General features: G+C 32.2%; 5 protein-coding genes across 6 annotated transcripts; all 5 read right to left on the bottom strand.

Annotated features, from left to right (window-relative positions):
• Positions 1-648: 648 nt before the first annotated feature.
• LOC107942389 (E3 ubiquitin-protein ligase UPL2) lies at positions 649-15,897 on the bottom strand. Its single transcript, XM_041095042.1, has 17 exons — positions 15,665-15,897; positions 15,374-15,500; positions 13,760-13,855; positions 13,473-13,679; positions 6,824-13,382; positions 5,594-6,684; positions 5,202-5,507; positions 4,917-5,121; positions 4,427-4,680; positions 4,023-4,339; positions 2,639-3,755; positions 2,409-2,555; positions 2,184-2,264; positions 1,873-2,098; positions 1,630-1,769; positions 1,118-1,224; positions 649-1,022 (listed from the first exon to the last, which is right to left on the bottom strand). The coding sequence occupies exons 2-17, from the start codon at positions 15,470-15,472 to the stop codon at positions 920-922; spliced, it is 11,055 nt and encodes a 3,684-aa protein (XP_040950976.1). The 5' UTR covers positions 15,473-15,500; positions 15,665-15,897; the 3' UTR covers positions 649-919.
• Positions 15,898-20,380: 4,483 nt separating this feature from the next.
• Positions 20,381-25,781, bottom strand: LOC107941553 (rhamnogalacturonate lyase B). The gene is made up of 13 exons (XM_041096411.1): positions 25,740-25,781; positions 24,910-25,031; positions 24,759-24,818; positions 24,431-24,667; positions 24,197-24,338; positions 23,943-24,113; positions 23,712-23,867; positions 23,534-23,640; positions 23,362-23,452; positions 22,585-22,766; positions 21,930-22,103; positions 21,708-21,824; positions 20,381-20,788 (listed from the first exon to the last, which is right to left on the bottom strand). Exons 1-13 carry the CDS (start codon positions 25,779-25,781, stop codon positions 20,425-20,427), a joined length of 1,965 nt encoding a protein of 654 aa, XP_040952345.1. The 3' UTR covers positions 20,381-20,424.
• A 3,547-nt stretch (positions 25,782-29,328) lies between these two features.
• Positions 29,329-36,367, bottom strand: LOC121218202 (probable rhamnogalacturonate lyase B). The gene is made up of 15 exons (XM_041095041.1): positions 36,120-36,367; positions 35,880-36,001; positions 35,677-35,736; positions 34,689-34,808; positions 34,477-34,596; positions 33,429-33,570; positions 33,164-33,340; positions 32,912-33,067; positions 32,718-32,824; positions 31,903-31,993; positions 31,648-31,789; positions 31,405-31,561; positions 30,690-30,806; positions 29,859-29,985; positions 29,329-29,661 (listed from the first exon to the last, which is right to left on the bottom strand). Exons 1-15 carry the CDS (start codon positions 36,159-36,161, stop codon positions 29,392-29,394), a joined length of 1,950 nt encoding a protein of 649 aa, XP_040950975.1. The 5' UTR covers positions 36,162-36,367; the 3' UTR covers positions 29,329-29,391.
• An 8,684-nt stretch (positions 36,368-45,051) lies between these two features.
• LOC121218201 (XIAP-associated factor 1) lies at positions 45,052-48,606 on the bottom strand. 2 transcript variants are annotated; one of them, XM_041095039.1, is made up of 6 exons: positions 48,479-48,606; positions 48,324-48,385; positions 47,304-47,439; positions 46,384-46,521; positions 46,175-46,296; positions 45,052-45,471 (listed from the first exon to the last, which is right to left on the bottom strand). In XM_041095039.1, exons 2-6 carry the CDS (start codon positions 48,365-48,367, stop codon positions 45,312-45,314), a joined length of 600 nt encoding a protein of 199 aa, XP_040950973.1. In that variant the 5' UTR covers positions 48,368-48,385; positions 48,479-48,606; the 3' UTR covers positions 45,052-45,311. The 2 variants fall into 2 exon arrangements, with proteins under 2 accessions (XP_040950973.1, XP_040950974.1); XM_041095040.1 differs by having other exon boundaries at positions 48,483-48,580.
• Positions 48,607-51,591: 2,985 nt separating this feature from the next.
• Positions 51,592-54,735, bottom strand: LOC107907078 (uncharacterized). The gene is made up of 6 exons (XM_041095038.1): positions 54,718-54,735; positions 54,398-54,443; positions 53,903-54,089; positions 52,315-52,394; positions 52,084-52,161; positions 51,592-51,949 (listed from the first exon to the last, which is right to left on the bottom strand). Exons 3-6 carry the CDS (start codon positions 54,033-54,035, stop codon positions 51,848-51,850), a joined length of 393 nt encoding a protein of 130 aa, XP_040950972.1. The 5' UTR covers positions 54,036-54,089; positions 54,398-54,443; positions 54,718-54,735; the 3' UTR covers positions 51,592-51,847.
• Between the last annotated feature and the right edge of the window lie 6,213 nt (positions 54,736-60,948).

The following is a 60,948-nucleotide window of genomic DNA, read 5'->3' as shown; positions in this document are numbered from 1 at the left end:
GTATGAAAGTCACGAGGCATAAGTCCTACAACATTGAGTATGAAAGTCAGGAGACATAAGTCCTACAACACATATGAGGAACTTGAAATTAGTAAAAATGCGATGTGAGTTGAGAATGATGAGTTGAGAAGAGATTGATTTTTTTCCAAAATAAGAATGAGTAAAATGAGTTGAAGAGAGATTAATTTTTTTTCCAAAAAAATCTTCAAAGTGTCGTCATACCAAAAGAGGTTATGGATATTTTTTAATCCTCAACTTCTTCATGTCACCAGAAGAAAACTACCTCGATCAAGTTCTTGGATGAAAAATAAATTACATAAGTTACGAATTGAATCACATAGACCTTATTTTATGAAAGAAAAAAACCATACAATTGATTTTTTTTTTGTTTTTTGAAATATTTAACAAAAATTACATAAATTTAATTAATGCCTATAAAACACCAATTAAAATGGGTCTATCCGGATACAAAGAAACGGGCAAAAAGATGAAGAGCAAGCGTCAAACACAACTAAACTCGTTGAACTTTACAAACCAAATAAATAAGCAAAAAATAATAGCCATAAAAATGGCTGTAATTATTGTACGCTATTTAGCAAAACGACCAAATTTTATGCAAAGACTACCTGTAAAAAAAATGGCCTTAAATTGAACCAATGGTGAGCCTCTCCTTTTTTCATTTCAACAAAGGAAAGACAAATTTCTTTAGAAAAAAAAGTATAAATAAAGATGGCAAATTTAAAACTGCCAGAAAATGACATTCCGGTAGCCAATATGCGACTGTACAGTAATATAGACATGTAATCAGTTCAACATCAGCCCTACTACCCCTTGTACCCCCCAAAACAAAATTCCAATCCCAATGCCATTTATATCTATCTTTATCTACATGACGACAATATTTTAACGCTCCGAAATCTTAACCGAATCCAAACCCTTCACTGCCCTCATGAATCGCAAGCAACAATCTCTCTTCTAGATGTTCCTTAGACGGATACTCAGGTAAATCCAATTGATTGAAACTGCATTAATCAGAACGAAATGATTCTTACTAATGAATAAAATGGTACAAAGACAGAAGATCATCGTATTTTATAGAGATGATGCAACAGTTTACCATGTATGAGCAGAAGGCAAGTGATCTGGACTGCCGTATGCTTTGTGTATCTGGAACTTTTGCGAACCTGAAATTCCTTGAAGTGCACTAAAACCTTCTAAAGGTACCTGTGAGATTACCAACAGCACACAAGTGATTTCAAACACCAGCATAGTTATAACAAAGCGAAATTTCGTACATGTGATAAAACGTAAATTATACATACAGACATAAATAGAGCTCTGGCATATCTCTACATACTCGAGGAATAAGAAAAGTTCTTGATTTTGCAGTGAACTCATAACCCCATCTATCCTACTTGAATCTTAATTTCAAGCATTCCATCATTAATTGTGATTTGTGAATGACATGCTTGTGAATGATGATTAAACATGTATAGAACAGTAGTGATAGAAAAGTGATAGAAGGGGAGCATGAACCATAAATAATTAACCTTTGGTCTGAACTATAGTTGACAACTCAAAATGTCAAATTACTAGTAGTATTATCTACATTTTCAGGTGTTGAATTACCTTCGAGGTGCCTGTCACAAACTGGAGAAGCCGAGCTTTATCTTCCTTGCTGAACCCTTGAACAACATCCCAAAACCACTGTATAACAGGTGATGCTGCACTATACCCTGAGTACTCGGTATTTGCCCTCATATCATCCACTAAGAGACAGTAGTCACAGATAAGGTCATATTCAGATAACTTGGCAAAACAACGCATTCTACCATGTAATTAACATTATATAAACTGGTTTACAACACTTACAATCAATATCTGGAAGACCACTTATCAGTAATTCCAGCTCCTTGTCATTAAAAATAGTTATTAATTCCCTGGGAATTAATTCATAGAATCCTTCCAAAAATGCATTGATTTGAGGACGAATAGCAGTTGTCAAACGATGCTCAGCAACTAAATCAACATATTGGTGTTTATTCTCCTCAGTAACTTTAATGTTCTGACCACCGGGAATCAGCTCATAGTCAGTCACCTGCATCATATGTTTTAGAATGTAATTATAGCCAAAAAAATTTCTCAACGCAAGGGATTGATAGAAGTACCAATGAAAATCTAACCTGTGTCCTTTCATACAATATCAACTTCTCCTCGTCAGCATCAATGCTAAAAGTAAGGTCTAGGACATCACTCATATCATTCTGAAAAATAAACAATGAAAGAATTAAGGTAAGAAGGTGAGCAGAACATTTATCTCTATAATGAACATGCCATCAAACAAATTCTATCCCTCCCTTTCTGCATAAAAGATAAAAGAGGACATTCGAAATAGACATATGACTGACCTCAAGCATCCACTTCAGGTTTTTGAAGTAATCAGGGTCAATCGCTTCAATGTCATGGTAAGTAACTTTGACACCCAATATATGCTTGTAGAAAGATCGAGTAAAGTGAACATCCAAGAGTTGCCCATCAAAAAGTGCTTTTCCAACCTGGAAAATTTTATTAAGAAATGAAAAAAGAAGAGAAACAAAAAAGCCTCAATCCAATAGGTGCAACTAGAGAAGGTACTCACTACTCGTCCAACAAATTTGAAGTATGAAAGATGTTCTGTTTGGTAGACAGAGTTGGGATTAGGCTGGAACGTTGACTCGTTGCCCACTGTAGTGAACAGCAAAGCTCCTTTGTCAAATATAACCCTGGATAAGAGCTGATACCATTCCCTTGTAAGCCCACCTGCATCAATACCTTCCTCTCCTTGGAAGTGAACAGTCAACCTCCCCTTCAAATCTTGAGTTGACCGCATCCGTAGCTGGTTATATGAATCCTCAAGTATGTAGGCTCTTCTAACCGATATTCTTAGAGGACTGTGATGATGATCATGTTGATGCTTTATTTTGGACCTGAAGTGAGCCCGTTTGTTATCAAAATCAACAAAGCGGGGAACTTTAAGAAGAAGTGAAAATGACTTATCAAGCAGCCCAGGATTCTGGCGGATGAAAGCATTTAACAACTTCCTATGCTTCTCCGAGAACTTCACAAAGACATGTTTTTCATCAAATTTTGTGATAGGACCAGAAGTTTTCAGCTGGCCTGAAGATGTGCTGGCATCCTCAACATCAGAAATCGCAGCCATGCCTAAATCATGACCTGAACCTTGCGGTGCAGGATGCAACTTTTCACACACCACGAAAAAAGATTCTATATATGGCAAGATGTTCTGAGCACCTGCAGGAAGGGGTGATGTTACACCAGATTGTCGTGATGTGGAAGTTCTGGATGGAGCTGATAAATCAGGTGCAGAATCTGAATAGCTCTCTATTTTGCTTATGCAAGAACTCAACTCTATCCACAGCGGTTCTAATGCTGCATTGATGTCTGAAACCTGACCAAGAGCAGAGGAACGCTCTGTTTCAGGCAGCAGCTGCATTTCCTTTTCTTTCTCACTTATGGAACTAACAAGAGAGCTCAGAGCCTGTAAAACCCTTAAAATTGCAGCTCCATCAGAAGATGTTGTGTGGAGAAGAGCTTTCACTGCTTCACCAAACTTGTGCAACTCATCCATGGAAGATTTACTCAGATGTTGTATAGCACCAGCTAGCTCAGAAATAAACAGATGACTATGGCGTGGAGCAATAGCCACCAGCTTTTTCATTACCTCTGCCACCAGACCATATGCATTATCTGACAAACTGGGTCAGAAACAGAACATCAGCCCAAGCAAATGAAATAAGGAACTGAATCATATTCAAAATTCAGTGAAAAGATAATAAATATTTGTTAGGAGTTGCAAACTGCATAATCCAGTCAATTCTTCTTTTTCATTTTTTAGTTGCAAAGCACAAGTCACAGAAGATGGAGAAATGGACCTTTCTTCAATAGAAGCATAAGAAATAAATGGTGGAAAACCAGATTAGTAGACAGCACAAAAGAATACATGATGTAGACATACAACATACCCTTCCCGTGCAAGCAACGAGCACAAAAGTCGAAGCTCAGCTCGTGGGAGATTGGTCAGTACACTCTGCACATCACATTCATTACTTGCACAAGATGCTGAGGGTTTAGATGAATCAGCAGTCTTTAAAGATGATTCAGCAACCTCCGAAGGAGCATAATGATTCTCTGCATTAATGGCAGCATCAGACATTGAAATTTGTGAAGCAGGTATTTGTTCAGTGGTTGACGCCAGTTCAGTGGGTGACGCCCTCAACTTATCAGATGAAAAAGGCTTCCTTTCAGCATGGTCAATGATGACATCCAACAAGTTTAGCAGCTGAAACAAAAATCATAAATGAGCAAATAATAAATACAAAGAGGCAAATTTGCTTAGCATATTTCCAATAGGGTTACCACTTATTACCTGCTCAAGATGTGCTATACTTCTCAAGTACAGGGGTTGATTGAGAAGGCTCAAAAGCAATGCAACAGAAATGAATCCTTCCTGCTGCTCCTCAGTCATCAAAGCTTTTCCACGTGACTGATCAATATTCCTTGGCTCTTGTAGGGTAGCAAGAGGCAATCTAAACTGAAGTAATATCTTAGCAACATATGGATGATTTCGAGCCAGGTAAGTGAGAGTCTCAAGAACTCGCCTACACACGAGAGGAGGAATTCCTACAGTGGGACAGTATAAGATAAAAGAAACCACTTAGAACACAATTACTACAATTCAAATCAAGAACAAAGCATAAAACAACTCCAAATATAAACCCATGAAGAGTACAAAAAAATAGAAGCAAAAGATACCCTACAGAAAGCGAAAAAATGGAAAGGAAAAAGTAAAGTTCTTCGGACAAACCACAATGAATCACTAGGGGTTATATACTCTTGTCATGTGTATCATATCTTACCATCAAAACGTTGAGGGCGCGAATACATAACATTATTCTGGCAACCATAAAGCCTGTATGGTAGTTCAATTGAATTTGAATAATTGCTAGGCTTTCTTGTATCAAGCATCAGCATGTCCATCAAGATTTTAACGAGCGCTGTTCTTGTTTCATTATGAGCACATAAGTTCAACAAAAGCTTCTGCAAAGCACCTTTGTACAGTGGCTGCAGAATTTAACATGTTAATTCGCAAGTCAAGGATGAACTTCAAAAGGAAACATTAACCTGCTGAGACTGAGAAGCACCTGAACCATGCGAAGTAACCGAACCATTGCTTGAAGAGCTTCTGGAGCAACTAAAGGGGTTCCTTCAGCTTCAATTACCTTAGCAGAAACAGATCTTCGTGACACAATACTTCCCCCAATCCTGTCCAGGCTGGATCCAATACCCTCACCTCTCCTTGAAGATTCACCTCTACGATTTCTAGGGTACATTCCAAACAAGTTACGATTATGATATCGATGTGCAAATCTCTCACGCAACATGTTTGCCTCCGCAACAAGGGCAGGTGTGAGATTAGCAAGAATAGCATCAGATGATGTTAACAGAACCTGAGGACACAAAAAACAAAAGGAAAAATATTCAGACATCTTCAGTTTACAACTTGAAATTAACCACATCACAGCGTAAACCATACCTCTTCCCGTAAATCTGAAGGAAATGTTGCAATTATTGAGACAGTGTCCATTTCAACTGGTTGACCTTCCAGCTCCTGAGACTGATGATTCCTTTGTGCTTGCTGTTGTGCAAGAACTTCAGCTCGGATGTCTGGGGGAAGGGCCGCAAGAAACTCTGGGTCAATATCTCCAGAATTCTGTTGTTCAACATTTGAGGGCTGCGCCACTTGACCCTGCTGAGCTGAAAGAACCTCAGCTCGCAACTCCTCCGGGAGAGCATCCAAAAATGCAGGATCAATTGATCCAGAACCAGCCACACTATTTATCTGCTGCCCTGCGGCCGGAACATCTTGATCTGCTTCTCGACTAGAATTCTCTGACACCTCAGTTACACTGTGGAGAGGTGCATCCCTAACACCAACAGCTGTAGAATTCCCACTAGATACATTTGTTCTTCTTGCACGAGCAGCATGCGGATCAAGAGTTCTGTCTGAAGAACCTTGCCTTTCTCCACCATCATCATGGCCATCTGCACTTCCAATCTCAACATCAAGGCTTCGAAGGCTCTCCCCTAAAGTAGCCCCACTACCACTACTTTCTTGGCTCACTGCTTCAACATCACGAACAGTTGCATCATTTTGCTCAAATTGCATTTCAATAGATTGTGAATGTCTTGATGCATCTGTTCCTTGAAGACTATCATTTACCATATGGTTCCCATTCACATTGAGAGAGCTACCATTTGCAGCAGAAGATGGAGGCACATCAGCATTTTCATTATTTACATTGTTTTCGACAGGATTCTCAGACCTCACACCAGCACCTGACTCCTGTAACTGAATACCGTCACCATGTGTCTGAGGTTCCACCACTGATGTGTTGTGATCAGAAGATTTCTCAGGGACTGATCGCCTCAGTTGGGAAACAAGCAACTCTTCAAGGCCTTGAGTTATAATAGCTGCACTTGACCCACTGCCTTGTCGGCTCTCATCAACCCACAAGTTCAAAGGATGACTGTGACGCCCATTCCTCAATGATCGAAAAATAGTATCCAGTTGTGATGAAGCACTGTCTGAGATTCTGTCTGAACGAATCATAACGTGGGCATTCTCTGGAAGAAAGGAACATGGAAAGAGGTGGACAGTTGTTAAAATCAGAGATGCACATAGAACAACAAAATTAATAAGCATTAGATGTAAATTAGAAAAAATCCAGAAAAAATATACATAATTAGAATACAAAGAGAGAACCTGACTGCCTTGGAGAGACTGAGCGTTGAGATGAAGGTCCCAACAAAAGAGGATGCCTTGAAGGAGCTGAATTCTCTCCACTGCGTCCCAAAAGACTGTAAATGGATGTAGTACGTCCTTGACGTCTAGAACCAAAAACTTCAACTGGCATTACACGAAGAGTTTCACTGGCAAAGCTGTGGTCTCTGCCAAAAACATCAATTTGGTCAAACACATCCATTCCATTCATACCCTCTTCCAACCTAATAATTACTCCACCCTCATCATCACCACCATCCTCTTCATCTTCCTCCAATACTTCATCACCGAACTCATCATCAATCTCATGATCATCTTGATCTGTGTCAGGATGAGGCAGGTGATGTACATCACCTGCCTCCAAATCATTATGATCCTCGTCATCATCTTCATCCACTTCATCCCCGTCATCTCCAGACATCTCCTCATCCTCATCATCATCAAGGTTTTCTTGCTCATGGGGCTGGATTTCAAAATGAATCCCCACATTGTCTACACCATTATCAAGATCCCTTGCATCCTCAGAGGTTTCTTGCATATAATGATCCTCAGTAGCAGGAGCAAAACCTCCATCAAGATCCTGGTCATGTTCCACATCATCTGTAACAGCTTGAGTCCCCCCATAGTTTTGGACAGTATTGAAGGACTCAACATGGTCAGCTGCAACTGTATCGTGACTAGACTGAGATGCCATTTCCATGGACTGTGATGCATCAATATTATCAACTCTCCCAGAATGGTTATGCTCAGCAGGTTTGACAGAACTCTCACCTTTGATAGCGGAAGAATCAGCTGAAAGAGCATGCTCCTTGGTTACAAGTTCCAAGGTTTTGACAATCCCTGTAACAACTTTAGGTGACTCAGAATGATCCAAATCCAACACCTCAAGCATGCGTGTTAATGATGCAACCAAACCAACATCTATAAAAGTGGCAGAAGCTTCTGCTGAGATGCATGATCCAGTTGGTGTACGGGCAACTAGTATATCATTCAACAGATCAAAAAAAGACTGCATATTACTGCTTGGAGGTTTGAAGCCATCTGATGAATCAACGAAATCATTGAAAATACAATTAATCTCTGTAAACACTCTTTTCCTGGCCTCTGCAGAACGAACACAAGATGCAACCAAAAATTGACTAGCCCTGGTTGCTAGCTTATGCTTCCAGTCACCATCACTTTTCCTTTCCTTCTTTGAATTCCTGGAATATGGAATAAACCGGTGAAGAATGTGATGAAATATTCCACTCGTCGATAAACCAGCTGAGCCCCTTTGATTAGGGACCCTGCAACTACTAATTTCACCATCTCTCCTCAGCAGCACATGAACAGATGAAGCGTACATTAACAGAATCTCTGTCAAAAGTTTCAAGATGAATGCTATCTTTGCAATTGATGAAGAAGCATCTTGTCCAGAAACACCATTCAAATCCGACACAGTTGCAATGGCTTTTCCCTTACCCTTGACGGCAGCAACATCAATTTCCATATCAGTTGATGAAGGTGCATCAACAGGCACCTCTGTTCTAACTTCATTTGTCAAGGGAGGTACAAAAACATTAACTGAATCCAGAAGAAGCTCAATCACATTTACAAAACTTGGGGGATATTTTCTATGCATTTTAACTGACTTAGAATTTGAATCAGTAAGTTTCCCATGCCCGGTCCCAGGGGCTGCTGAGTTCGTATTGCACAAATTACCCTTTCCATCAGTTTGCTGTGCTCTATCTTTGTCTGATGTTTTCTCTTTTTCTTTCTCCTTGGGTTTATCTTTGTCCCTGTCTTTAACCAAAACAATGTAAGGTCTGTCACCAACCATCTCTACTTGGCAGACAGACTTGACAGCCTGCATAAATATTACTGGATCACGAAAAATGACAGAACTTAGGTTGAGAATGAAAATACGTGGACTGACTCTTCCACTTGAATGCCGATTTGCCAAAGCTGCAAGACTGTGCTTTATCTCAGCTTCCATTGCCTGCTGCAAGGTTTGAGGATCTTCAAGGACATGACGGATAATGGTAGCAGCGACATTGTCAAACCCAGGAAAAAGACTACTTGTTGGCAGCGAAAGAAGTGAACTTACACCCCCACCATCCAGAAAACAAACAGCGACAGAATGGGTTCTAGTCAGAGTGGAACACAGCTGCAGGACAGCATGCATTGTTTCAGATGGAAACTGGCTTTTTATACAGCTACAAGCAATCTCAATCAGTCTCTTCTGCTCGTGAATATCTATATGTCTCGGAGACCCAAATGAGGACTGCAACTTACTTTTGTTATCCTCATCAATACTAACAGATGTCTGCTGGCTACTAACATTGTCGCCTTTCAACTGCTCAACAATTTCAGTATTCAATTTTTGCTCCACCTGAAGTAACCTATCAAGAGCAAGGAAAGCAGTTGTTACCCACTTTGGAACTTGATGTTTGTCCTTGTCTACTGAACCAGAGTCCCACCCTGAAAGTAAATCAGTTACAACTTTTACCAGTCCACTCTTTGAGGCGATCTCCCGTGCCCCCACATCCTCTTGAAGAATCAAAGCAAGAACATGGAGAAGACCAGAGAGCAGAGAATTGTTTCTGCTATCAGAAACAGAACTAGAATCTCTAACTTGGTCAAGAATGAAGGAAATTACACTAGACCTATATTGGCCATCATTTTGGGAGCAGATCAACACAAGAAGGTCTCTAACTGGGAATGCCAGAGGTTCCTTCATCTGAAGCAGCTTTGTACATGTTGATAATAATTCCTCAACAGGAGGAAGTTGAACCATCTCTTCTTCAAGTTCCTTGCTACTGTCATTTGAAGCATCTACATTTGTCTCAGTTTCAGAGTTCCCAAGAGACATGGCAAGTGCACGAGCAAGCTCATCATCCTCCTGGATTTCCTCTGGATGGGAGAATAGCCACTCCATTGCCAACTCCACACTATTAGATCCAACTTGCCTCAGAGCTTCTTCTGCTCTAGATCTGGAAAATCCCATCTCTACAATTGTTGCTACAGCTGTTTCATTTGGAGGGGGCCCAATAACACGAGCACTGTTGCTGCTGGCAATATTTTTAACTTCAACACCAGAGTAAATGTGCCTAATGATAGAAATAACTGTCGTGATGAATTCAGAACTGCAGTCCGTAAACTGTGGGTGAGTCCAAACTGGTAGCACTGCCTTAAGCACCATAGATTGAAGCACCTTCACAAAAGTTTCAGCATCCCGAGGGAAAGGAACATCACCGCTAGCAAGTGTTTGCACGAGCAAGTGTTTGGTGAATGGAGATAAAATAAAAGAAGAAGTCGCAAGATGATCCATAAATTTACCATAGCTAGCTAATGGACCATAAATCCATGCATGGTCACCATCTTCCTTTTCATCCTGCTTTAGATTACCAGTATCTGTATCCATTGGAGATGCTGAAGCCCTATTAACTGCAAATAGTAATTGACTGGTAGCTTCAAAAGTTGTCAAAACTGATTGAACAACTCCGCGTCCATATAAACAGTTTAGCATAATAGCATTGCAGGAATCCGGCCGGTCCAGAAGAATGCTGTTAATGAAATCAATAACCTTACCAAAGTAGCGACATTTTGTAGATATGGATGCTTCCGAGCCTGAGGAATTTACATGGCCTCCATGGTTCATGTGACCCAATGCAATAGAGGCAAAACTAGAAGCAACAGATTTTGATGCAGGGGATGCATTAACAGTATCATCCCGACGACGAGAAGGAAGTACCATCACTTTTCCCAACTCTTGACACAAATGGATAATGTGGAAGGAAAGTGACCTCACCATATCACAGCAAGATGTGTGATATGACCTCTGCTTGTCATATTCCTTTTTATTTGCAGATCCAGGAGCATCTGATAAAGTAGAATGATTGGCTCCAAACCGCATGTTTGAACCATCAATACCCAGTCTCTGTTGAAAGCCAGTAGCTCTGCCAAGTTCACGATAAAGATTTATGAGGTCAAAGAATTGAGATTCAATGTTCCATCCTGGTATCCTTCTCCTTAATAATGGATCAAGAAACTGTCTAAAGGAGTTCAACCTTTGACCATCAGTATCACTTGCACTAGATTCCAGTTGTTGTGACTCGGGCTCAGCAAAACTAGAACTAGCACTATCGTCCTCTGTTCCAACTTTAGCATCTTCAAGGAGTGCAATCTGCCATAAAATTTCACGATGAACAAGACCAATGTCTTCCAGAACATCTTTGCTGCCATTTCCAAGTTCTGTAAGCAAAGCACTAACCCAACGATTATCTTTGGAAGCAGCAAGAAACAGTAGGAACTCAACAAGGAAAAGGGGGGAAAAGATTCCATCATCAGGCATCAGCTTAGGATCCAATAAAAATGACCCTGAAGCCGCACCAAGTGCCATCAAAGCTTTCTTCAAATGTTCCCTAAGAGAAGAACAGAAGGCACGTGCAAGAGGAGCAGAGTGATGCTGAGTAAACCCTTTAAAAACCATGGTGCTTTGTAAAGCAATTGACATCCCCTCAGATGACTGTACAATACTAGGCCTTAAAAGAAGTTTCAGTAAGGCTTCAATTCCACATTTCTCCACAAACAAGCGACATGTTTCAGCATTCTCTGTTGTTCTATGAAGCAAAACCATCAGATGTAAAATGCACAACTGGAGAAACTGCTCATCACTGATATCTTCAGTTACAGAATCCACTACACCACCCAGACAACAATGCTCTTCATGTCCTTTGTCTTCAGAATCAGTTTCCATTGCAGTTGTACCATTAACTTTTTCCATAGATGATGACCCAGACAGACTAGAGCTCTCCCCAAAGGAAGCAATTTTATTCACAATTTCAATTATCATATCAACACCACTGCTTCTCAATGAAGATACATGGCGCAAAAGCTCTTCAGTTGCATTAGCCAAAGGAACAACTGCTTCATTCATCACCAGCACATACTTCTTGCTCGTAAAGATGTCAACAAGGAATCGCAGTGCTGAAGTTTCTTTCACTGCCTCCAAGCCTTTGGCATTAAGACAAATGGCACCAATGCCATTTGGAACACATGTTATAGCCTTTGAAGATGGAAGTACCCCAGACAACACGGAAGATAAAAAGGAATCTGGAAGATCCAGTTCAAGAAGTGCAGGAAGACAAGTTGGATCTTTATGGATAATCTCACTCATAACAGTCACAGCCGAGTAGTAAATATCACCTCCAAATTTATCGGCATTCCCATATATGAGTGACAATGTACCAGGCAGAGAACTGTCATGAGGATTCAGTGGTCTGGTGGAGTTTGCTGGGGCATATGTAGCAGAACCAAGAGCTTTCAAAAGCACCTTGATAAGCCTCTTTTGGGAGTACAAGTGGTCATCATTGTATCTTGAGCATTCCCCGGTGACCATTAAATTATCATTTCCGCCAGACATACCAATAACTCTATGTACTTCTGTCTGCAGCCTCTGAGCCAAAAGCTCCACTCCACCCAATTCCCTAAGGAGTGACACAGCCGAACTGCTGTAATCCATGAGCTTTTGTAGAGCTTTTACAGCCAAATACACAAGATGCATATGATTTGGGTCAGAATCCTCCAAAAGCGGTAAAAAGGTTGGCACCATTCCAGATCCTCTAATATTACTCCCTGATGCAGAGGATGACACGATATGAAGCAGATAGAACTGAAGAAGAGCATCAATAAAAGCAAGAGATGATGGATCACTAGAACCTTTCAGTGACAGAACTGCCTTCTGGAGCACATTCAAGAGAATCATTCGATTTCCTACAGTAAAACTCATGCTTGATCCACTCAAAATTCGTGCCCGATCATGAGATGTTGAATATGCAGCTAACTGAGCTCCCAATGCAAGCATCGCAAGAGTTCTAATAGTTCCAGGAATAGTTTCCTCAGAGCGCACGATCCTGATCAATTCATTTGTATACTCCGGTTCATTCACAAAAAATGTTGTCAGCTCATCATTAGCATCATTAGACTGAATAAGCACAATAAATGCAAGAAGGCAAATCCTGCTGTACAGCCTGCATATCCTTGACGACCGAAAGGAATGTGCATATCTAATTCTTGTTAGCAGTGAAAACCGAAGCTCAGGGGGTACATTATACTCTTCAATACAGATCTTCATTATTAACAGATCATCCTCCTTTCGCAAATGTAGGTCTGGCATGTATATGACTCTCGTAGTAGAATTGGCATCATCAACTCTTTCTTCAGGTCCTTGAGTATTTAGTCCATGCAATTGAAAATAAAGGCTAGAACCAATCTGGTTTTGGGACTTGTCACGCTCATTTTCTGTGCTGGATGGAAACAAACTAAGCCCTTCCTCCAGTGTTCTCTCATTTGACAAAACACATGAATAAAGACCCAATCCCTCCTCCTTGCTCCCCCAACCCTGAGCAAGAGAGAGCAGATAGCTGTTGACAGAACCACATCCAATCAACTTACCACTCCCATGGACCTTAGATGGGTTTATTTTAACAAGTGCAGAAAGAGTCTCCAGTGTAGCTATAAGAATTTCAGGATCAGTAGATGAGAGTAGAAGCTTGAAATGCTGAAAGGAGAATGAAAGAGTTGTATTATATAAAACAATATTAGAGAATCACATAGTTAAAGCTTCCTATGAATTAACAAGTCAAGATACCTCCAAGCAATCAAATGCACTCTTGTTGTGGCAATTCTCCAAGATAATTTGCATTACTCTTAGTATTTGAAGAACTGCATGCTTTGGAAATGGATTGTCATCTTCTAGAATTTTATCTGATAGGAGCAGATCATTCCTACAAGACAGGTATGTCTTGAAATATGTATCAAAATGATGAAACAGTGGCCTCCAATGATGAAAATTCCCCTGAATTAAAAGCAAAAAAGTGAGTGAAAAAATTCCAAAAAAAAAGGGGGAAAAAAGAGGAACATTTAGTAAATAATCACCTTGGTGTACTCCCACCGAAAGCCTGAAAGAGGTATTGCTATATCCTGTAACGGACTCTGAATCACTTTATCAATAAATGCTTTAATCTGAGGAGGCTGCAAGTGACAGTAAAATGATGGATTTATTTCCCAGAAGAAAGGAGCAAAAAGAAGAACACATAAGCTTTGGAAACCATTCAGGCAAGCCTCATGGAAACAAGTTTATATTCCACTCAAGCAGATTCAAGACAACCAGTAATAAAATTGACATTTATACATATGTTCCTCTAGGAATGTGTTTAGATGCATAAAAGGATGACGAGGATCATACTAACAGAAGCAATTAATTTTTTTTTAAAAAGACAATATACAGAAAGATAATCTAAAAAACACCAAAATTGAAAGCAGAAAAAATAATATTTGTCACCTACTTACCTCCTAATGAAATGCACAAATATGTTAATACTTCTCTAACGATAATTAAGATTAAATCAAAAAATCAGACCTAAAATATTGAAAAAATTAAAGGGTACTCTCACATTGTATCAACAAAAAATAGATGCTCTAAAAAGTGATAAGATGCAGTTCAGCAAAAATCTAAAAGTCATGCCATTGATGCCAAGCACACACCTAACTGAAGATAAACCATGGCAGCTTACAAGAGCTATTAATATCTCAAAATAGAGAGATATACGTATCAAATATAAAATGATAACATATTATAGATGCACAAAATAAGTCATATAGTAAATAACCAGAACAAAAAGGATTAGGAACAACAAAGAATATCCGATTACAAGCCCACCAAACCACACAATCATACCTAGCAGAGGAAAAAGAAAACTATCCATGACATCAGGGAGACTGTCCATGATAAACCATCCAATTTTTGCAAAAGAAAACTTTCCAAGAAAAGTACACTTAGCAACATGCAGAGAGTCCCATAGCTAGCACGGCATGGAATTCAAAGTTCAATAACATAACTTTCCTTTCTTCTTTTTTTCTAAAACTAAATGTAAGTACGAGCAAAACCATTGCATCCTGAAAAGACTGTTTCTTCTTTTAAAAATAATTGAAGTTTACTGCGTCTTCTTTTAAAAATAATTGTAAGTAAACTTCAAAGGCTCCTATTCTTACTTAACAAGAATGTCCTTCATGAGTACACATGCATTTGAGAGATTAGACGCCAAAAATTACCCTGATTTAAAAATAAATAAATAAAAAGAACACACATGCACATGCAAACATATTGAATGGTTATTTCGAGTTAGGGTCATACATATGCCCAAATAATATAGTTCTTCAGTTTAAGATAAATTTTAAGAAAATGCACATAACAATTTGTGACCATGTGTAATACCATAAACTAAGCATTAAATAGTTCTCAAAGCATTACTCTCTTTCAGTTAAGAGGGAAAATCAATCAGTAGAATCAGCCGAAAACACTATTGTATTGAGAACCAAAACTCAACCCAAATAAACATTGTGAAACAAACACAACATTCAAATACGGATAACTACAACAAAAGAGTAATAATTTAAAACCCTAAGGGATTCACCAAACAGTAATAGATTCTGATAAACCCTAACCGCAAAGTATTTTACACAGGAAAAAATAACAAAAAAAAAACTTACAGGCTCAGAGTCGAGCTTGATAGAAGGACCACCGGTGGCGGTTTCGCCAGACAAAAGCTGGCGAAGCCTTGAAGGCAAAGTCGATCTTATATTCGCCATCTCACCTCTACTTCTCTACTTCCAACCACTACAACGACAAACCAAAAAGAATTTAAAAAAAAACTGTACAAAATTAAACCCTAAAAACAGAAATCAGAGATTTTAAAAATCGAAAAAAAAATCAAAACAGATCAGATATCAGATTACATAAACTACAGATATACTGAAAAGGAAAAGAGAGGGAGACCATACCTGAGAAAGGAGGGAGAGAAGAGCAAACGATGCTTTACACATCCAAAGTACAAAACATGAAATTAAAACAAAATTAGAATAAAAAAGAGAATTTTACAGGGAAATTAATTCAAAAAACAAAATGAGAGAAGAGAAAGGAAAAGAAGGAGGCGTTTTGTTTTTGTTGGTAGCTTAGCTTGGTTTACGTGTTGTTTGGTTTTGATTTTGGCTTAATGTTTAAAATTGATTTGTTTTAGTTTCGTGATAAGAGATTTATATAATGGTGTTTAAGAAGATAATCTAAGGCCAAGCCAAAAGGGGAAATTTGCACTTTAGGGTCCTAGAAATGACTGAAATGTAAAATTAAAAGAAATTAATAGTGAAAAATGTAAATATCTTTTAGTGAGTTGAGAGAGTAAGAAGAAAAAGAGCTGAAACATATACAGTGTTTTGACAAAACACAGCTGCAGAAGGGTCATTTTGGAATTCGGATTTTTTTTATTACTTGATCTTTTTAGTTTTCTCTTTTATTTTCCTTTTATCTTTTTAGTTCTTTTATTTTTTATTTTTATATTTGATTTTATAACAAAAAAAATTTAAGACTTTTTGTCTTTCTGATATTCTTTCTAAGTAAAAATAAATAAAGTGGATATTGACTTTGAATTTTTCAATCCATGGCTTCAGTATGCTTGTTTAAAATCTAATAGTTTAATTAAAAAATTAAGTAAATTAATAAACAATTATAATTTTATAAATTTAGTTTAATATCAATTTTTATCAATTTTTGATTTTTTACTAATTTCGAACTGTTCATTCATATATTAATTCAACTTTTTTTTGTCGAGACTATTATACTAACCAATTTTCAATCCAAATAATTTAATTACCTAATTCAATTCAATTCTAAAAACATTAATTAGATGATAATAAGAAACCATTAATAAGATAATTTTTATATATAATTAATAATTTAATTTTAGAATATTAATATTTTCTTTAAAAAATAGTAGTTTTGACTAAATAAAATATATATATTTAGTATATATAGAGAGAGGATTTGCTTGAAATCTATCTCAACAATAATCGATTTAGATTAAATATTCACATGGATAATCAATACCTATTTTTTTGTTATTAAAATCTCAACAAATTCTTTCATTATTAAAAATAAATTAGAGGAAAATCCCAACAAATTGGAGAAATGACTAATAAATAGTTAAAAGTTAAAAACAGTCTAATGTTCCTTTTGGTTAAAAGCTTCATCCATCTTTCCCTTTCTTTGTTGGTCACTACTTTGTTGTTTGGGACCCAGTAGCTAAAAGTGAAATAAAGGAAGAAAAAACCTTGAAATCAAAAATAAATATTGATTTAATGTATAATGTAATATAACATGTGAATTTATTTTATGTAATTGTAACTATTAAATTTTTATTTAATTCATTTATAATATTTATAATTTAAAATATTATTCGTTTAAGTTCAGTTTAATATTAATTATCATGTTTCTAAAATTAAAATTATATATTATTATATTTTAATCTCATAACTATATTATTAATAAAATATTAAAAATTTTATAAAAAATTATAATATAATTAAATATAATTTAATTAATATATACAATTAATCCAAGCGATAAAACTAATATATATTAAAGTAGGATATTGAAACATTTATAGGAATTATTCTAAGTGGCAGCCTAAAATATTTAGAAGTGGCCATCCTCTTTAATTGACATGTGTTTATTCAGATCACTTAATATATTTAGTCAATTTTGTATTTAGATGTGAATGATTTAATTTTCTTTTTACTTACTTTGAAATTTTAATTTAAATAATTTTTACCATTTTTTTTTGGTGTTTGGTTAAGAGTAAAATGTATCCTATATTTAATTGTTAATGATGATCAAGAATAAATAACTCTAGCTCAAACCGAAAAAACGTCCCTATACGATATATAGGTAAAGCATTATTCATAGCTTTGATGTCCTCCGCTAATGGTTGGAGTCGCTGGTTGATATTTTTTATATCCTTTTCAAACACCTTGCTTTTGTGTTAAGCGCAAAAATACCAATTGTTAATCCAATCCTCTTTGTCTCAAGGATTGCTTCTCTGAATATAAGCCTGTTTAGCAATAACCCCATGCAAGGTGCTGCAAAAACTTGGAAATTTCAATCCTTGAATATTAAAAATAGTTCACTATGATATGAAGTAATATGTCTAATTACTTTGCTCTGTTGTTCGGGAGTATGGCTCACCTTAGCATTTCTCTTTGCTTATCTGAAAACACTTGCACAAATTCGATAAAATATACAATCCGTACGAAAAACAGCTGCACATATAGCTAAAGACTATGAGCTTTGTGGATTACATTAAAAAGATGATTTAACTTCATGTCCTTTAAAATAACATCCATTTTTGTGAACCATAAATTCAATAAAATACAAATTATTATGCGTTGAATATCTTCCATTAACAAAGAAGCAAAGTTAAAAGTTGATATATAAATTATTAAATATCCTTCTTAAAGTTACCAAATAAGTATACATGATTTATATAGTAAGTACAACTAATACTCATGATTTTCATTCCAAACATATATTTTTTTTATGAATGATACATATCATGTAATTAAATGCATATAATTTAGATATAATAATTTATTTAACTTTCTAACTTTGCAAAAAAAAGTCACTTTAGTTCTGCTTTTTTTAATCTTTCAAATGATAAAGTTTGTCATTTTCTCTCCAAAATGGATGGAAAAAGTTAATCAACTATTGAATTTTTTATGTGGCACCTGATATGAGTTATAATAGAATATGTGGCATTCCACACATTAAAAAACATTGCATTTAACTTACACGGAATTCTAATTTGAAATATATATATAATTAAATCAAATCAGAAAAGCTAAAAAACAATACTCAAATAATGTCAATACAACTACTGGTTAAAACTCAAATTATTCTTTACAAACACCTCACTTACAATCAATGTAAACTCTCCAAAGAATGCCTAAAAAGAGTGTCTAACTATGCAACAAAAAATATTCAACAAAGAAACCAAAAAAGACACTCCAAAACCTATCACCAATGTGCAACAATCAAGTCTATTTATAGGATGATACAAACGGCCCATTCAGCAGCGCTTTGATAAATTTTAAACTCTCATTTAAAAGTTGATTTTATCTATTAAAATATCTCCAATAATTATTCTATAAAATTTTTCATAATATGATTTTTTAAAACAACTCTAAATACTCAAAAAAATAATGATAAGGATAAAGAAAAGAATCATTAATAATTTAAACTCTCTCTCTCCTATTTCAATCCAAACGAATGGATAATCGTGGGCTCTTTATTTTAATGAAATTCTCTTCATTTATTGGCTTAAAAAAGATGTAATCAAGGTTTATGTAACAATCAAACATGTCAACAAAAAAATTTTGATTGCACCAGAACTATTAATCTATCTGTTGTTGTATAACAAGAAATACTATTTCAATAATCGATGACAAAGGCACTAATGGATTATTGGACTTCTAATATTTGTATATAATTAGAGTTGTTCAAGGATGGGGCAACCTATCTAGTCGGGTAGGCTTGGCCTAGTTTGGGTTGGGCTTGAGTAAGAAATTTTCTATCTTGGATTGATCAGTTTTGGATAAAATTGATTTAATAATAAAAAAATACTTTTAAAGTAAAATTTAATTATAAAACTATATAAAATTTTATATTAATATTTGAACAATAAAGCGAGCTTTTGAGGCGTGTCTAGCAAGCTAAAAAACATGCTTGGGCTTTAGTTTTTTTTATAATTGAGCCGCGACAGGGTTTAACTCTACTCATGGATTATACAACTTTATTTATAATGTGTAAGTTGTAGATTTAGTCTTTATAATTTATACTTTAATTTGGTCATTTGATCTTTATACTTTTTGAAAATTATACTATATTGTAGTGTAAATATTTTTAAAAAATATGTTATTTATGTTTAAAATTTCAATATAAGAATATGTATAAGGGTAGTAAAAGAAAAAAAATGAAATTACTGAATATTAAATAAAAAGAAATTGTAATTTGATTTAGGCTAACTATCGATAAATATAAATAAATTTATGAAATATTTAATATTCATATTTTAAATTAAATTGGACTTGAATGATCATATATATTACGTTAATATAACATATGAATCCAGATCAAACTTGAACCAACTTAATTACAAACTCATAAAATACAGATTAAAGTAAGAAATAAAGCTGAGTAAACCAACAACAACACAATCTACAAATCCATGTAATTACAAGACACACTTGCATTTTACACACATTGATATACCATGTTCTCTTATGTTCATACAAACACAATTCCTTTTCCCATCCTTTATGTCAACCTAATGTTAATATCATACTTTGATTTTATTGTCATTTCTCGAGAAAAAAATATTATGCTGGCTTCTATATTAAAAGTTAAATTGTATTTTATCTATTTACTCATAAAATGGATAAATTAGTTTTTATACGTTAATTCAAAGAGTAAACTAATATTTTCTATTAAAAATTCCATCTATATTTACTGATAAAAATTGATTTTGTTGACAGAATAATTTTTCGTATACATGGACTGATTTTTAATAGAAAAAATAGATGAAATTTTAAAAAAAGGATCAATTTACTTTTTAATCTAAAATATAATGATTAATTTACTCTTTTTTTTTTTGAATAAAAAGAGCTCACATAAGGCGTGCATGATATATTTGCCTCATTTCTTGGTGGAATCGTCAAGAAGGTGGTGCCTCTAAACGAATATAATCATACATAAGCCCTTGTAATGCACTGCTACACATTGGTTGAGTCAAGAAAATGGTGTTTTCACCTTCCATAAGCAAAGTACCTTTCAAATCTATGCTATAAAGACCGTACAGTCCATGGATTCCATGTCTTGTAATGGTGTTATCATGTCCAATCACTCCTGTTGTAAACAATGGGGGATTTGCCTTCGGATTATTGATTCTAACTTGTAATTCTGCAACATAGGCTGTTGCCAGAGCAACTCGAAGTTTGTAGGTTCCAGTTTGGTTTATACGATCAAGGTTGAACTTGATTTGCCATGTGGTTCCTTCATACTTTCCATCATCCTTCTTCCTGAAAATCAACAAATTTCATCTTTTGTTAATGGGAAACTCGATAATTTTAAGATAGGGCAAATTCATGGTTTCTGGTATTTCTATTATGTTAAAATTTCGGATGTAGTCCCTGTACTTTTAGTTTGGCATAATTTGGTCTCACTACTTTTATGCTATTATTAGTTAGTCTAAATTGGTAAACACAATTAAACTATTTTTGCTAAAGTGCCGACTTGAATTTTTTCTAAAAGGGAAAAAAACAACATTTAATCTTTAAACTTGGTAATTTTTTCACATTGATCTTTAATTTTTTATTATTCATATTAGCCTTGGAACTTAGCAGTTATTCTCGATTTGATCATTGAACTTGAATTCCGTTAAAGTATGATGACGTGAAACTCTAAAATTATGCCAAATCATTACTTGTTTTTTTTATATTTTTTTACTAAGTTTTGGTTTGTTTTAGATTTTATATAATGTTTTTTAAATTTTCAAATCATGACATGGCACAATCTTAGAGTGTCACATTATCATACTTTACGAAATTCAAGTTTAATTACTAATTAAAGAAAAGTTGTCAAGTTCCGGACTAATATAAAGAAAAAATGTTCAGGGACTAAGTTGAAAAACTTACTGAATTCAAGGGATAAATGTTGCTTTATCCCTTTAAATAAATACCCTTAAGCATTCGGTTGACATGCAATTCTTTTATTGATTTAAGCTGTTTAGCATTTAGCTAATACATAAATTTTTATCAGCACTTTAGTAAAACAATTAATAGTGTTAATCATTTGAATTAATTAATAACATTATAAATAAAGATTCAAATTAGGTCAAATTAAAGAACAATGACTAAATTCCAAATTTTAGTATAGTAAAAGGACCAAAACCATCAATTTGACCATTTAAAGATATGTAAAAGAAGAAAAGAAAAAAACCTGGTAACTTGAGCAAAGAACCAATCAGTTCTGTAATCACTAACACCAACAGTGTAAACTAAATCTCCATTAGGATATAAATCTGAGTATCTCTCCCACAATCCATATTGCCTATACCTGATCAAAACCAGAACGATCAAACATTTTACATTTACTTCATCTTAATACTATCATTCATGTTGAATTTCATATACACAAAATTTGCAGGCTCAGAAAACTAACTTTTCAGGGTGGTTCACATATAGTTTATTAATGTACTTTGGATCAGGATCTGGTACATAGAACTCTGCTGCAGTTCTATCAGGGATTCCAATTTCCCACAGTGTAGCCCCATCTCTTGGTGGTTCATAAACAAGCTCACCCATGTCGATATCACAACCTGCTTTAACATATTGCCTGAATGAGATTTTGTTATGCATGTATGTATGTATGGGTGGTGCTAGGGGGCTGGCAGGCCCCGGCCCCTGAAATGGGAAATCCCATTTTTAGCCTTTTAAAAGTTCTTAAATTTTTTAATTGGTACATGATAAAATTACATTTTGGTCCCTCCAAAATGAGATAATTTTTTATTTAATATTTTAAAAAATTATAAAGATATAAGTTATTAAAACAGTGAAATTGCATTTTAACTCTCATAAAAATATATATAACTTAATTCCGAATCTTCCGTAAAAATTTTCTCCCTTCACCCTGTATGTATATATGTATGTATGGGTGAAGCCAAAAAAAAATTAAGGAGCGAAGATTAAGTTATATATTTTTATGGTTTTCAAAAGGATTACGTCGAAATTTTAACATTTCAGGAAACTAAACTATAATTTTATTATATATCAACTTAAATTTTGACTAAAAAAATAATTTATCATTTTAAGAGCACTCGTATGTATGTATATTAGAAGTGAAAATGGATTTGATACCTGAAGTTATGGTAATTATGGTATCATTTTTGTAATCACCAATGAAACCTGGGACCCAAGCATAAAGATTATAGTCACCAGCCCTTACATCATTGATCAAAAAGTAGCCATTTTCATCTGTTTTAGTCCAGAATTGGTAACCCTGACATAATATATTTATATATTGATTCAGATTCATAAAACAGTGCCTTGGGGAACAAGCAATTGAAAGGCAAAGCTGGTAATTTTTTTATGGTAAACTATACCTAAACTATTAGTAAATTCATTAAACATAAAAAAGTTACAAAATTGTAAATGAACTATTCAAAAGTTTTCATTTAAATCACTGATCTATTCGAAAGTTTTCATTTAAGTTACTAGACTGTTAAGTTTTTTTAAAAAAGTTCGACTAATGAACCCTAAGTAACGATTTGACGATCAGTATGATGGATTAGTACCCATTTATAACTAGAAAAATATATCTTCGATCCAAGTCGATCTGAAGATCAATATTGGAGATCAGAGAAGAAAACCATTTGAATTTTGGTTTGCTGATTATTATAGAAGAGAAGGGGAAAAAGAGTTTTCGATTGGTATAGGTGGTGCGAATAGAGAGGCCATATAGTAGTGATTTTTTAACACTGAAAACTTTCGAATAGTTAAGTGACTATTTTATAATTTTTTAAAATTAAGTGACCAAACATAAATTTACTATTAGTTTAATAACCTCGAGTGTAGTTTACCCATTTCTTATTTACCTTGCTTTCTGCTTGCCATGAGCCAACATCTCCTGGTGGCGCCAATCCCACGTAAGCACCATTTACTGATATATGTTCATTGCTAACATACCTAAACAAGTTCCAGCCATGGAACTTGATCAAAATCCGCCTTGAATATTAACAAATCAATCCAAAAAGCCAAAGAGAGTACCTGTCACTAACTCGTAATCTACCACTAACGCAACCTCGCTGCTCGGATTTTGGAAAATCGTCCGATGCTAGGAAGTTGTAAGGCCAACATTGGACTTGGGTGTTTGTCTGTAAATCCAAATTCGATTGTTTTAAGGTGGTGTTGTTCTTCCAATTGTTAAGCAGTAAAAAGAAAGTACCTCTTGTTTAGCATCTTCCCATAGCCAAAGAGGATCATTGTTGTCAATCAAAGTGTTGAGATAAACGAAAACGGGGCCGAATACTTTCTTCCATGGCTCTCCGCGTTGAAACTTCGGCACCATTTCCTCCCCAACGTAATGAGCACTCAAAAACATCTAAAAGTAGCATTTTGGTTAATGATCACATGTAATTAGAACATTGATCTCATAGCTTACTTGTTTGTTACTTACTGCTAGATTTATAGGACCAACATGAGAAGTAAGGTTTTGTTTCATTGGTCCACCGGATCGGAACTCATTGCTCGGCGTGATTTGCCACCACCCCACTGGTGGATCGTTGCATATCCATCCATGAACATGAAGATCTTTGTTTTCGCAAGAGTATTGATATTTGTCATCCACCTACAATAATAACAATACCATATATGTTCACTAAACAAGTAGGAAAAGCCTAAAGGGAAAAAAAAAACCCCAAAGAAATGAACCTCTCCCTTGAACTCCGACTCGACCGGATGAACAATTAGGACTGCTTCGGGATAAGCTAGGGGACTACTTCTTCTTGGTGATCGGTCATCTGGTAACGGCATGCGCCTTTGCCGGTTATCTGCCACTGCCATGTAGCGAAACCTGTAAAGGAACACGACATAAAATTCCTATCAAAATTCAACCCTGTGCAAACAGAATCATATCACTAACACGTAAGTCGATTCATCACATACTTGTCTTTTCTAAGCTTGAAAACGACCCTGGTTTGTGGCAAGTTGAAACCAGGCCACTCTTTTAAGTGTTCGTAAATGGCGTATGAGTAAAACCCCGACGATCCTCGAAGCATTACGAACCTTTTGTCTATATTTAAGGGGACATGCTTGCCCTCTAAAGTACTCCAATCTCTAGTGAATGAGATTTCCACTTGTTCTTCATTTTCAACCATCACTTTGAATTTTGACCCTTTTATTCTGCATATTAATTGCTTTGTTTATCAGATTATAATAATATAATACGAAAAAAAAGCATAAAACAGGTTTTTTTTGGGGTTGCTTGCAGTACACGTAAGAGGTCCCTGTTGTTCCTCCTGTTCCTTCTTCACTCCAAACAAGGTCCCAGTACCTGCATATATGGATTCCATTTTCTTAAGAATTTCTTGTAACCCAAGAAATCTTTAACAATGAGAATTGCAGTGAAGAAATTCATGATTTACCCTCTATCAGATTCATGGTTACGAATTTCAAGCAGATTATCGATGCCTTGATAACTTACTCCGGTGACGATTCCCTCGGGTTTCGATATTGTGACTTGGAGTATCCCATTATCCATCACCACCTGTGTATGGTATGAAAGTGTTAAACTACTGCATCAACAACTACATAACGTTACATGAATTAAAACACATAAAACACACTAAAACTTTTATTATATAAGTATGCGTGTGAAAATCACGTGTTTAAAACATAAAGATTTATTTAAAAGTAATATACAATAAATAATGAAAATTTTAGTTTGAAACTAATTAATAGTAACACATGAAATATGTATGATATTCAAATGAAAAAAAAGTAGATTAACTTGTGATAGCAACTCAATCAACAACATTATTAATATATATACAGTTGCTGGAGGTAATAAAATATGCATAATAAAATTAAAATGTAAATATTATATTAAAATAAAATTTTAGTTTAGTGATAAAGTTAATGTTTTATTGATGTGAATAGTATTGGTTTAAATTCAAAGATTAAAAAACCCTTTAATAATTTTATTACGGAAGGATATTTTCATAATTTCTCAAATCGAGTTGGTGCCCGATTAACTCATGACGCCAACTCAATCAAGGACTTAATAATAGTATAAATAAAAAGACTAAAATACCCTCAAAAAATATAAATTGATTTAATTACAAAAAGACATTTTCGTAATTTTTTTAAATTGAGTTAATGCCTAGTTAACTCGTGATAACAACTCAACTTGAAGTTTAAATACTAGTATAGATAAAATGGTTTGGAAAATCTTGGAAACAAGATTTTGACTTACATGATCATCTTGAATAAACAATTGCACCCCTTGAATGGACATGGTTTATGAGACTTCTTTTTTTCTGTTCTTTTTTTTTTTTTTGGTTTTCCCTGAGACTTAATCAATTAGTGCAAAACTAATTGATTTGGGGGGATAATTATATATAATGAACAACTTGTAGGGGGTCTAACGTGGAAACATTTTTTAAATAAATGGTGCATGGCTTATAAGAAATGGGTTTTGTTTGTGTGTGTGTGTGTGTGTGCTGCTTTACTTGGATTAGAGAGCAAGGCATCTAAATTTTGGGTTTACTTTTGTTGATTGAGAATTCTTTACTCAGTCGCTAATTGTGTTTGATTCACAAGTGCAAAGCCGTGAAAGAGTCGCTACGTACGTGCATTATGTTGGCTGCTCCACTTACGATGGTTCCTTCATTAAGTCATAGATTGCATTGCCCATGTTATAAAATAAAAGCTTCTTTATGAGGGGCATAGATTACAACGTTAAAGCGTGTGTGGTTCAGCTATGATGGCTTACATTTACAGGAAAATATAAAATTGAGGCATCCTTTGTTTATGTTATAAAATGTTGTACTTTATTATAATAGAGCTTTCTTGTCGTATAACTTAGTATCTAATTGTTTTTTTATTATTAATTTTTGGTGTAGTGCATTACAATCAGTGGAGAAATTAGAGGTGCTGGCAGAACTTCTAAAATAGAAATTTTTTTTATTTTGACTCTTTAAAATTTTTTAAAATTTTAGATTAATAAAGATAAAATTATACTTTGACCTCCTTAAAAATAATAAAATTTTGATTTAATCCTTTAAAAATTACATTTTTACTATCATAAAAATTACAATTTAATTGCAACTCCTAAAAATATTTTCTAGCTTCTCCCCGATTACAATCTTAATATTTCATAAGTAAAATAAAAAAATTATATTGGAAGAATTGTAAATAAATATTTAGCTCATATATTGATCAATCAAAAAATTTATAAGAGGGAAATGAATATAAAAATCAATTACGGGAATAAATTGCAGAAGTTAAAATTCAAAACAATGAATATGATTTCTTAAATTTAACAACATAAATTAATTGGATTAAATCATATATTTTCGAAGAAATCTTTTGTATAACTAAGATTACCCCTTTAAATCCTTATTAATTAATGATGATTTATGCGGTGAAATTAGTGCATTTTTTTCCTATTTTCGTAAATTAATTATCAATTTAGTTGTTTTAGAAAGGGTAAACTATCAAAATAGTCACTTTTATTTCTCTCAGGTTACATTCTAGTCACTTATGTTTGAAATGTTACGTATTAGTCACTTACGTTAACGTGTTATAATATTTTAATCACTGAGCCGTTAATTTAACTTTCCCTTTTTTTTCATTCTCTTCTACTTCTCCCTCTATTTTCCTTTATTCTTCATCTCTTTTAACGTAAAAGAAAAATATTAAATTGCTTAAAACGAAAAAGAGGGACCGATTGTATAATTTAACCTAAAATTTTCGTTTGGAATGATGATTTAACGTGTCACATCATCTTACCGTTACACCTTTAACAACAATTAATGCTCCATGACTAAATGTTACAACATAATAATGTAAGTGACTAAAACATAATATTTCAAATATGAGTCACTAAAATGTAACCCAAACAAAATAAAAGTGTATTTTTATAATATACCCTTTTAGATATCTTATCATTAATTTTCACGGAGCATTTAGTTAACAAAAGGTAAGACAATTTCTAACAATAGGATTATCGTGTAAGGCTATTTTAACTCTCCCATTTAGTGCTTTAATTAGTTATAATTTTCTCCTCCAGCTGTTGAATTGGCTAAATTTTCAATGAAATGATATAAATAAAATTTAACTTTTTTTTATCCCGTGCGATGTTGTTATATATATCTTAAAATTTCTTTATTTATTAATTTAAAATAATTTTCAACCTTTGAAAAATAAAATGATTAAAAATAAAATTTATATAAATATGAACGTTTTGAATTTTTAGTCTTCATTTATGATATAATAATTGTAAAAGTCATATATGTTATTTTTTTATATATGATATTAATTTAACAAAAATAAGTATTTATTTCAAAATTGTAATATAAGTCCATATAAATTAATACAAATATATACCACATATGTATGTATTCATATTAAAAATTGTGATTATTATTTAAACTTGTAACTATTGTAAATTTTAAGTGATTTAATTAATTAATATATACATCAATATATAAAAATAAAAGAATATATGCATCATATATTTTTTATATGCTATTTAGATTATTGTGTCTCACATGCATGACTTTTTCTAAAAATAGTATTACTATATTTTAATAAATAATTAAAATATATTAATTTAAAAATGTTTAAACTAACTTAAAAAATACTACAAACTAAAACTATTTAAGTTTTTTTACATAAAAAATAAAAAAAAATTATTTACATTGTTAATATATATATGATTAGAGATAAAATTAATTAATTTGATTCAAAATATAATTAGATAATATTCAATTAATAAATATTTTTAAAAAAATTATTCAAACTAATCATTACTGAGATTGTTTTTAGAGATTTAATTCTGAAACTACCAACATTTGAAGAATTTATGAAGCAAATTATAACTAAAAAATTTTTTTAATGCAAAATGTCAAAATTACAATATGAACATAGTTTTATTTCCATTTTAGATGAAATCTTATAATATGCATATATAAATAAAATTGTATGAACTTTTAGTAAATTTTAGAAAAGAATTCGTCTTGAAATAAGGTAATAAAGTGTAATTTAAGAAAAAGATAATGAATTAGAAATGCATACCACTCGAATTATTTAGGAATCTTAAACTCCTTCATGCATGATGTGATTGATTTCTTAATTGATTTGGGTTGAAATTCTAAAATTAAAAAATTGATATAATAATTTATTTGAACTTTTAATTTTAATAAAAAAATATTTAATTATTTTATTTTTTTAATCATTGAACTTGTATTGTTTATCAAATTATCCTTTTTTTTAATTAAAATTGACTATTTATTATAGTTTAGAGTAAAATCGACCAAATGATAATAATAATAATAAAGTGTTAAAATTGTTATATAAGTAAGTGTGGGTTTAGATGGGTGATGTTGTGCGGTGCGTTTAGCTTACTTTTTGTCTCACACTATAATATCATTGCAATATCTAATCTCATCCAAACCCACACTGATTGCTTATGAATTACCAATCTAGTAGTATATACAAATTTAAATACTTGTGTAACTAATTGAGAAAAAAAGTAAAAACATTTTTTATGATCAACTAAGGGTGTATTTAACATTGCTTTTAAGAGACACTTTACAAGATACTTTTCGAGATAAAATCATTACTAAACAAGATATTTTTGAGCTTTTGAGACAAAAAATGTTTGAAAAAGCACTTTTTGACTAAAAGCAAAAGCAGAAAATTTTAATTTTTAATCAAAAAGTGTTTTTTTTTTGCTCAAAAATACTTTTGAGAAGAAATACTAAACTGATCCTAAAAACAGATAATAGTTTTCGTAAAGCAACCGAAACAATATCTATTACACTAGTAAAGTATGCAAATACTTAAAAACATATAGCATTGATCCACACAAATAAACAAACATTATCCAATTTCATCTCTAATTACAATGTACTCGACATATATTCTTCATTAGAACTTAATTTTGAGGGACCTTCGAGTCGAATGTAATCGTACATGATACCTTGAAAAGGACTACTACTTCGCGGTTGCGTAAGGAAGATAGTGTTGTCACCTTGAACCAACAATTTTCCAGGTACATCTACATTGTAAAGCCAGTAGAGTCCATGAATTCCATGCCTTGCTATCGAGTTATCCCTCCCGATTAGCCCGCTCGAAAACAAAGGATTTGTTTTCGGATCATTGATTTGAACCTATAGATAATAAAGAATTGATCGGTTCGATTAATAATCGTATTGAACTTTCATTAATCTAATTAATGAGATTTACGAAAGCATTAAAAAAATTTTAAAATCACATTTATGAACATAATTTTTTAGAGTTAACCAAACCAAATTAAATTCGGTTGGTTAAATCGATTAAAATCGAATAATGAACAGTAGTTATATACCTGCAATTCGGAAAAAGTTGCAGATGCAATCGCCACTCTTAATTTATATGAACTACCCTGATCTACATTGTCAAGTTTGAATCTAATTTGCCATGTGGTTCCTTGATACTTGTTAGTATCAATTTTCCTGCAATCAACAAACCTTGGTAACTCGAATATCAAAGTGTGACACCTAAAACAACAATGGAAATCCTGTATAACTCTTTGACCGAGGCGAATCTGAAAATATTTTAAGACCAAATTTTAATTATAAATTTTTGAGCTGTTAAAATATAATTTTATCTTTTTTAAGAGATTAAAAAGAATATTATTTTTAGAAGTCAAATTATAACTTTATCATATATCAATTTATAATTTTATTATTTTAGATAGGACTAAATAGATAATTTTTCATTGGGGAAGGGGGCAAGGCATTCGCCTCTAGCCCAATGGGCATCATTATTATTGTAGCAACCTAAAAATTATAGGTTGAAGCACGTTTCAGTATGTAATGTCCGGGCAAAAAATAAAATGCAAATTCAAAGGAAGCATGGGCCTTCGCCCTCCAAAAATAGAAAATTAACCTTTTAGTCCTCTAAAACAATTTTAAATTTAAGAGTTAATATATGGTAAAATTATACATTGACCTTTAAAATGAAAAATATCATATTCAATCCCTTCAAAATTTATAAAATCATAAATTTATACATAATAAAATTATATTTTTACATTCAAAAAATTTATATTTTAATTTCCGCTCTAAAAGATTTTCTGGTTTTTACCCTGAATTATACATGGATGTTTAAAAATGAAAACGATAAGGGAAGTGGGAATGATGTTGAAGAGTCTTGCCTGGTTACTTGGGCAAAGAACCAGTCTTTTTTATAGTCACTACTGCCAACTGTGTAAACTAAATCTTCATTGGGATACAGTTCTGCATATCTTTCCCAAAGTCCATACTGTCTAAACCTGTCACCACAAAGGTACATTACTACATATATTGAGCTGCTGTTTATATGCAAATTTAAGAACATGACCACTGAAAAAGGATGAATATTTCATTACTATTATTAATTATGGATTAATTGCACATGGCATCGCCAAACTCTGACTCAAACTTTAAACCGATCCATGAAATTCAAACGTGTTAATTGGATTCTCAAAGTATCAGTTGTCACCTTAGTCGTCAACTTGGACATTAAATGTATATTTAAAACATGAGTCGTATGGACAATTTAGATTTGGCGTGGAGCATAACTTGGATTGGTATCAAAATGGTATCAATCAAGTACTTGATATTCCTAAATTGTTCATGCTACAGATATATATGTATTTAAAATTTAATTTACCTACTTTAAATATGTTACATGTCAAATTCGAGTTGACATTTATCATCCAAGTTAACAAGTAGGTTGATAGAAATCTCTTATTGATATGGTACTAATACTTTGATGACTCTATCGAAACGTTTTCAAAATTTAAAACCATATATATCTTGATGGAATTAAGTCATTAATTCATAAATTGAATGTGGAGGCTTTTGAGAATGCAAAGATGAAAGGCTAACCTATCAGGATGGTTGACATAAACTTTGTTGATGTACTTAGGGTTAGGATCCGGGACATAAAATTCCGCAGCAGAACGATCAGGAATTCCTATTTCCCACAACGTCGGCCCGTTTCGTGGAGGTTTGTATACCAGATCGCCGACCTCAATTTCACTACCTACATTAAAATTTTCACTAACATGGTCACATTAAAACCCTTATAATACTAGGCAATTTTGAGAATTTACAAAGCTCCAATTGTACCTGGAGTCATGGTAATGGCAGCACTATATTGATAATCTCCAATAAAGCCAGGAACCCATGCATAAAGGTTATAATCACCAGGTCTTATGTCGTTGATCAAAAAATAGCCATTTATGTCTGTCTTGGTCCAAAATTGATAGTCCTATAAGGAAATATGATATCATAAATATATTTCAGAATTATTTATTTTATTTCCATCATATACTATATATGTATAAAGCATGACACTGCATATATATAGTACAAGAAATTCACCTTGCATTCTCTTTGCCAAGACCCAACATTGCCTGGTGGAGCCAATCCTATGTAAGCTCCATTGGCTGGTATGTTGTCATCACTAACATATCTAAACAATATAATCCCCAAAAATTGAGAACATGATTTAATCAATTGGGTGTGCTTGCTACGCTACAAAAGTATAAACGAGAATTTCTCAAGGTAATAAACAATATAGGTTTATTGGACTATCAATCGGATCATTCTATCGATCTATCTATTAACTTGAGCACAGGATGGAATGTAAGAGTAGCCAGAAGGGCAAAAAATTTAGATATTTTCATTAAGCCCTTCAAAATTTGTGAAAATTTTTAATTAGACTCTTAATTTTAAAAAAAATCTCAATAAACTCCAAAATATTTGGAAAAAAAAATTGGACCCCAAAATTTTGGAAACTTTAATTAGGCCTCTCAAACTTAATGTCACATTCTGGCACTGCTTAGACATTAAATGGTAGCTTGAGTTTGATGTGAAATATATTTATTTAACTCAATCGTGTATCTATCGCATGAGTAGTTTGGATTTAACTGTTTAAAAAATATTTCATTCTAAATTTTTTTGGTGGAACTAGGGCATCCTCTATGTCCATTTTATGATCCATAGAGACTAATTCATTCAAGATTGCTCTTTTTAATAATATTGTCTTCAAAATTCTAAACCCAAATTCTCCCTCATGGTGCATTGTGTCTCTCGCTATAAAGACTATATCTATCTTGTTTTTCACATTTCATATTCAAACCATCCATGCATGCAATAAGTGCATGTGTAGATTTTGATTATGTGTTTTAAATTACCTGTCATTGACAAGAAGCCTACCGTTGACATTTCCACGTTGGTTGGATTTAGGGAAATCATCTGAGGCTGGAAATGTATAAGGCCAGCTTTGAACTTCAATTATCATCTGTAGCCATTAACTTGTCATTTATTATCAGTAATTCACACATTCTAATCCTAATAGTTTAATCGTGAGTCCAATAAACAACTAAACCTGTTGTTTAGCATCCTCCCAAAGCGAAAGCGGCTCATCTCCGTCCATTGTACAATTAAGATAGATAAAAACAGGGCCGAACACTTTCTTCCAGGCCTCACCGGCACTGAATTTCGGCACCAAATCTTCCCCGGTATAATGAGCACTCAGAAACACCTGTACCATATTATATATCATTTATATCATCCATGAGGGTTAAAGTTTCAGCATCACCAAAAGTACAAAGAGGCCAGCCAGCCAAGGTTTTCTTACAGCAAGGGTTGTAGGACCAACATGAGAGGTTAAGTTCTGTTTGACTGGACCACCGGACCGGAACTCGTTGCTGGGTGTGACCATCCAGAACCCTACTGCCGGTTGGTCGGTGGTGCAGATCCAGCCATGGACTTGGCTGTCTTTGTTATCACATGAATATTGGTACTTGTCATCCACCTGAACTCAACATTGAGACAAAATTTTCATTCAATTTCATTGCTTTAGCAAATTAAAGAGATAATTTTATATGTTAATTAGTGGTCACCTCTCCTTTGAAGTCAGGCTCCACTGGATTAACGAGGAGAACAGCTTCTGGGTAAGCCAGGGCTTGACCTCTTCCTGATAAACGGTCATCAGGCAATGGCATGTACCTTTGCCTATTGTCTGCCATGGCCATGTAGTGAAACCTGTAATTAATTAATTAAACAAAACTCTGCTGTTAGATGTCTTAATGTTTATTTTTATTATCATAATAATAATCATAATATTAATTATTATTAGGCATAATTATACATTTAGTCCTCAATATTTATATCTTTTGTTAATTTGACTCTCTTTTTTAGTTAAATTTGGTCATTAACTTTTTAAAAAGTGTCGATTTGTTTTTTTAATCAGAAATGCCGACTAAAACCATAACTATTTAATGAAGTTGGTGTGATAACTCGTGCGACAATTCACGTGTACTTTATATTGATATGACACTATTGGTTTTCTACGTTATTCACAAATAATTTAAAATTATAAAAATATTTAAAAAAAGCATATAAAAATATCATAATTTTTTTTAAAAAAAAGCATAAGTATATATGGATTGCAATGCTGACTGACATTTTTAAAAACTTATTGTTTTAGTAAATATTTCTATTAAAAACAAAAATTCAACTCTTTTTTAAAAGGTTAGTGGTCAAATTCGACTATTTTTAAAATAGTTATGTGCCAAATTTAGCTAAAAATAAAAATAAAAATTAAATTGACAAAAGATATAAACATTAAAAGCTAAATTGATCTTTATACCTTATTATTATACCTTTTTAAGATTACCAATGTTTAAAATTATACATTTTACTATTGCAACAACTAGAAAAATGTGAATTCAATCATGTTTAAACACATATTTTTTTTCTAATTTAAAAGTTGAGACTTTCGAAATTACAAGTAAAAATGAGTATTCTATCAAATATATATACTTTTTTTGCTTCAAAATTAATTTTTAAGGATTAAATTGCTGACGAGACTAATAAAACTTATACTTCCTACTAGCCACTATATATCTATATATGTAAAGATGTAAAGTGGTAAGTTAATTATAGTACTTGTCTTTTCTGAGCTTGAATGCGATTCTGGTTTCAGCAAGGTTAAAACCAGGCCAATCTTTTAAGTGCTCATAAATGGCATAAGTGTAAAAGCCTGAGCAACCACGCAACACTATGAACCTGACGATAAAAAAAGTCTCACATAAAATGATTCTAAAAGAATATTGTTTTATTGTAGGTTCAAGAATTAATGGAGCAAAAAAAAAAAAAACCTTTTGTCAATATTCAAAGGAACAAGCTTGCCCTCTTGGGAACTATCCCAAGTTCTTGTGAAAGAAACCTCAACTTGATCCTCATTTTCCACTATTACTTTGAAACTTGTTCCTTTAATCCTGCATACAAAAGTTCACTGCTTTCATTCAAATTTAATTTGAGAGGTGGGGCAAAAGCCAAATTAAATTGTAGAAAAAGTCAAATAATTGACATTTGGATCAACAATGAGATTAAAATATGTGATTAAATTTATTTTTAGATTTAAACGCAGTTATAGGCTGTAACCATCTTATAAGATGTTATCCAAACACCTTTCAATTGTTCCTTTAGTTGCTTTAAAAGCTATAAACTTATATGTTAATATATAATAAAATTACTTTTTCACTTATAAAAAAAATTATAAAATTTTGATTAAATTATTTTAAAAATTATAAATTTATAAACTAATATAATGATAAATTTGTATTTTAACTCTTAAAAAAATCTTATAATTCAGTTTCGACATTTTAGAAGAAAATTTTAGCTTCACCTCTAGTTTTATTGTGCTCAATCATGACAAAAATCAATTTTAAAATTTTGGGAGAGACAAAGTTAAAATATATATATTAAAATAATTTAAATTAAGTCATTAAATTTTAGGAGGGACTACAAATGTGATTTTTAGTTAATAAATGTGTTAATATAAATTAAATTATTAAAATTTAAGAGAGATTAAAAGTATAATTAGATCATTTAACCAAGAGGCCAAGACCCGCTCTCTCTGACTTTATCCCTACGCTTAGATTGGTATAGAATCTTCCATTTTTCTATATAAAAGATTCATTATTTACTTGCATGCAATAACTCCTATGCTTAGATAAAGGTTGAAACCGTAACTTGATTGACATTGTTATTATTGCAATGATAAGTACATCGTGAATTCAAAGGTGTTTATACCTTGTATAAAAAATAAAATATTAAGAAAAACAAAAGTAAAAACAATCTTACACGTCAAAGGAGCCAGTAGTACCAGGAGTTCCTGGTGAGTTCCAAACAAGGTCCCAATACCTGAAATGTACGTACCATTTGAAAATACACCCAACAAAGCAATGCAACCTTTGTTTTTTTTTTTTTGAATCAACAGCAAGAATTAAAAACAAAATGAAGATGAAAGCCTGAAGCAATATATATGTGTATATGTATGTATATACCCTCGATTGTCTTCACCATTTAGAACTTCTAGTAAATTATCGATGCCGTTATATCGAATGCCGGTCACGATCCCGTCAGGGTTCAATAATGTCAGTTGGAGTATGCCATTATCTATCATCACCTGCACGAAGATGAAGTTCAATTATATTGTAACTTCAGAACTAAGATGAGCTCTTTCCATGTAATGGGTTTCATTTTACAATGAAACAAACAACAAGAGAAAATAAGGGAAATTATACATGGGTGTCTTGAGTGTGGAGCTGAACCCCAATAACTGGCATGATTATGAAGATTTTGATGTGTTTTTGGGTGGAGAGTGGGTTTTGTTAGATGTGCATGGAGATTTTGGGCAAATAAAATGGTTTATAAGAGTGGGGTTTTCTGGGGATTAGATTTCTTGAATTGGAGATAAAGTATGGTTTTGTGTGGAATACAATTTGGTGGTAGTGGTCACAAATTAAAAACATTCTCTTAACTTTGTCGCCACCGCTGTTTGGTGCCCTTCCCATTAAAGATAAAAGCGTGCAAGAGTCGCTATGTGGAGGAGAGCAGCCAATTTCAGCATGAATTAACGCCCCAGAATAACTAAAGATTCAATTTAAATCACAAGTCCTTGTGTCTTTTTCTTTTTGGTACCCAAAACTCTTGTTATTTTTAATTGCCACCTCAACACATAAAAAAATTGCACCATGTAGAATGGATATCAATTGATTGTCTTTTTATATCAGGATTCAATCCAACTTGTAGGTTTAGAATTGTCCTCTTTGGATACCATCACTGATACTACAAGGTTTTGTCACATTTGGATGTTCTTGTTAGATCAATCCAATTGTGTTTTGTGATATAAGGTCGAATCTCTAAGAAAGTACTATTTGTTTTTTTTCAGAACAAAAGACAACGAAGCCAAGGTTTTCAGAAATGAACTAATAGTCAAATTGATCAAGCCACCAGTCTAATTGATTTGATTTGTTTAATTAAATAAATTCATAAAAATTCATAAAAATAGTAAAGAATAAAAATCTGATTCAACTACCTAAGTATACTAGTTCTCAAATTAATTGATCTAATACTTTTCTTTGGCCTGGTATTAAGGTCGATCTAGTCTAATCCTTGATCATTACGCATTACATAGTAAAAGGTCAATTTAGCATTGCTTTTCAGAATCTTTTTTGGGGACAAAAATATTGTTAAACAATATGCTTTTGAATTCTTCAAAAGTACTTTTGAAATAAAAAAAAATGTTTTGCAAAAATACTTTTTTAATCGAAGCAGAAAATTTTAGTTTTTATTCAAAAGTATATTTTGACTCAAAAATACTACTGAGAATAATGCTAAATTAGCCCTAAATAGAGAATGAGATACATTTTTGGTTGTTGAATTAAGTTATAGATGTCTTTATCTTAAGATTAGGGCCTGATGAAAGTTTTGCTCTTGATAATGAACCGTTGTTACTCTGCGAATATCATGATGATAGTAGTTTCAAGTAAAAGCATGGCTACTAGCCTAGTACTAGGCTACTACAATGACATTTTACTTCTAATTATAGATTGTAGTAGTTTCAATTTATAAATAACATAAATTAAATAAAATATTTAAAAATAATAATAAGGGGAAAATAATATATTCATTCAATTGTGGTAAGAAATAATTATATTTATTCATAAATTAAAGGAAGTATTATATATTAATTAAATTTTGGAGTCAATAATTATATTAATATTATAATAAATGAGGTGTCAAAAAGTGTTCACTTATTGTAATTCTACAATATCATATAAGATTATTTCCTAATTTGCTTATATATCTTACTTTATATAATATATATTATGAATTTATATGATTTGGTGTCCAAATAATTGCATATCCAAATAATAAAAAATATGTGAAATTTAAAAAAATATAAATACGGATGATTTAATTTTTAATGAGATAATATTAACTAAGGATAATTATTATGTTCACTAGGAAAACTCTACAAACAAATTTAAAATGATGTCAAATATTATTTTTAATTATTTTATCATCTTATTACACAAAAAAATAACATTATCCTAAATATATTTGACACCATACAGAATAATAATCTTATTATCTAATTAATTAACAATGTATAATGTATGAGACAAATATAAATCCTTAAGATGCAAATATAATTGTGCTAGCTACATAATCCAGCCCGCCATCACATGGTCCAAATTCCAATGGCAAGTGGCCGTTTGAAGGACTAACAGGCATGGAACGGCCCATGAAATTCCCTGTGGCTATAGTAGAACCCATCTAGTGCCAGCCCCATATTGACTATCATGAAAATTAGAGGGCGTTGGGTTCGACGAATCTTAGATTACGTTCCTCGATAAAATTACAATAATGTAAAATTACGGGTGAAATGTGAGATTACCTTGTATGGTTCATTCGGTTGGAATGTAAGATTCAAGTGTTTGGTTGATGAAATGTAAAATTACCCAAAAACAAATTTTACTATATTGTTCTTGTTATAACATATGGACTCATTAAGCAAATAATTTAATTACTAGGAGGATGCTAAAGAGCAAGCTAGTTTACCAAATTGTCAATCATTCTATAATCCTAATAATTGGGGAAAAAAACCTATAATCTTGTAAAGAAAAAAGAATTTGATTGAAAGATATGGCCTCAGTGAAATTTTCTATTGAAATGACAATTTAAATCATAAACAACAAATCAGATAAGCTTTAAACTTCAATGTATAACAGTAATATTAAATTAATCGAATAAGTATAAGGAATTATTTTAGATAAAAATAAATTAAAATCATAATAAAAAATAAATTTGGGATTTAAAAATTGAAAGCTAATTGAAACTTACAAACAATACAACATAGAGGAAGAAATGGTGATGGTGGCCATTGTACAAAGTCTCCTCTTTGTACCTATCTCTCAATATAGTTTCTTTAATTAATTAAAAAATGATTTATAACAATCGAAAAAACCTTTTCTAAAAAGCAAACAAGAGGAGTCATAACAATTAGCAACATAAGAACTCAACCCTTTCATTTTTGTTCTTTTCGCCTTTTGCCAAAATTGAGCAATACCCCTTTTCTCTGCTATTTTTCTTTTCAACAATTGCTGCTTGTGCCGATTCTCCCTTTATTCTCCTCCTCTTGGCATTTTTCTGCTCTTCTTGTTTCTCAATTTGACCAAGCCAATCCCTTCTCTCCCTCCTTTCTTACTCATTCGAAGTTCTTCTTATCACTTACTTAAAACCGAATTCTCCTTCTCTTTATTTCTTTTTCTGCAACTTTTCATCTCTGTCAACCTTGAGTATTCTTTCTTAATCTGGAATTAGGCCGAATATTAGTTATCTTTTCTTCTTCTTCTCTTCTGATTTAGTCAACATTTGATTGTTGTTCGTGACTGATTCTCTTCCTTCCCATCTGCTTTAATCCGCATCGTCAAAGGTTTGTTGGTTCTGTGGCTAAATGCTAGTTCTCTTGTTGGCCGTGTGTTTTCCGTAGGTTAGTATTTGATTAACCTTGGTTATTGGATATTAATGCTTAATAATGGTTGTAGTACAAATAAACCACAAGGAGGTGAGATCGCTTCATAATCATACGGCTTAGGAAGTATAAGTCGATTCAGTTAAGGTAGGTATTAATCTTGGGTTCGACTTTTGTATTGGAAAGGCTTGTTAAATCTTATTAATGGAATGGCTAACCGAGTACCCTAATCGAATATAGGTTCTACGCTCGTGGGCTACTGCATTTTTCTTCAACAAGGTGTGTATACACACCACTCCAATCGTAGATTGGCAAATACCGAAATCCCAAAATACCGAAAATTCAAAAAGCCAAAAGTACGGCTACGGCTATCACACGAGCGACTCAGATAACCTAAATTGTCATAACAGTGAAAATGGGCCTAAGTGGGCCCACACACTCGTGTGGCCCACTAAGCCCAAAAATGCCCTTGGCCATGCGATCGCCATGGTCAGCTCATTATTTTCTCTCCATCTTAGAAAATTTTACTTGCGTAGGGCCCATAGGCCTATTGGGCCCACTCGGCCCATTCTGATCCATTTGGCCCAAAAACGGCCTAAGACCACGAGATCGCTCATGGCGACCTATGTCGTTGTATCGACTTATCCACACGTACGTTTGTGCACTCGTGTGATAGCCATAGCCGTACTTTTGGCTTTTCGATTTTTTGACATTTCGGGATTTCGGCATTTGCTGATCTACGATTGGAGTGGTGTGTATACACACCTTGTTGAAGAAAAACGCAGTAGCCCACGAGCGTAGAACCTATATTCGATTAGGGTACTTAGTTAGCCATTCCATTAATAAGATTTAACAAGCCTTTCCAATACAAAAGTCGAACCCAAGATTAATACCTACCTTAACTAAATCGACTTATACTTCCTAAGTCGTATGATTATGAAACGATCTCACCTTCCTATGGTTTATCTGTACTACAACCATTATTAAGCATCAATATCCAATAACCAAGGTTAATCAAATACTAACCTAAGGAAAACACACGGCCAACAAGAGAACTAGCATTCGGCCACAAAACCAACAAACCTTTGACAATGCGGATTAAAGCATATGGGAATGAAGAGAATCGGTTACGAACAATAATCAAATGTCGACTGAATCAGAAGAGAATAAGAAGAAAAGATAACTAATATTCGGCCTAATTCCAAATTAAGAAAGAATGCTCAAGGTTGACAGAGATGAAAAGTTACAGAAAAATAAATAAAGAGAAGGAGAATTCAGTTTTAAGTAAGTGATAAGAAGAATTTCAAATGAGTAAGAAATGAGGGAGAGAAGGGATTGGTTCAGTCAAATTGAGAAACAAGAAGAGCAAAACAGTGCCAAGAGGAGGAGAATAAAGGGAGAATCGGCACAAGCAACAATTGTTGAAAAGAAAAATAGCAGAGAAAAGGGGTATTGCTCAATTTTGGAAAAAGGCAAAAGTCACTCATCTTGAATTCATATCATCTTATACCTTTCCCGTTAAATCATTTAAAATAGCGATGGATACATGGGCAGTACACAGTGTACAATATGGTAAACCTGTCAACTCATATTCGGGAGTGCTTATAAAAAGACATAAACAGGAAGTTTATCCAAGTTAAAACAGAAAGCTCAAAAGAGTTGTATTCAAGGAGCTCGTGCGAGCCTATAACGGGTAGTTCTGAAAAGTCATTAATCGAGAAGCTTCGGATAGCCATATGTCGGGAAGTTCAAGCGAGCCATAACGGGAAGCTCACAAAAAGCCAATTTAACAGGAAGCTCACGAAGAGCCATATATTGGGATGCTCATAAGAGCTAATGTGTGTCCACAACACATGTAGGATCACAACCTATCGAGACGCTCCAAAGAGTTATAACAGGAAGCTCGCAAGAACTATATAACGGGATGCTCATGAGAGCTAATATCGGGACGCTCTTTCAAGCTATAGTGTGTCTGCAACGTATGCAAGACCACAACCAATACGAGAGCCCTGTATCCAATCGATTTTCATGTATTCAAACAGATTTTAATATTTATCGAGTATTTTTCGGATATACGATTAATTTCATAAACATAACAATTATACAATTTGATATTCACATATACATCATTTAATTCAAACATATAAATGTACACAAGTTAGTTACACGAACTTACCTCAACACTTGCTCGTGTATGAAAATCTACTAATCCGACACTTTTTCTTTTCCTCGATCTAACTCCTTATTTGATCTTTTCGGATCTATATAAATGAATTTAATCATCAATTTATTAAATTTCATATTCAAATCAACCCAATTCACACCTTAGGCAAAAGTACCATTTTTCCCCTATACTTTTAATTAATCTAATTTTGTCCCTAGGCTCGGAAAATGAAATTCATGCAATTTAATCCTTATTCCAAGCCTAACTGATTTTTTACATATAAAAATAGTAGTCCACGTATTTCAAAAAAATCAAAAAAAATTCATGAATTTTACATCTTTTCAATTTAGTCCTTAAATCACAATTTCATGGAAATTTCCTTTACAAAAGTTGTTTACCTATCAACAACCTTTCATTTTCTACCATAAATTTCAAAATTTCAGCATAATCATCCATGGAAAAATTTTAATACTTCGATAATTTTGCAAATTAATCCCCAAATTAACTAGATTAGGTTATTACGATCTCAGAAATATAAAAATTACTAAAATCGGGACAAGAATACTTACCTAATTAAGCTTGCTTGAGTTCTTTTCTCTTAGCTAGGTTTCCATAAAACTATTTGGGGAAGATGATGAAAATAAGATGACATTAGATTATTATCATCTTTAATTATTTCAATTTCTAATTTAGTCCTTTTCTTTTCTTCAATTTCCATAGATGAATCATCATAATTATCTACTAACTTCATTTAATGATCTAATTTCCATATAAGGACCTCAAGTTTTGAATTCCATAGTTATTTGATACTTATATCTACTAGAACTCAACTTTTGCATTTCATGCAATTTGGTCCTTCTATCAATTTAACATGTAATCGGTAAAATTTTTTTAACAAAATTTTTATACGTTATTCCTATCATTATGCAGACCATGAATTATTATTAAAATGATTTTTCTTTTTAACTTAGATTTGTGGTCCCAAAACCACTATTCTGATTTTACTGAAAACGGGCTGTTACAACTCTCTCTCCTTTTAAGATTTTTGCCCTCGAAAATCTTACCAGTAAAGAGGTTCGGGTATTTCTTTCTCATTGTTTCCTCCGGTTCCCAGGTAGCTTCTTCTATTCCGTGACGTTGCCAAATAACTTTTACTAAAGCTACCTTTTTATTTCTTAGCTCTTTCGTCTCACTTGCTAGAATTTTGATTGGTTCCTCACTGTAAGTCATATCAGGTTGAATCTTAACTTCTGTCTGGGAAATAACATGAGAAGGATTTGATCGATATCATCGTAACATAGACACGTGGAAAACATTATGAATTCTGTCAAGCTCTGGTGGTAATGCTAATTGGTATGCAACAGGTCCGATTCTTTCGGTGATCTCATATGGTCTGATGAACCGTGGACTTAGTTTTTCTTTACGACCAAACCGAAGAACTTTCTTCCAATGCGATACTTCTAAGAATACCTTGTCGCCAACTTGGAATTCTATCTCTTTTCGTTTAATATCTGCATAAGATTTTTGACAATCAGAGGTTGTTTTCAAGCTATCCCGAATTACCTTTACCTTTTCTTTAGTCTTGTGGATTAAATCAACTCCATGTATCTTTTTCTCATTGAGCTCCGTCCAATACAACGAAGTTCTACATTTGCGACCATACAGAGCCTCATACGGTGCAATTTTAATGCTTGACTGATAGCTATTATTATATGCAAATTCAACTAAATGCAGATACTTTTCCCAGTTACCTTCGAATTCTAGCACGCAACATTGAAGCTTATCTTCTAAAATATGTATCACACGTTCAAATTGACCATCAGTCTGAGGATAGAATGCAGTACTGAAATGTAATTGTGTACCCAGAGCTTCTTGCAACTTATTCCAGAATCGAGATGTAAACCAATGATCCCTATCTAAAATAATGGAGACCGGCACTCCATGTAGTCTGACAATCTCAGAAACATATAACTCTGCTAATCTATCCAGGGAGAAATTCATACGTACCGGAATAAAGTGTGCAGACTTCATTAAACGGTCAACAATTACCCAAATGACATCTTTCTTTTTCGGAGATAAGGGCAACCTTAATACAAAGTCCACAATAACTCTTTCTCATTTTTATTCTGGTATCATTACTGGCTATAAAAGTCCTAAAGGTACCTGATGTTCAGCTTTAACTTGCTGACATACTAAACATCTGGATACGAATTCAGAAATATCATGTTAAAATTGGGTGTAGACGAGAGTGAATGTCCAAGAGGGTGTAGAGTTAAAATTGGGAAGCAAAGGCTAGAGATTTTAATTTTCAAACTTACAAGAGAAAAAGAAAAGGAACAAGGAGATATTTGATTTTTTTGTCTTAAAATATAATAAAAAGGATTATATTGATAAATATAATAAATATATAGGGTGTTTTTGTCTTAAAATTCAAATTCTACCCATACTATTAGATTACACCCTATATTACAGGAGGGTCAGAATGTTAAAATCCAAACACCATAATCTCATTCCGGAATGTAAGATTATGGGTCGTAATGTTATATTGGATGAACCAACCCCCTGATTTAATTGCACAAAATATTCTAAAACTATGATATTTAGGGGAGAGCAAAAATCGATTTTAACCAAAAAAATAGACACAATTGATTTTTTTGTTTCAGTTTAGTCGGTTGGGACGATTTTGTCTATTTCGCTATTAGTTTAGATGGTGTTGTCAATTGGTTCTCAATTTTTGAAACCCAAAACTAAATCGACTGAAAAAATCAAGTTTATATAATATTATTTTTTAATTATTTAAAATTTGAACCAAATTAACGATTTTAGTAATGAAAGGACCTTATAGATATAATATATAGTTTAAGGGTTTAATTAGAATGCTTTAAAATTTGAGGCTTAATTTAGAATGAGTGTCATAATTTGAGGATGTTTGATGCAATTAACTCTGAAAATGATATAAAAAACCGAATTCTCTATGCTATATAAAGCCAAATTAAATTGATGTAACGAATTAATTGATGATTAGTTTAGTTATAATTTTTTTTAAGTTAACAAATATTAAATTTAATATAATTTCCTTTTAAAAATACTTATTTTTGTAAAAAAGGAAAAAAATAATCCTAAAGCCTCTACTATTTTTAAAAATAATTATACATTCTTTAAATAAAAACGTCTACTCAAAAAAAAAATCGCCAATAATTTTAATGCTTATACGTACATGCATTCTTTTTAACAAAACAAGCATGGTGAACGTATGATAATGTATTAGTAAAAAAAAAACAAATTAAGGATATTAAATTATGTGGACTAAAAGATATTATATAAAATATGTATTTATAAAAAAATTATGTATAAATCAAATTAAACTTTGATTAACATATTAATTTTTATTAATTTTATATAAAAATATTTTTAAAAATATCCTTATAATAATATTCTTTTTATTAAAAAATATTTTTTAATGATAAATAACAGCAGCGTTTAACGAAATTTTCTATTCTTTTCTTTAAAAAATAATTGCCCAAAAAATTAGTTAGTCGAAAACTTCTTCTCTATTTTTTAAATTTTGAAATGAAAAAAATTACATTTTGTGACCCAAACTAAGAAACAGATATGGCATTGGACTGTCAGCATATTATCCCAATCTGAATGAATTTTATACAGCACCAATAATACTAATATATGCTCTTAGGATAATATGATGGATAGTTGGATACAGATAAGTGACAAAACGTTAAAAACGTAGCTCTCTAGCTGATTTACATAACGCCCCAGTTTGTGTAGTGTATTCTGCTAATGCACCTGAATGGCCTCCGCCTTCTTTTGGAAAAAAAGTGATCCGAATAAAACAGCAATGCCGGTTACCGCAATGGTGAATATAAGTCGTTTCCATGAATATTCAGGTGGCTGCCTTCTCGGAGCACCTTGTTCCCTTTCAGGGGCCCCCACATCCCTAACCATAGATCCCAAATCCATTAATGAAACCCAAGATGAATTCGTATAAACATAATGACGATGGATATGGCAGGCAACGAAGAGCAAAATTCTGGGGATGGTTTTCAGGAAACTAAGGCTCGAGTACGGGTGATATGTTCAAACATTGTTACAATAAATCTTAGGTCATATTGAACAAAAAATAATAATCTTAGATCATAAGATACATGACTTCTCGGGCTTTAGAGACCTTTGTACTAGAAGTCAGGTTCATTTTTCCACTTTACTAAAAAAAATGACATTATTTCCTTTACATTAGATCAAAAAGTAAATTAGTCCTTTCTATTGAAAAAAATCATTCATTTCTACTGTTGAAAACTGGTGTAGTTGGCAGAATAACCATATAGTTACACATAATGTGCCGCATCTACCTCATGATGACGTACAATGACCATTTTTTAACTGTAGAAACAGATGAAAATTTTATAGGAAAGACCAGTTTACTCTTGGATTTAATGTACAAAGACTAATTTGCCCATTTTTTTTAGTAGAGGGGGCAAAATGCAATCCAACTACTAGTACAAGGGTCTACATGGTACTTTCACCGAGATAAGTTCCATCTATATGCAGATGACGGGAACAAAGTTAAACTATGCACCATGTCAGGTCATGACTGAATTAGTGCATCTACAAAACACTCTAAAGGTAAATAGTGTATGTACCTGGAAGATTCCACATTGTTTTCTGCAATACCAGTGCACCTACTTGCATGGTTATATCTTTCTCTCAGTCTAATGTATCTGTTACATTGATAACACATCTCTGTCCGGTTCCCACAGACTTCCTAAAATCACAAAGCAACACAATATTGTAAAAATTTCTCCTAACATATATAATATGAATCCTTTAATTCAAAATTATTCATAATTACCTGATGCTCAGCCAGATCAATAGCAGGCAACGGAAACTCACAAAACTCACAATTAACAATCCTCTGGGGGCAACTTTCACCTTTATGTATATCTAGATTTCCACGTTCCATTGTCGCACTGCACAATGAGCAAGCCACCTGCTCACATAATGAGTCAATAGCATGATCAATTTAGTATAAGGCATTATGTGAGATTTTTAAGTAGATATGCACTTGCACATTACCAAAAGACACAAAAGCATAATTGAATTAACCAACAATAAACTTGGTGACTTGGTTAACAAATCTTGGTTAACTGCACCTCCCCATTGTTATCAATCACTTAAGGACTAGTTGGAGTCTATATTTCCACTTATTTAACTGTTTAATATTTCATGAATGTTTAGACTTAACTAAATCTCTGGTGGTTGATAGATTCTTCAGACCTAATAAGTTCAAATGAAAATAGCTGAGAAAATAGTACTTCATGCCAAAATGAGACATCAAAACCCGAACAAAAGGAAAAATAAGAAGTTCAAATGAAAGAACAAAATCGGGAAATGGGAGGGGAGTTATCAACTCAAATATCCATCAATGTAACCAGGCTTTTTCGATTAGCTTTCACAGATAAACTGCAAATCCAATGCCAATAAGATATTCAAATGTGACAACTTAGTTATCCCTCTGCCAAGCTTTCTTCCAAATAAAGTATTTTAAAAGAACTTTTAAAAAATCAACTTTTGAAAATTTGTAACATATTTTAAGATTTGAATACTATCTAGTCTTGCTGTTTATTAAGCTACACCCAAGGGTCAAGAGTTTCATTGCTTCTAGCTCAAGCAGCATCAAAGCCATCAAAATGATAGGGAAATCAGAAAAATTAAACAAGAAAGGTAAAAAGTTGATTCATTACAAACAATCAGAAAAGACCTAAACCATACCGGAGCATGGGTGTTTAAGAAATGTTCCTTAGCATGCCTTATTGGAACCATATCACCACAAACATTACATTTTTCTAGATTCCGGGAGCAATGAGCATAATGCAAATCAATATTTGAAGAAGGTATGGCCCTGTCACTGAAAACATTAAAAAGAAAAAAAAGTTACTCATTAGAATTTCTAGGGCATGCAATTTTCCAATACCATTTCATATGGAATAAAAAGACCTCCACCCTCATTCAACTAGATTAATGAAAGAAATCATTGCAACATAAAATTTAATTATTAAACCACCTCAAAACTAAGGCAGGCATCAAAACAGGATTCAAAAACAAAAAACGCACATCCTGTACAAAAAAGGGAATAGCTATGCACTTCAGTTTCTTTAATCGAAAACTTATATTCCGCATCCTAATAATTTTAGGAACACAACAAAGCACATGTGAAAGTTCCATATCAACAGCAAGCATTCGTTATAAAAAGGAAAAAGAGGAATTTGAAAGCTTTATTCAACATATTGCTAAGCTTGCAGTTCAGTATCAAGTAGATTGTAATTATAGTCCAAAAGCATAAAAGAACCTCAAGAAAGGGTTCCAACAATATATTGTAATGTTCAAAATACCAGCAAAATTTTCATAATTTAATAGATTTTCAGCAATTGAAAAAGATGAAACCCCTGATCACATGAACTGATTGCAATCATAAACGCATCAAACAAACATAATTTCAGGTTCTAAAAGATATCAAAGCAAGAAATTTAACTAAGTCATTCCCTTTCCAGCTTGATTTGATCAACTTAAATCAACTAATCACTTTTTAAGCAAAAACTAATTTCCAAGTACACAAATTTCCAGACAAATCAGGCAACAAGAATTCATCCACAATGAAAATTGAAACAAAAAGGCAGGGATCAGAAAGACAAGAAAAAAGATTGCATCAAAAGTTCAACGAATTAAAATCAATTATACAAAAGAAAATCATAAAGATACACAATTTCAAGAAACCCGTATATTAATACATACCAGTGATTGCATATGCGGGTGGTTTCATCCGAAGCAATTTCCATGGGCGATCCGTCCAAAATCTGCAAATCAAAATTCAATGAGAAACAAGAAATTGAGGGGAAAATTCAGATAAGCGGAAAATGAATTTGGGAAAAGATATTAGAAGAATTAACCTACAAAAAGCCCTCTTCTTTTTATTTTTATTTTTCCTTTTTTTCTTTAAATTTCTACGAGAGAAGAAAATCGAATAAAATAAAATTATGGCCAAGACTCGTAGAGCATTTATTATTTTGACTAATTTACAGGTTGAAGTTGAACGAACAACTTTAGATGTTTGATTATTGGATCGGGTCGGGCTGGATTAAATTTGTATGTTTGTTGTGGATCCGGTCCATACAATTGGGCCTTTGACTCGTTTATTCTTTTTAATATTAAAAGGTTTAAAACTGTAAAAAACCCTCAAACTTTTACAAAAAAATAATTAAACCCTTTTTTTTATACTCAATTAGGTACTTAAACTTTTAAAATACATCTAAAAGACCCTTAAATTTTAAAAAAAATAATAACTAAGCCCCTGCTCTCTTTTTTGCACTCAACTGGGTATTTGAACTCTCAAAATGCATAAAAAAATCTCTCAATTTTTTTCAAAAATAGCAATTAAGTCATTTTTTTTTGCACTCAATTATATACTTTAACAGTTGACCATTAAATTTAACCGCCCTAATTTTTTTCATTTAAAGCCACCATGTGTCGCAACCACGACGTAACATGTGACAAAAAATTATAAAAAATAAAAATTATTAAAAGTTATAAAAATTATTAAATTTTAATAAAAATATTAAAAATTAGAATTTTTTTGTAAAAAAAGTAAAAAATTATAAAATATATAGAAATATAGAAAAAATATAAAATTTTATAAAATCGTAAGAAAATTATAAAGAACTGTAAAAAAATATAAAATTTGTAAAAAAAAATTATAAAAACTATCGTTCCAAAAGAATTATTTTATAATTTTTGTATAAATTTTATTAAATTTTATTTTTTATCATTTTTTGCCACATGTCACGCTGTGTTGCGACATGTGATGACTTTAACTGGAAAAAAATTGGGGCCGTTTAACTTTAATGGTCAACGGTTAAAAGGCCTTTTTGATGCATTATATAATTTTTTTATTATTTTTATAAAATTTTACAATTTTTTATATTTTTATGATTTTTATATATTTTTATAATTTTTAATAAAATTTTATAATTCTATAACTTTTATTGATTTTTATTTTTTATATTTTTTCCTCATGTCACGCCGTGGTTGTGACACGGGGTAGCTTTAAATGAAAAAAAATTAGTGGCAACTAACTTTAACGGTCAACTGTTAAAGTACCCAATTGAGTGAAAAAATGGCTTAATTTTTTTTTTGGAAAAATTTTGAGGACTTTTTTTGATGCATTTTGGCAGTTCAAGTACCCGATTGAGTGAAAAAAAAAAGCAAGGGCTTAATTGTTTTTTTTTTTAAGTTTGAAAGCTTTTTTATGCATTTTGAAAGTTCAAGTACCCAATTGAGTGAAAAAAAAATAAAAGCTTAATTGTTTTTTTAGAAAATTTTGATTGCTTTTTAAAACCTTAACCATATTAAAATTGAAAAATATTATTAATTTTTTTAAAAAAAATCCATCTGTTTGGTTGCTTTCAATTTTTACCTAACAAAAGAATTAATAATTCTAAAGCTTTTCACTATAAAAGAATAAAGGCTTAATTGCAATATTTTCCCTTATACTGTTTTATAAATTTAGATATTTAAAGTTTTTTTCCTGATCAAAAGTGATACTTAAACTATTCATTGCATCACATTTTACCCAAAAAGTGTACAATGTCCAATAAAAACATGTCACTTATTACTTGTCACACTCTTATTGGTTGGTATTATGTTTTGAGATAAAATAAGATAAAATTTATAGTTTCAATACCACTTCGATTAAAAAAAATTTAACTACTTAAGTGTATAGTTTGAAGGTCAATTTTATAGTCAAGCCAAAAATAAAAACAACGGGAACTTAGAAATTCGAGGGTTGAGTCTTATATTGTGCAAATCATATTTGGGTTATTTCTATATTTTATTTTGATTTAAATCCTAATATTTATCTATTTTGTTCAAATTTAGTTTGATTTAAATTTGAATATATTTTGATTATCAATTTGATTGTGAATTATAATGATTAATTTTGATTATAATTATTTGGGTGTATTATTAGCTATTATACTTATAATTATATTTCTTTGAAAAATAAATTTAACACCACGTTTATTCCTCCTTATTCATTGAATGGTAAACCATTTCTTTCTTTGATTGAATGTAATACTCATTCAATGGAATGATCATTACTTCTCTAATACTTGTCTTCTATTAACAACTATTCTTTTGTATCATCAAAGAATGGCTATTCCATGAAACATTGAATAACAAAAAAAAAATCAGATTAGTCCTTAAAACTTGGCATTAGAAAATATAAAAATAAAATATTTAAAATATTTTAATATAATTTAAACTCTACAAGGAGACTAAGTGACACATACTCTGTTTAAGATGTAGTGAAAAAATAAAAATTAGTATTAGAAAAATGATAAACTAATTAAATGGCACATGAGTAACTTCTAATTTTGTTTGTGAAATAAAAAAATGATAATTCTATATCCAATGTTATTAATGTTGAATGGAGTATTACATTTAGGGTCTGTTTGATTGGCAGTAAAATGTTTTCCGTAAAATGATTTCTGGAAAATGTTTTACTTTTCTGTAAAATGATTTACTGGAAAATATTTTCTAGTGTTTGATTGAATCTGTGTAAAATATTTTCTGCTGTTTGACAGATTTCCTGAAAATATTTTCCGGAAAAGTTGTTTTTACATATATTAATAAATTTATATACATATTAATAAATTTTTATATTTTAAATTATTTTTACACATATTGCAATGATTTATTTATAAATAAATTTTTTATTAATAAAAGTTTTTTATCTAATTAAATTCCAAATGTTCATCTATTTGTAGATTATACCGATTTGATTTTACTTCTTCATTATTAAAACATTTATTTGTATTTAAATTTTATATTAATTTGATTCTACTTTTATCCAATCTGATTCTTGTGATACATATATTTAACATGGGATTTAAATTAAAATAAAAAATACTGTAATTATTAGAAAATTTCATTTTTTTTAAAAACTAGTATATTGTATTAACTCGTACTAAATGATATGTCAAACTTAAATTGCTACATTAATATATATTGGGTAACTAATGCAAGTGTAATATGCAATTAAAAGCTAGAATTTAAATGTTACCAACACAAAAAATAAAGACGAGATAATAAAAATTATTGAAAAAGAAAAGCAAAACAGTAACCCATAGCACAACAAGAAACTAGTTATATTGTTGTTCTCTTTTTTCTATCCAAACCCAAAACAAAACATCAAAACCGCATTTAGTACTACCAAAGTCTTTTATGGTTCCATCTAAGATTTGCAATAAATGAATTTGAAACTACTTAGGACCAATGTCTTTGAGAGCACATATCTGCTCTTCCCCCATTGCAAACATAACAGACACAACCAGGTCTTTCCCCTCAGCAAAACCATCCATGATCTGCAATCACACCAAAACACATGAATGTAAAATTATATAACTACCATCTTCATGATATGTAAATTGGAACCAACATTTTTTTTTTGTTCTAGTATTAGATACACTTGAATTAGTATGCCAAGAGATTAACTTACCTCCTTACATTCTTGTTCCATTTCCTCATACGTCAATGCTAGCTTCTTTACCACATTTTCTTTTGTTTGTTCAATTGTCTGTAAAAGATCACAGAAATAGTAGTTAAAACCATCCACTATAGTTACCATATCTGGACTACAAACAGCAGCGACATACTTTTGCAAAGACTTTCGCTCATGTTTCACAATTTTATCAAAGACAGTTAAGGGCAAAGTAAGCAACCAACTAACCTTACTCAGTAAATCAGAGAGTTTTTTCATCTTGGCCTCCATCAATGCAATATGTTTCAGACTGTTAATGTCTTGTGAAACTGCAGTAGACCCATTTTGTCAAGGTCCTTGTGAGCCTTTTGCAAAATGTTAGCAAATAATTCATTTTTAACTTTTAGGCTGTTAGCAAAATATTTCAAGTACATATCAAATAATTCCGTCAAAAATCTCAAACAATAATGCCTTTGGGGTTCTGGCAAAGTGAAAAGCTTGACATGTAATTGCAATGGATCTTAAAACCCACATTACAGCAATTAAAACAGAAGAGTACTCTGAGGTTACAAATGAATTCCAAATCCAAATTTTCAAATTAATGTTTCCAAACATAGCATAAATGAACACAATCACAGCATAAGAATTTATAGCCAGAACCACATAATATTTTTCATTCTCAAAATAACTAATTACTTTGAAAGTAACCAGCAAGATAAGATGTTTACAGTGACAACATCAGATGATACAATAGCAACATGTTTCTTCATTTTTCATTCTTGAATACAACTTGGTCATGCATTTGCCTAAAAGAAATGGAAAACACACATTTCTAAGCACTGAACTGAAGAGGTTGGAGTCACTACAACAAAAAAATGTCTAGCAATGATGAACATAATCAAAGAGGTACAAGTCGTGTGAGTTAAGATAATGTCTAACAACCTGGTAAAATTATAGCAGCACATATATAAAAGAACAATACAGTTCAGCTAGTACAACATGAGAAAAATGACTATATTTTCCTAAAAGAATATGGGGTTCAATAAGGTTCCCCGCATCATAAGGCCAGGAAATTATAGAAGAAAAAGACAGAAATCGATGAAATATAAACCTCTCATTTGCTTTATTATTATATGAAAAAAAGACAAAAATCATTCACAAAAGGAGTGTGAGGTAGATTTTCATATTTGTATGCTACAAGGCGATTTTGTGTGATTTGCTCAGTTGAAACTTTGTTTTCAGCACAATGTGACAAGTCAACATGTATTGTTTTGCTTAGTGATAAATAATATGTTTTTTTTAAGTAACATCAAGGAATGAGCATGATTTCTTGAAAACCAAGTCCTGCAAACAAGTGAAGCCAGAGAAAAGACCTTATGTAACACCGTTAGACCACAGTCCATGCACAAGAAAACCAAACAGTCTAAAAAGAAAGGAAATATTAATAAAGGAACTCAAAACGGACATTGGCTTCTCTAAAAAAGGATCTCAGCTCGTCCAATGACTTCTCAAAACTTCCATACATTCTAATGGATAACCTTAGCCACTTCGAAATATGTGCTCTATTCTAATGACTGAGATGATTAATTGGGATAAATTTGTATCCGAATTCGAAGCCATACTCATACAGCTATTCATCTTGAATGAGGCACACCCTTACTCTATTTGCCTATGGTAATAATTTCATAGTGCTAAAATCAAAATGGACAATTCAAGCAAAGCAAATCACTGATACAGAAATCAAAGTTAACATACTGAAAATAAAAAGAAAGAGGACTGTCTATGGTTAAGGAAATTAAAATAAGCATCAATTTTATTATGACTAGTGAGGACTTACATGCCATCAATATGACATTCACCATTGGGGAAGGAGCAATTGCAGGTGACAGTACTGTTGTTAATGGCCTCAGGCACATTTGGCGGCGGCGGTGGAGTAAACCAACTTGACTTATTGTTGCAAGGGTTTTCATTGTAATTCCAATCCTTCTTCCCAAGTTCTGTTGCTATCTCACGAAGAGCTCTTACTGCAAACCCAGAAAGAAAAGAACAAATATTTGAGAAGCAATTGGAGGAACTAGTATTGGGTTGGTACAAATTTACAAGCAAATCACAGGATAATTCTAAACACTCAAGTATATACTCAAATGAACCAAACCTGCAATTTACTGTTTGGTTGAGATTAGTTAAGAAACAATGAAAGAAAAGTGGACTGGAACAGAGTAAAGTCTTGGAATATGAAGAGGAAATTTCCAATATCAGCTAGTAAAGAAATACTGTTAATCTTTAACACAACCTGAAGCAAGAAAGAAGTTGCAAAGCTGTGCTAACTTACCTTCATAATCTGGAGGATAGGGCGGCTCCACTTGGGCTTCAACCATCTGTATATAACCAAAATATAACCAAAACATCATCCAGCAAGAAAAGTCGCCCAAATAGGAGGCGAATAGCCCAATAGATAATCTGTAATCTTCATCGGCTACTATACTTTCTCTAAATTTGATGACAATCAATATAATTTATTAAAATAAAAATGTTAGAAATCAAAGAACGAGAGAGGAAGAGAGGAAACAAAACAGAATATGCTGAGAAGAGAAGATGAAGAACAGAAGAAGAAAAAGGAATGAAAAACGGAAGAAGAAGAAGGAGCCTTACCTGGATTAAGGAGGAACCAGAAGAGGTCCTTGACCAAACTGATTTGCAATCCAAGGGGAAGGGAAAAGGGAAGGGGAAGGGAAAGGGGAAAGGGTAGAAGAAGGCATCATTTTCCGGAAAATGTCTTACCGAGTTCAAAAGCGTAAGACATTTTCTCCAAATTTGTAATAGGTTTTCCCGTGTTGCGGAATTGGTTTTACAAAAGGAAAATATTTTCCTGCTACCAAACACTGGAAAACGTGTAAAACCAATTCCGGAATTGGTTTTCCCCTATCAAACACAGCCTTAGTTTAATTTGCTGGAACTTGTGGAAGAGGAGGAATAAATGAGTGCTTAATCATTCATGACGATACTTCATACGTGGGCATCATTGCTAGAAGCCTCTCATGGGCAAGGCATTGCTCTTGGATAGCTTCAAGAAGGGTTATAACGAGGCCTCAACCAGATCAAAGTGTCGGTTGGCAAAAAGGTGGGTGAAATTAAATATCGGTGGTGCGGCTGGATCAAACAGAATAGCCCAATGTATTGGGCGATGTTCAGTGCAACAATCAGAAGTGTGGATGTTGTTCGAAGTGAGACTAGTTTGTGATTGTGGATTTCGGAAAGTTGTTAGTACAACTGATTAATGCCCAGGGTAACAGGAGAAACCCGCTAGCTCTAATTCAGAGTATAAGGGAGTGTGTGATTGGCCATGGGATTGGAAGGTCATGGTGAGGCATGCTTTTAGAGAGTTGAACATGGTGGCGGATCACATTGCTCAACTAGCACAACAAGACATGAGTGATGCTTTTGGGAGATTGCCCTCTTCTTTTGTAACAAAAAAAAATGTTTATAAAATAGTAATTCTAGTCTTAAATATTTTTACTCTACAAAAACTCTTAACTGAATTAGTATCATGAAATAATCAGATTATAAATATGTTTTCTTCCTCTAGTCACATAATCTAGTTGTAAGAATTTTCAAAACGTTTTATTCTATGAAGTACTATTCTTAATGAGGTTTGAACTCGTTTCAAAATTTTGTTATTTACTAAAAATATTTTGAGAATGATATTCTATAATCTAACCATTCAAAGTTTAACTATTAAATATGAGATTGTTTTAATAGAGCAAAAGCACAATTAGATAAATTTCTTTTCCTTAATAATAATTAAATAAAAATAATATAAAAATTCAAATTACCTTGCGGAATTGTACATTTAATTATGAACACTATATATAATTGTACACAATTAGGAGAGAAGTAAACAAATTTTTATTTTTTTTGGCTAAAGTTGAATTTTAAATTTTTAGAAGTAAAAATATAATTTTATCATTATATTAATTTATAATTTTAAAATTTTTTAAGGAACTAAACTATAATTTCACCTTTTTTTGGAGGCCAATGCCTGCCCCAATGTTGCCCTTGTACACAATAGTAATGTTAAATGTTAAAAAACTGTTGAAAAGTAAAATATCCCGTTAGTGATTTTAAAAATAAGTTATTTTTATTTTTGTTATCTAAAAAAATTTATTAATTTAATCACCGCTGTTAATTAAATTGATTAAATTGATTAAATTCATCACTTAACTGTTAAATTATCATAATACTCCCATTTCCTTTTTTTAGTTATTTTTTCTTTAATTTTATTTTCTTTCTTTCTTCCTTTATCTTCTCTCTTCTAGTTTAGAAACCCTAGCCATCACCTCCCTCAAATATATATGTCGTTGCTGCTACCTTTGAACCATCATCGGCAAGCGTTGCTACCATGATCGTTTGACGTCTTCTTCGACATCAGGCCGTCGATCCAAATAGCCACCGTGAACCTGAAAGGAGTTTCGTCTTCTCTCATCTTTCTTTTTCTCACTTTTTATATTTTTTCTTATGACATTTTTTGTTTTGCTTCTTTCATGTTCTGGGTTTGCTAGATTTGAGACCCCTTCTTTTTCTTTTTGGTTATTAGGTGTGCTGTTGTGTTTATGGTTGTTGGTATTTAGGGTATTGTTATGGTGTTTTTATGTTTGGTAGATTTCACAGGGGATAGTGTAGGTTCTTATGATTTGGATAAGGGCTTAGGCAAATGGTGATTAGGAGGTTGAAAATGAGTAATAGGGGGATTGGTGGTGCCGGTTGAGCTTGTCGACAAAGCTAGGTTGCGAAAATGGTGACTTGAGGTTGTGGGTGATAGATGATGGCTAGACAGTGGAGTGTCGATGATGATTGCCAGGGGAGAAGATGAAAAAAAGGAGAGGAGACAGAAAATAAAGAAAAAGGGAAAAAATAACTAAAAAATAATTTATTGGTGGAGTGATTAATTTATTCGATTTAGTTAATGTAGATATTAAATTAAAAGTCACTTTTTATTTATCATTATATTTTAGTTAATTATGTTTCAAATGTTACGTTTTAGTCACTTACGTTATTGTTTTATTACGAAGTGATCACTTTACCATTAACTCTGTTACTCCCTAACGGGAGTCCTACGTGACAATTCAAATAGGTTTTAAATGCCAACTTAGATTTTCAATTGTTGGGATGAAAATAAATTTTTAATTAAATAAATTTAATTTAGATTGTCACGTAAGACATTGTTGCAATAACGTAAATTACATAGATTAGAATTTCAGGCCAATGTTAGAACACAAAATCGAACTTTCTTTTAATAAGAGGCATTAAATTAAGGGTAAATTACACAAATAGTTACTTAACTATAAAAAAATTCATTTTAAGTGCTTAAAATAAAAAATATATAATTTAAGCATCCACGTTACATAATTCTATTATTTTGGTCACACCCATTAAAATAACAAATGACAAGTTAACATGACAGTTAAAAAATCGACATAATAACAAATTTAATCCGTAACTATTACATATTATATCGATTTAGAAATAAATTTAAAAAATTTACCTTTGACATCACAATTTGATCCTCAAAATCTTTATTGTGTAAAAAATTCAGCTTACCATCCATAATACCGTCCATCAAATGAAATATAAGCCTTTTTAATTGAAAGATTCAGATATGTTAAAACCTAAACAGCATCCAACAAAATTCCATGTCTTCTAGCACTATCAACCTGATGAAAATAAAAAAGCCAAAAATAGGAACTTGAAAGAGAAAAAAGAAATTTGAAAATTTCATGAAAACCCACAAGTCAAATTCTGGGTGGCGCATTTGAAGATGGTTTCGTAGAAGGCTAACCTTGACCAAAGTCACAGTGGGGCAAATGCCATTGTGAATCATAATTAGAAGTGTTATCAGGCCGGGTTCGGATCAAGTCTAATAAAAAATTTATACTCGTTTGCTAGGTTTAGGTTCGGCTTGGCCTAAAAAATGGGCTTAAATTTTTGCTTAAATCCGACCCAGATAAAAATGCTAAAATTCAATTAGTTCGGCTCGCCTGTATTAAATTTTTATATTATTTTTATATGATTTTTAAATATATATAATACATCAAAAATACTAAAAATATTAAAATAATATTTCCCTAGCAAAATTTAAAAAATATGTATACTTAAATAACACTAAGATATATGCAATTTAACAAGTAAATGCCTCTAAAATAATAACAAAATTAACAATAAAACAAGTGTTATACAATATCCAAATAATAATAACAAAATAGTGGTAATATAATAGTAAAATGGTAGCAAAATAAAGAGAAAGCAACAAGGAAATAGCATTAAAACAACAAGAATAGCAAATTTTTTGTTCTTTTTGTGAATTCGGGGCGGGCTAAGCCCGGGCCAAAAATGTCATACTCGAGGCCCGACCTATTTTTTAAACGGACCTTTTTTTTTACTTAAGTCCATTTTTTGGACTTATATTTTTACCTAAACCCTCCTACTTCGACCCGATCATAACCCAATAAAAAAGACAACAATATAAATTTAACCCCAAAATGGAAACCTAGAATCAAAATCAAACATAATACAAACATGAGTGTACTCATCTTCATAACAAGCTTTTCATATTCATAAAGACAAGCATGTCACTTCAATTTTTTTTTTATATTGTTGTTTGTTTGAAGAACCCAAAAAGGATGGAAGCTTGAAAGGGGAAAAGGAACCCTTTTTATGTGTAGAAAAGAGGGAAAAACAACAATAATGTTTGCTGAATCAAACAAGGCTAAACGCCATTCATGCTCAAAACTCTTTCGCTTTGTGTTTCCTTAGACTAAATCGCTATTAATAATTGTACAAGATCAAATTGAGATTATTTGTAAATTTTAAGAATTAATTTTTAAAATTGTGACTAAATCGATATATTATTTAAAAGTTGAAGGTTAAATTTATTATTATACTGATTTTTTTAACTGTACGTTAGCTTGCTATTTGTAATTTTAACGAGAGTGACCAAAATAACCGAACTATATAATGTGTGTGCTTAAATTGTAAACTTTTGATTTTGAGTGCGTAAAATAAATTTTCTATAGTTGGATGACTATCTGAATAATTTATCATTAAATTAATTATCATTTGAAATTTTTGCGTTTTAAATTAGGAATATTGAAAAAATAAAAAAAAAACTAAATCAGGTTTTTTTAATACTATTTTAAAATATAAAAATAATGCATAATTATACTTTATTTTTGGAATAATTGGTGCTTTTTTAATTATCTCAAGTTGTATTGAGAATATTTCAGGCATACCCCATGCAAGAAACTCCATTGTTTAGGTTTGGAGACTGCCCTTAACGTCAATGTCTGATTGGTCGAGGCCACGTGAACCGTGAAGGGATAGTGCAATAAAATTTTGAGAATCTATCGATGGGAAATCTTTTGAAATTAAAGATGGAAATGATATAATTGATGGAAATATACAATATAATTTCTAGTTTTTTAACTCGTATATGTAGGGATTAATTATGTATATTAATTAAATTATTTTAATTATTTTTAAATTTTTAAAAAATTATAGCATTTCACAAATAATACAATCTAGGGTAATGCCAAAAAAATACTTTAGGAAATCATATATGAATAATAAATTTTTTAGAGTCAAAATATAATTTTATTATTATACTAAATTATGATTTGATAAAATTTAAAAGGTTTTTATAGTAAATTTATCATTTTTGGGGAGAACACCACTACTTATCCTTATCTTAATATGTGTAATTATCATAACTTTTTATTAAAGTAATACTCGATTTTAGAATTAATTCAATTTTTTTAACTAATAATTGTATTTGGTTTAGTGGTAAAACACACTACACTTTTAACATAAAACGCGTGTTTAAATTTTTAAAAGCGATATTATAAGAATAACCAACCACCAACCCCAAACATTAACATTAAAATAAACAGCAATAATAGAAAAAAAATAATTATAATTATATATATATTCTTATGGTTCCAACTAAAAGAAGCAAAAGGACAAATGCCAAACATCAGCCAAGATAAAGGGAAAGTCCAATTCCCATTATGATTTGGATTACATTAGATTTAATCCAAAAAAAAGTGGAAGTAATAATAGTGGCTTTTGTATAATAAAACTTTAAGTCATTTTCTGAATTGAAAAATAGAATAGTAGTTGTCTGTTCATGATGTTTATGGGGCTATGAGAGAAAAAGCAAAGTATCTACTAAAGATTTGGTCTTCTTTTGGGAAGTAAGATGTTGCTTTTGGAAATGCCTATGTTCCCACCCCCAACAAACTCCTTTCCCAGTGGATAATATATCTATATACATACACACACACATCAAGGACTTCATGTGCTTGGAATTATTATTATTTATCTAAGAACAAAAGTAAAGCATCAAGCAAAGTTTCTAACTCTTCATTTCCCCAAATCTTGGTTTTGGGAAAGTATTAATTCATCATTTTCTTTGATTTTGAATAAAAGAAAATTCATTTTTCATTCGAACTCACGTACTCTTACACTAATAGCAATGTCAATGTCAATCGAATTAAGACTCAATCGGCTTTTCACTTACTTTTTTAACTTATTATATAATTCTTTGCCAATTTCCTTTATGAATCTTGTTCCGGTCCACTTTTCCAAGAAAATGGGACATCATCTATCAAGGAAAGCCAGAAAATTACTTCAAAGAGACCAGAGATAAATCATAAATTATTAGGGGTCAAAATGTAATTTTATCTTTAATAGTAACATGTAATTTTATAAAAAATTAATGATAACTACCATTTGAGGGGGAACAAGGCAACTACTTGCCCCTTTTATCTTTGTCCCTGTTTTCTACCAATTCATCACCATCACTAAAGAGGGTATTTCAACAGGATTGTT

This window comes from Gossypium hirsutum, chromosome D06 (genome assembly GCF_007990345.1).
Source record: "Gossypium hirsutum isolate 1008001.06 chromosome D06, Gossypium_hirsutum_v2.1, whole genome shotgun sequence".
NCBI classification, from domain to species: domain Eukaryota; kingdom Viridiplantae; phylum Streptophyta; class Magnoliopsida; order Malvales; family Malvaceae; genus Gossypium; species Gossypium hirsutum.
This window is presented reverse-complemented; position numbering and strand designations above follow the sequence as displayed.

Coding starts and splice junctions, on each gene's coding strand:
- LOC121218202 (XM_041095041.1), bottom strand. CDS start 36,161: ATGCCAGTTATTGGGGTTCAGCTCCACACTCAAGACACCCAT. Junction 34,597..34,688: donor CCTTTGAATATTGACAAAAG/GTTTTTTTTTTT, acceptor TTTTATCGTCAG/GTTCATAGTGTTGCGTGGTT. Junction 33,571..34,476: donor TTCAAGCTCAGAAAAGACAA/GTACTATAATTA, acceptor AATTAATTACAG/GTTTCACTACATGGCCATGG.
- LOC121218201 (XM_041095039.1), bottom strand. CDS start 48,367: ATGGAAATTGCTTCGGATGAAACCACCCGCATATGCAATCACTG. Junction 47,440..48,323: donor ACCCGCATATGCAATCACTG/GTATGTATTAAT, acceptor TAATGTTTTCAG/TGACAGGGCCATACCTTCTT. Junction 45,472..46,174: donor AACAATGTGGAATCTTCCAG/GTACATACACTA, acceptor ATCTATGGTTAG/GGATGTGGGGGCCCCTGAAA.
- LOC107907078 (XM_041095038.1), bottom strand. CDS start 54,035: ATGAAAACCCTTGCAACAATAAGTCAAGTTGGTTTACTCCACCGCCGC. Junction 52,395..53,902: donor GAATGTCATATTGATGGCAT/GTAAGTCCTCAC, acceptor GGTCTACTGCAG/TTTCACAAGACATTAACAGT. Junction 51,950..52,083: donor TGGAACAAGAATGTAAGGAG/GTAAGTTAATCT, acceptor GTGTGATTGCAG/ATCATGGATGGTTTTGCTGA.
- LOC107941553 (XM_041096411.1), bottom strand. CDS start 25,781: ATGTCCATTCAAGGGGTGCAATTGTTTATTCAAGATGATCAT. Junction 25,032..25,739: donor TGTTTATTCAAGATGATCAT/GTAAGTCAAAAT, acceptor TACCATACACAG/GTGGTGATGGATAATGGGAT. Junction 24,819..24,909: donor AACCATGAATCTGATAGAGG/GTAAATCATGAA, acceptor CCATATATGCAG/GTACTGGGACCTTGTTTGGA.
- LOC107942389 (XM_041095042.1), bottom strand. CDS start 15,472: ATGGCGAATATAAGATCGACTTTGCCTTCAAGGCTTCGCCAGCTTTTG. Junction 13,383..13,472: donor GTGCATTTGATTGCTTGGAG/GTATCTTGACTT, acceptor TTCTCCTTTCAG/CATTTCAAGCTTCTACTCTC. Junction 5,508..5,593: donor CTTCAGATTTACGGGAAGAG/GTATGGTTTACG, acceptor TTGTGTCCTCAG/GTTCTGTTAACATCATCTGA.